The sequence below is a fragment of the Miniopterus schreibersii genome (assembly GCF_964146895.1).
Source record: "Miniopterus schreibersii genome assembly, chromosome: 2".
Taxonomy (NCBI): domain Eukaryota; kingdom Metazoa; phylum Chordata; class Mammalia; order Chiroptera; family Miniopteridae; genus Miniopterus; species Miniopterus schreibersii.
Window position 1 is genome coordinate 140,761,600 of NC_138102.1, and position 69,718 is coordinate 140,831,317.

The 69,718-nt window shown below is 48.4% G+C and overlaps 4 protein-coding genes across 4 annotated transcripts in view; all 4 read left to right on the forward strand.

Moving 5' to 3' along the window:
- Positions 1-6,105: 6,105 nt before the first annotated feature.
- LOC308551617 (keratin, type II cytoskeletal 2 oral-like) lies at positions 6,106-14,360 on the forward strand (the record flags this gene model as incomplete). Its single annotated transcript, XM_081126307.1, is given in 11 exon segments — positions 6,106-6,720; positions 7,731-7,951; positions 9,306-9,366; positions 10,047-10,142; positions 10,680-10,844; positions 10,953-11,078; positions 11,722-11,942; positions 13,360-13,394; positions 13,807-14,009; positions 14,012-14,016; positions 14,159-14,360. Coding segments are annotated over 11 exon segments (1,950 nt in total).
- Positions 14,361-29,027: 14,667 nt separating this feature from the next.
- On the forward strand, positions 29,028-42,246 carry LOC308552550 (keratin, type II cytoskeletal 3-like; the record flags this gene model as incomplete). Its single annotated transcript, XM_081127779.1, is given in 12 exon segments — positions 29,028-29,036; positions 29,650-29,826; positions 29,828-30,139; positions 30,143-30,155; positions 30,158-30,207; positions 30,601-30,841; positions 31,846-31,967; positions 32,649-32,744; positions 32,985-33,146; positions 33,502-33,627; positions 34,145-34,355; positions 42,143-42,246. Coding segments are annotated over 12 exon segments (1,623 nt in total).
- A 1,075-nt stretch (positions 42,247-43,321) lies between these two features.
- Positions 43,322-56,349, forward strand: KRT77 (keratin 77). Its single transcript, XM_081126274.1, has 9 exons — positions 43,322-44,004; positions 48,681-48,895; positions 50,011-50,071; positions 50,581-50,676; positions 51,596-51,760; positions 53,424-53,549; positions 53,669-53,889; positions 54,327-54,361; positions 54,806-56,349. Exons 1-9 carry the CDS (start codon positions 43,381-43,383, stop codon positions 55,138-55,140), a joined length of 1,878 nt encoding a protein of 625 aa, XP_080982400.1. The 5' UTR covers positions 43,322-43,380; the 3' UTR covers positions 55,141-56,349.
- A 7,960-nt stretch (positions 56,350-64,309) lies between these two features.
- KRT1 (keratin 1) overlaps positions 64,310-69,718 on the forward strand; it is a 5,485-nt gene continuing 76 nt past the window's right edge. The window contains exons 1-9 of the mRNA XM_081126246.1: positions 64,310-64,951; positions 66,033-66,247; positions 66,555-66,615; positions 67,029-67,124; positions 67,289-67,453; positions 67,588-67,713; positions 68,046-68,266; positions 68,755-68,789; positions 68,895-69,718. The exon at positions 68,895-69,718 is cut by the window's right edge and continues 76 nt beyond it. Of these exons, the coding sequence (XP_080982372.1) occupies positions 64,382-64,951; positions 66,033-66,247; positions 66,555-66,615; positions 67,029-67,124; positions 67,289-67,453; positions 67,588-67,713; positions 68,046-68,266; positions 68,755-68,789; positions 68,895-69,337 (1,932 nt within the window). The 5' untranslated portion in view covers positions 64,310-64,381 and the 3' untranslated portion in view covers positions 69,338-69,718. The remainder of the gene's footprint in view (positions 64,952-66,032; positions 66,248-66,554; positions 66,616-67,028; positions 67,125-67,288; positions 67,454-67,587; positions 67,714-68,045; positions 68,267-68,754; positions 68,790-68,894) is intronic.

The following is a 69,718-nucleotide window of genomic DNA, read 5'->3' on the forward strand; positions in this document are numbered from 1 at the left end:
TGTGTGTGTAGGGGGGACTTAAATGCAATTGCTGTCCTGACATATTTAACAACATGATTTAAACAACTAACATTTTTTTTGGTTGTGACTTGTGCAAATCATTCACTGGACATTTTGCATGTCATCTCATTTAATCCTCACAAGCACTATAGGAGACAGGTGGTAATTATCCTCATTTTCCAGATGAGGAAACTGGAGCTTGGAGGCAGGGTACCATTAACATGTCTGGCATCAGAAAGGATGTGGCAGATATGGGCCTCAGATCCAAAGCCTGCACTGTAACCTCTGTGCTATGCTGCTGAACAGGCCTGGCTTACTTCTTGGAGTCCTGGGTGCCCCCTCTTGTACCAGCCCTGGCGCATGGTGCTAACAACTCTCTGGACTCTTGAGGAGCCAGAAACCAAACCTGAAGTTCCTGTATTAGCAGGAGAGGTTTCCCCAGCTGAGGCCTTGTGAGGGCGGGTGAGCTACTGTCAACTCTGGAGAGTTCTGGTCTCCAGTGGAGAAGTCAGAAAGATTGATTGGGGCAAATACCTTGATAATGATGGGTGTTTCTCTTTGATGACAAAGAAGAATTTGTAGGTTTAAACCTATTTCATTAACACAGTTGATGCTTCAAGGCACATCTGTCAATCACAGTATGGGTGGGTTCTTTAACTGTCAAAGTGGACACTTCCCTCTGGGATGGTATACTTTGACTTGCCGAAGCCCATATAGACAAAAATGATCCATGAATTTATGACAAGCTTCGGAGCTGAATCGACTGATTAGAATCCCAGCTCAGTCAGCTCATTGATTTGGGGCAAATTAATTAACTTCATTAAGCTTATTCGTTATTTATAAAGTGGGAATAGAAATCCTAACCTGCACAGTTTTTATGACAATTAGAAATGATACTTGTAGACAGCCTAATTCAGTGCCTGGCATATGGCAGGCACACAATGGTAGCCATTTTTATAAATTTTTCACAGACAGGTGAAAGAATCAAAGATTTGAAAGAGGAAATTATTTTCACTAAATCATAGTCCCCACAATTCTGGAAAGTATGCAGTAACTCAATAAATATTTGTTGATTGATGGTTTATATTACTGATGAGCCTGGAGTGGAAAACTGGCTTGGCCAGGCAGGAGAGAATGGCTTTTATGTACCTCACAATTCAGAAGCTGTGATTCTTTGCAATTTTATGCAGAAACCAGACTTCAATGCTGCATTGACCTTAAATAGGACTGACTACCCTTTAGAACTCCTCCTTCTTCCTCAACCTCCAAACTGACAACTCCTAGAAGGGCTTCGTACATAGACATTACCATCACAAGGGCTGCTATAGGCTGAGCACCTGCCCAGTGTAGGGCCTTCTAACACTGCTTCCTGTAGTCCTCCCTGAAGCCCGATGAGGAGGCTATGCTAACCCCAACTTACAGACCAGAAAACTGAGGCCTAAGGGTAAAACAACTTCCTGGAGGCCATGTAACTGGAAAGTGGAGAGGCTGAGCTTTGAACACGGGCCTAACTCCAAGGCCTCCATGTTTTCCACTCTTCCAAGCTGCAGGGTAAGAGAGGGAGGAGGTGCTGTCACTTGCATTCCAGAAAATCCAGCATCCAATGAACAGGTATGAGGCCCCTTTCCCATGGTGCTCCCTGAAGGAAGGTCAATGGCTTTCCAAAAGATCCAGCAAGATCCATGGCTGCTGAGAAATATACATTGATAGGAGAATTGGTCCTCAGGGACCTTTTCCATTTTCCAGCATCCCAGAGTCCTTCCCCCAGCTTCTGTAACCTGCAGGTCTTAGTCTGCTCTCAGCTTCCTCTGTCTCTCTCACTTGGAGCAAGTGCTTTCTTTCCAGGGATGAGGCAAGTCTCCCTGACCTTATGCCTTAACCCCAACTGCCCTATCTGCATATTCTTTTCCATTCTGGATGCGTAGTTGGACTAGTGCTTCTCCAAGTATATTCAATTGCGTGTTAATAGGGGTCAAGATAGAAAGGTTTTGTTGTTAAGTTTGTTTGGGAAGCTTTGATTAAGTAAAAGTAAATGATTCTTTTCTACAGGACTTCTCAGGGCTTTTAATATGTGAATGAGTTTTATTAAAATCCCAAGAGAAAGCTATAGAATTTTCATTTCCCAAATTTATTTGACCACAGAACCTTTTAATCAAGGTGATCTTGGGGATAGAACTCTGCCCTAGACAAGCCCTAGGAGAGAATCTAGTACCTGACAAGGATTTAGGGGTGAGTTGAAGACTATTTTAACCAAGTCTGAAGAGAAGACCAGAATTAGAATAAATTGTGATTGCTAACAGCTAAGACTTAGTAACTGAAGGATTTAGCATACCTTTTAACAAGCTTTAGCTGTAAAGGGAGCTAGCTCTATATGGTAATATATTTTTACTGTTCATTTGTTAAATAACCTTATTTTAGTAGTGATAAGTTTTTATTTTAAGATGATAAATAAAAAGGAGAAAACAATGGTAATCTTAGTCCAAGGCAGCATATCTAGAATGATTGTTCATTTTTCATTTTTTGGAAAACAAATTAATAATGACCTAGAAAGTTGGAGCCATGAATCCACACATATAAAGGAGCGTGTAACTCTCACCCCTTCATCCTTGGCCCCAGGTGGAGAGGGATGTTGCTCCCCTTGACCTGCAGGTAATGACTACTGTCTCATGATACCTCCACCCACAATTACATTGCAGGTCACTCTAAACATTCTCACTGCAGCAAATACCAGAGAACAATTCAGTTAGGAAATAACTGCCTGGTGACAATTCCCCCTATTTTATAGATGAGGAAATAGAGACCCAGAGCTCTCCACCACTTGGCAACCTTCACACAGATGGTTCTGGCAGGCGCATGACTAGAACTCAGACTGTTGACAGCAGGCAGCCCATTTAGGCGCCACTGCTCTAAAAGATCCTGCAGTGAGTAAGAAACACGTTGCCAAGGATGCTAACTCTGGATATTTCCAGCGACTTCACTCAACTGCTGAGAAAACAACTCCAAGTGGCAAAATAAGGTGATGCTTTGGCAGGCTTGGGAGACGTGGATTAAGGGAACCCAGCCCAACCCGTGCTTTTGTGATCTGCCCATCGCCTCTCTCCAGCCCTTCTCTCCAGCCTATGCTAGGGTGGCAGAGATGAGCCATGCTCAGGAGGCTGCCACCACTGCCTCAGCCCTGGAGCCAAGGGAGGGGAAGGGCATCGGAGACACTGATGTCTTTCCTTGTTTGCTTTAGGCTCTCACCTGGGGCTTCAGGTGAGCCTGGCTCAGCCTTTTTCCCAGGGAGGGTATTTGGTCTGCTTTTAAAGGAATTTCAGCGGATACCAATAAAGACCTCAGCAAGAGAGATTGGCACTCAATTAATGGGTGGAGTAAACGTCTCAAAGAAGAACCCAACACAGAATCCTCTTCGTGATTGGATGGGTAATGTTTTTACAAAAATCCAAACATTTGTTGCTGGACACTTCTTAAATATTAAAACAGTCCTGCAAGTAAGGTGGAATTCTCATTTTACAAATAAGGAAAGAGTGGCACAAAGAAGTCAAGGCCCTTGTCCAAGTTCACCACACAGTGAGAGGTAGACAAGGGATATGAACCCAGATCTTCTGAAGTCCATGATGACAGGCTTTCTCTCAGACCACAGTTACCTTACTCTTGTGTGGCAATTTGTAATTTTCAAAGGACTTTCACTTACATTTATCCTGTGAGGCTCACCACCAACCAATGAGGTAGGAAGGGATTTGACAGATCAGAACACAGACTTATGTGTTACATCACAGCCCAAGGTCACCCAACCCAAATCCATCTGAGCAGAGGTCTTGCTCTCTACTCTTCCAGTTGATTTTCTTACTCTCCACTCACACTCAGCTTCCTTTCCCTACCATCCTTTCATGAGTTTCTCAGGGGTGCAAAGTTGTTTTGAGAATAGCTGAGGCCAGACATAAGTTATTCCCTTCCCCCATGTCTCCAAATAGAGTACTAGCAGTTCACATACTGTATGGAGCATTTTATAACTTGTTTAAAGTTCACAATAACCCCACAAAGTACCTGCTATTATCACCCTCATTTTATAGTTGAGGAAACCGAGACGCATAAAAGTTAATGACTTTTCTAAGGTCAAAGAGCTAGTGAGTGGTGGATCTGGGATTCTAACCACGCAGACTGGCTCTAGTCAGACTGCAGAGCAGAGAACTGAGAATTAGCAGCAGAGAACTCACAATTGCTCCTCTTGGGGTTCTTCAGGGTCTTTTAGGTCAGTCTTCTGCCCCAGACTGCCTTGTCTGGAAACCATCCCAAAAAGACAGAGTGCTTACTGCTGATTTGACTGGAATTCTGGAGATATAGCAACCACCTATTCCTGGGGGAGTCTAGAATCACCCCCCTCTGCTCCTGTCAAACCTTGTGTAGTCCCATATGTAGACAACAACCTGAGAATTTGCCCTTGCCATGTGTGGTATGGCTGAGTGTGGAGGTGGGTTGCGTGGGGGTAGGGGACAGTTGAGCTGTTGTAAGTTGGAGCAGTAATGTGTCAGTGTACCCACTCTGCCACCAAGGGTCTTCATTCCCCTCCCCACACTCCCCAGCTCAGATGGAACACTCATAGTCTAGACCAGGGCTTCCCCAACTTAAGAATGACAGGAGGGCCCGGCCAGGCGTGGCTCAGCGGTTGAGCGTCGACCTAGGATCCAGGCGATTGGGGTTCGATTCCCGGTCAGGGCACATGCCTGGGTTGTGGGCTTGATAAATGACTCTTTCATCATTGATGTTTCTCTCTCTCTCTCCCTCTCCTTTCCTCTCTCTGAAATCAATAAAGATATATTTTGGGGGGAAAAAAAAAAGAATGACGAGAGGGCTTGTTAAAAATACAGACATTCAAGTCCTTTCTGTGAAGATCTTCATTCCATAAGACTGGGGTGGGGCCTGGACCTAGATATTTATGTTCTTAGACACTGGCCATCAGTCAGTTAAGATGTGTTTGTGTTGCGCTTACCCTATGCAAGAAGCTGCAGATGGAGGATGAACGGGACTCGTTTCCTCCTTTCAACAAGCTCAGGCCTAGGGGGACACTGACAAATGAGCGGATAAGTACGCACTGAGTCAGGGCCACAGTGGGAAAAGTATAGGGTATGGTGGGAAAACAGGGAGGGGGATCTAACTCAGACCACGTGCTGAGGGGAGAGGGGATGCTAAGGCCACCAGATCTGACACAGCTCACACTCTCATCTCAAGACGAATGGGGTCTCTGAGCTGACTCCATCAGTCAAGTGAAGGATGCCCACATGCTCTCCTCTCTTGCTTCTGGATCCAGAAATCACCTGCTGTTGGTCTAGGATGGCGGTGGAGGGGTTTGGTCTGAGACTCCTTCCTGTCCATGTCCAAGCCTCACACTTGTTTGCTTCCATATGGCCCTCACTTTTCCCACGGGTCACACATTTTATCTCCACATTTGCTTCCCATGAGCAGCATTTCTCAGCCCAAGTGGCAGGCTGGCTTAAACGGACACCTTTGGCGGAGGTGGTGCCAGATACACCTGTGGGGTCAGTGTCCTTCTCATCCACTTCCCCTGCCCAAGCCCTCCTCTGGAGATTTCCCTGAAGTGGTGGGCACAGGTCGCAAATGACATGTCACTGGGCCATGGCACTCTGGCACTGGATGAAGGGACACAGCCCACCTGGAAGAGGCCTTATCCTCTCCCTTGTGTCATGGAGCTCAGTGGCTCTTGATTGCCTGGTGTGAAAACCCAGCTTATCCTGCTGGATCACGCTCTGTTTGAGTTCCCGGAGACCCTTGAGGAAATCACAAGAAGGGAGGGTGGAGAGCTCCAGTCTTTTGTCAACCAAGGCAAGTTTGGGTGATTAAGCTAAGAAAGCAAAGTCATTTTGGTCCAGAGGATTATTTTTGAGGTGTGTTGGGAACTTAGAAATAACTTATTGCCTAGAAGGCAAACCAAACCCAAGATGACTCTTAGCTAATTGCTGGCCTCTCCTTCTGCCAAGCCAAACTGTTTGGTATATAAAGGCCAGTCTCCTCTGTTGTGCCCATCCTCTGCCTTCATCCCTCTCAGCTCTTGCTAAGTGATTGCTAGCTCACCTTCAAGCTCTCACCATGAACAGACAAGTCTGCAAGAAATCCTTCAGTGGTGGGAGCCAGGGCTTCTCCGGCCGCTCTGCCGTGGTCTCTGGCAACAGCAGGATGAGCTGTGTCGCTCGCTCTAGGGGAGCCGGGGGAGGAGCCTGTGGGTTCCAGAGCGGGGCAGGTGGCTTTGGCAGCCGCAGCCTCTACAACCTGGGTGGCAACAAGAGCATCTCCATCAGCGTGGCTGGTGGCTCCCGGACTGGAGGCTTTGGGGGAGGCCGTAGCAGCTGTGGCAGTGGCTTTGGTGGTGGCTACGGAGGTGGTTTTGGTAGTGGAAGAGGAATGGGAGGTGGCTTTGGAGGGGCTGGTGGCTTTGGAGGGGCTGGTGGCTTTGGAGGAGCTGGTGGCTTTGGTGGGGCTGGTGGCTTTGGTGGAGCTGGTGGTTTTGGTGGGCCTGGTGGCTTTGGTGGGCCTGGTGGCTTTGGTCCTGGTGGCTTCCCTGGGGGAATCCAGGAAGTGACAGTCAACCAGAGCCTCCTGCAGCCCCTCAATGTGGAGATCGACCCTCAGATTGGGCAGGTCAAGACCCAGGAGCGGGAGCAGATCAAGACCCTCAACAACAAATTTGCCTCTTTCATTGATAAGGTGAGGGAAAAGCCCAGGGGTATTTTAGGGGGTTTGGGCCACCCATGGGGTTGATATAGAAAGATGCCAATGGGGTCTACTTGGCTTAGAGGCAGGGGTGTGGCTTCTTGTCCTGGTTCTGCCTTGGCCCTTACAAGTGAGCCTGACTCTCTTGCTCTTTGGGCCCTGTTTTCCCAACTATGAAATGGGGGAAGAATACTGGCTCCTGATTTCCTTCTAGGGATAGGACCAGGGGAAATGAGGTGAAGGTCCAAACATGCTCTTAGATCTTTTTAAGATTAGGGCATTAGCCATGACACTATAACAGCTAATTTTCAATTACTCTTGAAAAGCAATTGCTTGATAATCTAAACTAGCTGGTAATCAAGCTTGCACTCATGGAAATCTTGGGACTGCCTCTCAGTGATGAGTGTTGGCAACTGACCTGCCTTCTGAATGGTACTGTGCTTCCGCAACTATTAAACTGAGGGGTCCATGCTGGTGCAGGGGAGGGTGTGCTTGGTCTAGGGAATGAAGCTGGGGTTGGAAGTTAAACCTAGATTACCTGTAAATCTAAAGAAAATCTGAAACAACCTGAGAAAAGTGGACCTCATTGACTGTTTTCATGGCCTGCATAGAGGTGAACAAGTTTTCAATGATAAATAACTTTATTTACGCTGCCCTCTTTTAGATGTATTCTGAAGGATCCCAGTAGACAGGGCAAGTGCTTGGTTTGACTCTTAGCTTTGTCACTTGGTAGCCCCATCACTTTGGGCAACTGTAGATAAGGAAACTGAGGCTCATGGGGATAACATCTCCTTTATAGATGGTTGTGAGCATTAAATGAGACAGAATATGTGAAATAGGTTTAGAGTAAGCACTTATGTTCTAGCTCTCCCTTTTCTAAATCCTCATGCTTTTCAAATCCCAAACAACAACCCTTCCAACTAAACAAAACAACAACAAAAAACAGGCTATTGCCGTTTAAAAAACTGAGTTCATGTCCCTTATTTCTACCCTTTGGGATGCAGGTGCGGTTCCTGGAACAGCAGAACAAAGTCCTGGAAACCAAATGGAATCTGCTCCAGCAGCAGACAACGGGCTCCGGCTCGGGCCCCAACAGCCTGGAGCCTTTCTTTGAATCCTACATCAGCTTCCTCCGCAGACAGCTGGATTTGGCTCTGGGGGAGAGGGGGAACCTGGAGGGAGAGCTGAAGAACATGCAGGTCCTGGTGGAAGACTTCAAAAAGAAGTGAGGGCCCAACTGGGCAGTTTCCTCTTCTGGGGGGTCAGCAGGGAGGTGTGACCCCAATTTGGGATTTTAACTGTTCCCAACTGCACCTTCAGTCAATACTCTTGGATGGATTTATTGAGGGAAGGATGACCAAGCAGAAGGGGGTGAGAGGGTGGGTACTGAGACTTCTAGGAGGCAGATTATGACATGCTTTTTAGTCTGGGCAGGCCCCCTCCTACACCAGCCCAGATGGACAGGAGAACCTCACAGAGTTTGAAGCCCTTTAGAATGGAGAGCCCTACACACTTACTGTACATAGGAACCCCTTTGGAAATATGTAAAAAATGTACATTCCTGTACTCTAGTCCTAGACATCCGGAATCAGTGGGGGTGTGTGGGTTCCAGAAGTCTGAGTGCCCCACAGGTCCCAGGGAGTCTGGGAGACAGTCCAGGACCTGCTGTGTAAAGCACTTGCAGTGTGTCTAATCCAATCCCGTCTCTGCAGCTTCAGTCAGCCTCCTCATACAGTTTAGGGCTGTAGCTCATACCTCCTGAGGTCCATGAGAGGTAGACAGGGCCTCTCAAGGTGTGGAGGGAGCTCCAGACAGCCTCAGAGGTCAGGACCCACGGGGGTGGGCACACCTGCTCAGGGCGAGCCCCATTCCAGTTCAACTGCACAGATCTGGTGGGCGCTCATCTGTGGCAGGATCTCTGCTGGGCTCTGGGAATCCAGTGGCAACTCATATTCTCATTGCTCAGAAACCTCTTTTTTCCTGGAACCATTCCAGTCTAACCTTCATGAAATCCAAACTCTCAGTGGGAGATTTTAGTTATTAACAGGCACGAAGTCATAACTTTGATGCATTCAGAAGACACGAGTTCATTCTTATCCCAAATTCCTATAAGAAGCACCTCTGATTAATGGAAAGAGAAACAGAAACGCCCGCTCTGAGCAAATACCCCTCTGGGCCTCACATGCACGCGCTGTGCTTGGTGATGTCCGTGGGAGCTGGGGGCCGGGTTCCTTGAAGTCTCCCTCTACCCGGCCTGCCCACACCTCAGTCTGTCACTGGGACTTGGAGGAGGGCGAGGCAGTGGCCAGAGCTCTGAAAGGCCCTTCGGCAGAACTGGCTATATACATTTGGGGGTGCAGTGCAAAATGAAAATGCAGGGCCCTTGTTAAAAAAATTATTAAGAATTTCAGATGGTGCCAGCAGAGCATTAAGTCAAGTGTGAGGGCCTCCTGAGCCTCAGGCCCTGTGTGGCTGGTCCCGTCTCTGAGGGAGGAGGTTCCACATGAGTGCTTGAGATCCTTGTCTTTTTTTAAATTCTGAAATATCACTGTCCAAGCCTGTGCCTCGTTCTGTCCCAGGTATGAAGATGAGATCAACAAACGCACTGAGGCCGAGAATGAGTTTGTGGGACTCAAGAAGGTAAGTGCGCTGGGACGGGCGGGCCGAGGCTCCCTTTCTGGGCACTGCCACCATGGAGAGAGCAGGGCCAGCTGCGGGGCACAGTGACCTTAAGCCCATTTTTCCTTGCATTTGGAAATGAAGTGTTTGATGAAGGAAGCTGCTCTGAGTACATTGCTGGTGGAGAAGACAGTGTATAATATGACTGAGGAGCTGATTAGTGATGTCAACTAATAATGAACATCTTTTGTATAGCATTAATCAAGGTTTTCAGCCCTCAACTCTATTCGGATGTTGTTAACAGTAACCATCCACGAATACTTGTCACTTGTTTAAATCAGTTATCATCCAGATGAAGTGGTAGAAGAATATCTTTATTTCTATTTAGGAGGGTGGGTTTTGGGTACCATATAACCAAAGTTGCATATTGGATAAATGTGTTTTTCTACCCTTACTCCATGCCTGGCTGACATGGTTTATAGTTTGTTATAGCACTGGGGTTTTACTGGTCAAAGCAATTAAGTGGGGAAAAAACCACACCTTTTCTTCTTTTTTTTAAAAGAGGGAAGGTGAGAAGTCACAATTAGTAGGAGGGGTAGGTGAGGGACAAAGGGGAGATGAAGACTTAGGAAAGAGCTCTGGGTGGCAGAGGAGCAGAGGGTCATCTTTTGGCTTTCTGCCCCTTTCCTTCCCACCCCCAGGACGTCGACGCCGCCTACATGAACAAGGTGGAGCTGCAGGCCAAGGCCGACAGCCTGACAGATGAGCTCAACTTCCTGAGGACCCTCTATGAGATGGTGATTCCTTGGTTCGCCAAGCTGCAGAGCCTTCCTGCCTGCATCTTCCCAAACATGTTTCTCAAGTGTAACTTTAGGGGACAGTCAAGTGGCAGAACACACACAAAAGCAATGACAGGGCTCAGAGCTCAGCTCCACCCTACCCAGGCGATGCTAACTTAGCTCCCCCAGCCTGCACAGCCCAGGGTCCCTCTCTGTCTGCTTTACTTTCCCATTTTGTTCTACCCTTCCCTCTGGCTCCTATCCCAGCTAGCACCTTCAGAGTGCCCTTCCCCGTGGAAACCCACACGGTACGCTACTGGCTGACACTTTCAGACTGACACTGAATTATATTTGTATATTTCCTTTTCCTTTAGCTTTGTTATTTGACATTCTTTAGTCTGTAGCCAGGCCTGAAATGCAAGCTTATTATTCTAACTGCCCCATTCCTGGCCCCACTGAGAGATATATCTGCTGACCAAAATTCTTGAAATATTTCATTCCCAACATCCCCTGGGGCCAGGGGATAGTGAAGATGACCATCCATGTTCCCTGCAGGAGCTGTCCCAGATGCAGAGTCATGTGAGTGACACGTCTGTGGTCCTCTCCATGGACAACAACCGCTGCCTGGACCTGGACAGCATCATCGCCGAGGTCAAGGCCCAATATGAGGAGATCGCTCAGAAGAGCAAGGCTGAAGCTGAGGCCCTGTACCAGACCAAGGTGGGAGCCCTCCCCCTCTCCCCACACTCCAGTTTAGGCCCTGCTGACCCTCATCAAGAATGCTTCCACATTTTGCAAAAACATGTTGACTGGCTTCTTCTCTGTCAGCTTGGGGAGCTGCAGACCACAGCCGGCAGACACGGGGATGACGTGAAGAGCACCAAGAGTGAGATCATGGAGCTCAACAGGCTGATCCAGAGGCTGCGGGCCGAGATTGAGAACGTTAAAAAACAGGTGGGTCTGAGATCAATGGAGAGATCCTGGAAGTCTTCTGGGCCCTGGAGAGAAAGAGAAGCAACGGCTGTGCCTCTGCCACCTGCTTTCTCTGTCCTTTCATGGTGTCACATGTGGGACAGAATGGTCTCTGGGACATTCTGTTTCTCCAGATGTTCCTCCTGGAGGCTGGGCTTCTTGAAGGCTGTCTAAGGAGAGATGGTTGCCCATGCTGGTTTGCCTAGCAAATCTTGCAACTGTAGGGGTGACCTTAAACACTCAGCTCTCAGTAGGATCTGCTCCCAGTGAGCTATTTGTCACGTACTTCACATAAACTTGATGGCTAATTTATATCACTGGAATGAAATGATTAGGCAAGGGAATTTTAAAACAGTTTTACTGAAAAGAACCACTTACCAGACCACTACTACCTTTACCGGCAAATCAGTGTTCCTTTTCTTGATGAGACATGAATCAATTATAATGGGCCAGAGAAGAATGAACCACCTCAAAACTGACTTCTGTTTTCTGAGCATGCTCCACTGAATTTCTAAGGAAGGGAATGAAAGGGTGCTGGATGGGGAAGAGACCTCCTCTCAGGAAAGATCAGCTGCTTGTTTCCTGGTCACTATGCTAATTGATCTCCTACTCCCCCTTGCCTTAGCACGCCAACCTCCAGGCAGCCATTGCTGAAGCTGAGCAGCGTGGGGAGATGGCCCTCAAGGACGCTAACGCCAAGCTCCAAGAGCTGCAGGCTGCCCTACAGAAGGCCAAGGATGACATGGCCCGGCTGCTGCGCGAATACCAGGAGCTGATGAATGTCAAGCTGGCCCTGGATGTGGAGATCGCCACCTACAGAAAGCTGCTGGAGGGCGAGGAGTGCAGGTGAGGGGCAGTGGGGTCAGCATTCTGCAGATATAATTTTAGAGTGGTGTTTGATAGTGAAGAAAGAAGTCAGAATGATAAGGAGAGGACAACTCAGACAAAGGGCAAGGGACTTCCTGAATGAATGACAGCATTTAGCATTCAAGCCCCATTATTTTTTGTTAATTAATATTATCCAACTCTTCAACTTATCATGGGTGTCAATATTGTATTACATACCTTTGCTGATCTTTATTACGTGAGATGTATAAGAAAAAGTGCTTTGGGATCATAAAAAAGTTATAGTGCCGTCCACTGGAACTTTCTGAGATGACAAAATGTTCTGTATCTGTGCTGTCCAATGCAATAGACACTAGCTGTTTGAGCACTTGAAATGTGGCTGGTGCAACTGAGGAACTGAGCTTTACATCTGATTTAATTTCAATAAATTTAAATATCTTTATGTGGCTAGTGGTAACCATATGGACAGCTTAGTATAGACAGTTCTGGAATCACCCACCCATGAGCCTGAGTCCATATAAGGAGGTGGCTGATACATACTTTCTCTGGAAAATAACTCAATAGCAAGCAGCAGGTAATGGCTTAGTGAGTGGATATCAAATGCTAAAGGCGTGTCAAGAATTGAGATATCTTTCTGCTGACAAGCTGCTCCAGGCAGCCCATGTTCATAGCCTCTGTCCCTGGGCAGCTCCCAGGCTAATGGAGAAAACAAAACTCAAGTGTGAGAAGAAAACTTAAGGATGTCTTAGGAGTCTCCACGGAGAGGAGTGAGAGTGAAGGTGGTGCTCTGTGTACTGGGAGTTGTGAGATGTCGACACCAGTGGGGCCCACATGGGCGAGGTGTGCAGACCTTTCATGTCTGCTCGGATATGCGGACATGCCTGCCCCGTGAACACAATTGAGGCACAGGAAGATGGGCAGTGTGGGCAGGACATTTTCAAATTCCCCATGTGTTGAGTGTCAGCTCCTCTCACATTTTCCCCACCTTGAACAACCATCATGGTCACCACCAGCACGCCCAGGAGGGCTCACTGGGGAAGAGGAAAGTCAGAAATGAAAAGGCCAGGGCTGGGTGGAAATGGAGGGCAGGGTGGGAAGACAGTCTCAGCAGGGGAGGAGAGGTGCGAATGGGCTAATTCAGTGGGATTTGCCTGGAATATAATCTTGGGAATGAAGGGAAAGAAGATGAGAGATGGAGGGTGGCTGGTGGAGTTTCTGGACATCTCAGACCCCAGAAGCAGCCCATTTCCTGGGGAGACCTGGCCATGGAATCAGGCTTGGGATAACTTTCATTCCCCTGGGAACTTGACCTCTAGTTGGGCAAATGGGAGAATGTGACCCCCAAAGTTATGAACCCTCAGCAGTTTGGCTAATGACTCATTGTAGAAATAATTCACCTCCCCTCTTCTTTTTTTAGGATGTCTGGAGAGTGTCAGAGTGCTGTGAGCATTTGTAAGTAGCCCTTCAAAAACCTTCTCCTGGGTTATAAAAAAGAGGAATTAGAAACATCCTCCCTGACCTTCAGGCAGGAAAACCTGACCAGTGCAAGGAGAACAGGCCTCCAAATGGTACCTAGGGTCTCAGGCCAAGGCCACACACTCTGTCCCTAGTGTAAACTGGCACACCCTGTGGTCTTGGGGAGTTCCCTAGGTTGGAGAACCAGATATTCCTGTGTATACTGCTGGCTCTTGCTTTTGGAAAAGGGCACCAGAGGGTCAGGTTTACTCTTTTTTTTTTTTTTTTTTTTACCAACTGAGGCTTCAGAGAAGTTGAGTATCTTTCTCTAAGTCACACAGCCAAGTAGGGTGGAGCTGGGATACAGACCTGGGCCTTTAGCCTGAATCGAGTGGCTATTCTCCTGCAGCTGTGGTCAGCAACGTCACCAGCACAAGCAGCAGCTCTGGTGGGAGCCGTGGGGGCTTTGGAGGGGTCAGTGGCAGCAGCAGCGGTGGCTACAGAGGCGGCAGCAGCAGCGGTGGCTACAGAGGCGGCAGTGGTGGCCACAGAGGAGTAAGCGGTGGCAACGGCAGTGGTTATGGTGGCGTTAGCGGCGGCAGCACCGGAGGCTACCAGAGTGGCAGCGGCACTGGGGGCTACCAGAGTGGCAGCGGCACTGGGGGCTACCAGAGTGGCAGCGGCACTGGGGGCTACCAGAGTGGCAGCGGCACTGGGGGCTACCAGAGTGGCAGCGGCACTGGGGGCTACCAGAGTGGCAGTAGCAGTGGAGGCTACCAGAGTGGTGGCACTGGCAGCAGGCTCAGCAGTGGAGGCAGCAGCTCTGTGAGCCAGAGTGGAATTGGCTCCAGTTCTGGCGGCATCCAGTCCTCTGGAGGCAGTGGCTACAAGTCTGGCAGTGGAGGCAGCACTGGTATCCGCTTCTCTCAGACCCCCAGCTCCAGCCAGCACAGCTCCAAGTGATCCTCCAGGGCCAAGTTTCCATGCCCACCTGCTTCCCTCTCAGCCTGCAGCAGCACTTCCCGCTCTCTGCTTAGCATCAACAGGTGCAAACCCCAACCTTGCTTTTCCTCAAGTTCCCTGGAGAAGGGGCTGAACTTCTTCTTGGCTCCTCCATCCCTAAGACGTCTCCTAGGCCAGGGAGGGCCAGCTGCTAGTCTGGGATGATGATGTCTCTAGAGGTGACCTTGTGATGGCCCCTGACTTTGGACAGCAACACTTGAGCCAAAACCAGTGTGGACCTTCCCAGCCTGGCCTCGTCCCACTCTGGCCTATCTCCCTCTTTCCCTGGGGGTTGATGGATGAACCTGGCATGTTTCAGCCCCACCTGAGGAGGGCTGTGCAGTGGGGCCAGTGCTAGAGGGTGGATGGTCAAGATCTCTGGATTGTTGGTTCCCAGGGTTCCTTCCCCGCATCTGGGCATCATATCTTGACTTACTTCTATCTCCTTAATTCCCCTGGCTGTGGATCCTCTGGTGATGATTATGTCGCATTTTCTTTTCTCAATAAATTGCAGTGTATTTCACATTTTGGTGTTTGACTTTCATTCGAGGAGTCACAGAATGAACAAGAGTAGAGGGAAATTAGCTGTGGATGGTGGTCCTCTAGAAGTTCAGTAGTGGGTATAAAGGACACTGAATTGTCTTGGTTTCTCCTTTATCCACTTGGTTGGGTTTCTTGTGATAGGTTTACCCAAGAGTACTTATGTTGCTTAAGTGGGGACCCCCCCCCTCCACTCCCAAGGCCTTCTCATCCATCCTCCTGCCTCTGGGCAGGCCTCCATGATCCAGCCTTGGAAAAAGGGGGTTTTGCAGTTCATTAAGGAAATAGACTTCACCGGGACTTTGACTCCTTTGCTCCACTCCCATGCCAGCCAGACACAGTGCAAATTCTCTTTCTGCAAACACAGCTCCTGAGATCTGAAGGGATCAATATATGACACCCTCTTTTCCCTGACCAGGTCTGAGCCAATTAAAAAAGACAAAGGAATGAGTAAATGGAGAGCCAATCTGCCTTTATTATCAACACAGCAGATATTGGAGAATGTGGCTTATTCTTTGGTGAAATGTGTTTCTTCTTTCAGGACCTCAGGATTAGGCCAGATTTTGCCCTGGGCAGAGACAGCATTACGCCATTATGGTCTTCCCTACAGAGTCAGACCCCTCATGGTAGGTAGCAGAGCAGAACAAAAGCTTGCTATGGACAGCCCAATCCTAAGAGATGGAGGGGCAGAGCTATGCAAGCCTAGTTCTTCCTTCCAAACTCAATCATCAGGGAAGGAAGGGTAGGAGTGCTACTCTAGTAAAGCTCATTCTGTTAGCAGCAGAAAAATGGCACCAGGTGTTAGACCTGGGTTTAGCAGTATTGGTATTTGAGTGCTGGTTAAGAAAGAATTCAGACCCAAGACTCAAACTGTAAGGGAAAGTTTATTAGAAAGTCACAGAGGTAGAAGTGAACCATAGAAGAAATGGGGTCAGTAAGTAAGTTTCAGAGGCAAAATTGGGGCCCTTGGAGCTTAGGAGAGAGAGAGATACTTGCCTTGAGAGATGAAAGAGGGTGCCCAGCAAAATAGTTACTCCAATGAAGAAAGTATTTTTGCCTTCATAACACAGCTAAAAAGTACAACTATTTAATACTTAGATCTTAAAATGGGTAATCATAGAAATCTTAAGATTAAATCTACTAGATTAGCCTGAGTAGTCAGCTAAGAAATATATCCCCCCCCAAAAAATGATACTTTGAAAAAAGAGGCTTCTCTCAAAACAGTGGGGCTACATCAGGGCTAGAAGTCAAAGATAAAAGAATTGCAAACTCAAGACTAAGAATTGATTTTCACATGTGGCTTTTGGGTAAAGGACATCTTTTTTTAGTTTATTCCCATAGTTCTAATTTTCCTTAATGGTAAGCAGAATATAAGAGTCAGAAATCTGAAGACAGGGCAGCTGTTTAACACCTGGACAGGCACTCCCAAATAGTCAAAGACTCCACACAGGTGGGCTACTGGGTTTGAAGCACTGAAACTCTTACCCAAGAGCTGTGAGTGCACAGAAGATTCAGGTAGAGCCTGCTTGTGGTATTTGGAACAAGCAGGGCTGTGATGGCTTTATTCCACTTTGCTGACACAAGAACCTGTGTGTGTGTGTGTGTGGGGGGGGGGCGTCCAAGTGGAATGCTACACCTAGTCTTGCTCCAGGGAGGTCTGACTCTCAAAAGCACCAGAGAGAGGCGATTACTTTGGAGGAGTACCAGGGGTTACTGAATACAAGAGGTGATTCAGGAAAAGCAGAAGTCCTGGGAGGGGCAGATCGTTATCTTTGTGACCCACAGCACCTAACATTAATGAAGAGCTGCAGTCTTTCCAAGATGGATTCTCCTGTCATCCAGAGCAGGAGCCTCTCCCAGCCTATTGAGTTCATTAAGTCCAGAAGGTTCCCATAGCCTGGAGGCGGGTTGTTCATTATAGTAGAAAAAGTAGAAATAACATATGTATCAAAATGTGCTTCCTCCCTATAATAGAATGTTGTGCAGTCATCAAGAATAATGAGCTCGGCCATAGTGGCTGGAGGCAGGGCGTGGCTCCTGGAGGTCAGTAATGGAGACCAGGTGGGAGGTCCCAGGGTATGCGCAGTGGGCGGCACTCCACATATGCGAAGACTGTTAGAAAGTTCTGCAGGGATTTGGAGTGCAGTGGGCATCCCTGGCTTGGTGCTATCTGATTAGGTATAAACCTTTGCCTGGGGCATTCAGAAAAGCTGAGTTGTGGATGGGGCAGGGATTGATGTGCTAATTGAGTCAGTCTCCCCAGCTTCTCTCTTGCCTCCTCTATCCATTCTGGGGACTCTTTCTTCCACTGGCTGAGATTCTGAGGGCCCCTGCTCTGGTGTCCAAGAAGGAATGACTCTCAAGTAGCTGATCCCTGGCTAAAGACATAAACTCCTGTTTCCCTGCCTCTAGACTGCTCAGGCTGACCACCTCCAATCCACCCTTACTGACAGCTGGGGAGAGCAGTTAGCAAATGTATGCACTAGGGCACTCCTTTCTCACTCCCACCTTAAGACTAATATTGGGTTGTTTCAAGCCAGGTGGTCTGCCTTATTAAAGATGAGGTTACTCACAGTCAAGGCCAGCACAGTTCCCATTTGAATGCCCGTAAATTTATTTCATTCACTTTTTGCCCTGAGGAACTGGTAATTAAGATGCAGGGTCTTAGCTGTCCAAGAATAACACTTTGTGATGAAGTATGAAGGAAACCTAGACTTGGGGCATTTCTAAGAGGTTTTTTTTCAGCTTTGGATAATTACTGCTGTTCAGTTAGAATTAAGTACAATTTTTAATGCAGGGCTGAAGGAGTCTGCCTAGTTTCCCCATCCACACATGGCTGATGCCCTGGGTCTTCTGACCCCACACACTCAGATGCACATGTGTGCACGTGTACGTGCGCCCCCCTCCCCACTCTCACATCCACATGATTGGGAGCCTTTTTGAAAGAGAAAGGTACTAAACAGCAATGACAGTAACAACAACATCAACAACACGCACGAACTTTGGTGAATGAGGACCCTGGCGATGAGGATGTGCTGCCTGGCTGATGTGTGAGAGATGGCTTCCTGTGATTGTACATGAGGATGACACTGTTAGCTAAGAGCTGATGTGTATCGAGTGCTTGTTATGCACCAGGACCTGTTCTAAAATAATTTAACCTCCATGACAACCTTATGAAGTTGATACTATTGTTACCCTCACCTTATTGATGGAAACCGAGGCACAGTGAATTAAACAATTTACCAAAGGTCATAGAAGATGGGGAGCCATGACTTCAACTCAGGCAGTTTTACTGCATTGTGACTCCACCAACACAAAGGCCAGTGAGATACAAAAGAAGAGGAGATTTTCTAGCAGTGGTTTCTCCTCATCTTAAGACCCACAATGTCCAGCTCTGTGTGTTCTGAGGTCCCTTGGCCTCTTTGGTCTTTTTGGGAATTAAAAACAGGTGTTCACTCTGCAGACACAGCTCCACAGGCACGTGGCTTGGAAAGGACAACACTCTGTGTAAATAAAAGGTGACTGTGCTCTGGGTGGACACAGGCCACGCTACATGGCTTGGCGACCAGACTGTGGGCTGGATTTTAGCTCTCTCACACACTTGCTTGGAACTCTCGCACAGGATGCAACCTGCACAACCGTACATGGTGGCCCTGGTGGCTTTGTATCTGAGCCCTGAGATCTGGGAAGAAGGGAAACTATCCTCAATCCCTTGTTGACTCTCCTTGGCGCCCAGCCTCTGCAGCTGGCCTGCCTCTACACCTCTCCATGCAGGGTTGGCACTGCCTTTCTAGAACAAGGCAGTAGTGACGTCGCTGCCTCTCTGCAGTGGCTCAGGTTCCCACAGAATCTTATGGCTTTAGAATACACTTCATCCTGAAGGGGATGGGCGTGTGCTCTCATCAACAAGGAGTCTTTGTCTGTATTCCCAGACAAATTGGATCTATCTATGGTTTATCCACCACATCCAAAAGAAAGTTGCCAAGTTACACAAGAATGAGGATTGGGAGTCTTTATGTATCTTGTAGCCCTTTAAAGGAATGCTGGGATTAAAAAATTATGTACAAGTCAGTGATACTGAAAATAATGGTTCATACATAGTGAAAAAGCTAATACTGGGTAGATGAGAACTGAAGGGTATCTTTCGTGTTTGGCTTTCAGGAAGTCAGCAAGGAATGTACCCTCAGGGGTGTGGTGCCCGCCATGCTGGGGGTTATGTGCAGAGCAAGGTTTCATAGTTTTAGGAGTTGGTCAGTAATGGAGAAGTGGACAAGGGGAATTTTGGGTTACACTTTGAGACATTTAGTTGAGACGGGGAAGAGACAGGCAGGATAACAAGAAGATGTCATGGGGTCAAGAGAGGGACTTTAAGGATGGAAAAGACTTGAGCATAGAGGAGGCATTGAGAACATGGGAGGGAGCAGGTAACTGATGGAGTAGAGGCCTAGGGGAGATGGGTTATGAGGCTGTCTTGTAGCCTTGTACAAGAGGAAAGAAAATAAGGTCGGTTATGCAGGTAAGAGTGAAAACACAGAAGAGATGCTGAGGGGAGATCACTTGTGACAACATCAGGTTTCTCTTCAATTTCTCAAATTGTCTTCTACAGCAGTCTAGTGCCCAAAGTAACACAAAGAGGGGAGCATGAGAGAGAGGCACATAAGACATATTTGGGTAGGACTTATCTGATGTCCTGCCCCCACCCCAAGACAAATAACTTTCATAGGAGGGTGGTGTCTCCTCCTTTTGGATTTCCTCTAGCACTCATTCCTCAGACAGGAATGCATTCAATGGCATTTAGACAGGCAGGTGTGGCTGACCAGCCCGTTCTCTTTGCAGTTGTGGCCAACCACACTTCCAGCAGCAAGAACATTAGTACTGGGGGCAGCAGCAGTAGGGAAAGCTGGGCAGCAGAGGTGGTCAGGGCACCTGAGAGGACAGTCCAGGAGCACAAGCATCTCAACAGGTCATACCCGGCAGTTCACCCTCCTGCTCTTCCTCCTTGGTCGGGATAGTGCAGACCACCATCAGCAGTGACCAGCGCCCTTGTATCAAATACTGAGCCTGGGATCTGATACAAGACTGCATAAACTCCCCCTGCCACACCTCTCGGTAATAATAGCACCTCTCTCTTCAGATTTGGTTATACTCTAATCTCATCCTCTTAGAGCCAAGAAGGGGCCCAGGTAAACACTGTCAAGTTGGGAGTTTGTCCGAGTCCCCCAGCCACTCCACTATTGCCTCTTGTTCCTTGTACATAAAGGCTGCCTTGCCTGCTCTCAGCTCTGTTTCCTTTTCTTTGTTAAACTGTAATACATTACGGTGCACTTGACTTTATGAGTTTTGTAGAATAGTAAGGACCCATGGTGTTTGCTGAAACACAGGGAAACACACTGAAAATATAATCTGCAGGATGTTATGTTAGCAGAGATGTGTGGAGTGAGTGAGAGATGAGAATAGAATAGGGGTGCTGAGGAAGTCTTTGGGGTTAAGGCAATTGATTCATACTGTACAATCTGCCGAGTGCCATGATGTGCCTCACTCTTTCTGGATCCATTCCAGGGCAAGCCACACCCTGGGGCTGGCACGCTTCTCATACTTACTTCAGTGGCCCATGCCAAGAGTTTCAAATGGCTCAGGGACAATTAACTGACTAACTGCAGTGCCCTGTCACCTCTGGGGCAGCCTTTTCTTATCTCCCCCTTTGGAGTCTTTAGGCCAGGATAGTGGGAGAATGTGATCAAAAGCCATCCCTTGCCCGGCTGGTGTTGCTCAGTGGTTGAGCATCGATCTATGACCCAGGAGATCGCAGTTCAATTCCTTGTTAGGGCACAGGCCTGGGTTGCAGGCTCGCTCCCTAGTAGGGGGCGTGCAGGAGGCAGCTGATCAACGACTCTCATCATTGAAGTCTCTATCTGTCTCTCTGAAAAGCAATGGGAAAAATATCCTCAGATGGGGATAAAAAAAAAAAAGTATCCTTGGCTTTTGATGGCAGAGGCTCACTTTCTTTAGAGCCCTGCTCTGTCCTTGGTGCTGAAAGGGGGTCCAGGTGCCCGACGGAATTTTCTGTTTCAGGAGGCTGACACTCACCATCTCTCTCCAAACTTGACATCACCCAGTCCCTACTTTAGCTCTAATTACTTGCAGTTGCACACAGATTTTCTGCCTTAAGATCAAGTAAACATTTGGTCCAAAGCTCAACTTTAAAATAGGTCTAGACTTTGTTCATTTTGTTGTGTTCCCTTTAAAACCAAGATAAAAATTTTTTTCTTTTTATTTCTCTGTCAAAGTCTTATGGATAATAAAACTGAACTATATTTGTATGTTTCTCTTTTTGCCTCAGCTGCTGGAGGCAAAAAGTGGGTGATTAGAATGTGTGCTTCCACTTTTAACATGGATTATTATTATTATTTTTATTTTATTTTAAAAATTTATCTTTATTGTTGAGAGTATTACAGGTGTCCCATTTCCTGCCCCCCCCAATGGCCTCCTCCACTTCGCTCCCACCCCCTCCCCAGGCCTTCACCCCGTTATTAACTGTGTCCATGGGTTATGCATATATGCATATAGTTATATGGTTAATCTCTTCCCACCCTCCACCCCCTTTCCCTCTTTCCTCTGAAATATGATTGTCTGTTGCATGCATCAATGTCTCTGGATCTATTTAGTTCATCAGATTCTTTTGTTCATTAGCTTCTTCTTAAAGAAGACCCATCAACATTTCCTGTAGTGCTGGTCTGGTGGTGATGAACTCCTTTAGCTTTTCCTTGTCTGAGAAGCTCTTTATCTGACCTTCAATTCTAAATGATAGCTTTGCTGGGTAGAGCAATCTTGGTTGTGGTTCCATGTTTTTCATCACTTTGAATATTTCTTGCCACTCCCTTCTGGCCTGCAAGGTTTCTGTTGAGAAATCAGCTGACAGTCGTATGGGTGCTCCCTTGTAGGTAACTAACTGCTTTTCTCTTGCTGCTTTTAAGATTCTCACTTTGTCTTTAACCTTTGGCATTTTAATTATGATGTGTCTTGCTGTGGGCCTCTTTGGGTTCCTCTTGTTTGGGACCCTCTGTGCTTCCTGGACTTGTAAGTTGATTTCTTTCCCCAGGTAGGGGAAGTTTTCTGTAATTATTTTTTCAAATAAGTTTTCAATTTCTTGCTCTCTTTCCTTTCCTTCTGACACCCCAATAATACGAATGTTGGGCCTCTTGAAGTTGTCCCAGAGGCTCCTTATACTATTTTCATATTTCTGGATTCTTTTTTCTTTTTGTTCTTCTGGTTGGGTGTTTTTTGTTTCCTCATGTTCCAAATTGCTGATTTGATTCTCAGCATCCTCTACTCTACTGTCGATTCCATGTAAATTATTCTTCATTTCAGTTCCTGTAGCCTTCATTTCAAATTGGTACTTTATTATGTTATCGATTTTCTCAGTTATTTCCCTAATAGTCTGCTTAAACATCCTTATAACCAAAATTCTGAACTCTGTATCTGTTAGCTTGCTTGGATCTATTTCACTTAGTTCCTCTTCTAGAGATTTCTTCTGTTCTTTCCTTTGTGACATGTTTCTTTGCCTCCACATTTTGGCTCCTTCCAGGTGTTTGTTTCTATGTATTAGGTAGAGCTGCTATGTCTCCTGGAATTTGTAGAGTGGCTTTGTGCAGTAGGTGTCCTGTAGGGTCCAGTGGCTCAGGCTCCCCAGTCACCTGAGCTGGGCCTTCTAGGTGCTCCCCTGTGTGGGCTGTGTGCACTGTCCTGTTGTAGTTGAGCCTTGGTTGCTGTTGGTGTCCCTGGGAGGAATTAACCCCCAGGCCAGTCAGCTGTGAGGACCAGCTGCAACTACAGCCAAATTGCTGCTGTGCTGAAGACACCCCTATGGAGCAGGATTTACTTCAGTGGAGCTTTGGTGTTCCCCACTGCACCCCTTGAGTGTAACTTGTGGATGTTGTAGGGTTGTAATCCAGCGTGGTCGAGTCTGACCACCAGGTGCACTGTCTCTGGGGCCTCCGGGGAGGTGCAAAGTCAGCCTCTGCCAGTGCCTTGCCCAGGGCCACCCAGTATGAGCTACACAGCAAACCGTAGTTGGCTGCTACTTGTGCTGGGCTTGGAGGTGTCCCGGAGAGGCCAAGCTATGAGCCAATGCAGCTGCAGCTAGTGCCAGGCCTGGGGCCACTTATCAAGCTGTATGGGGCCCACTGTTGCTTGTTTGAGAGATTTTAGGAAAGTCCTAAGCATGAGGTTCAAGAGGCTACTTGCATAGAAAAGCTCCTGGAAATGGCCTGGATGAGCTGCAGGTGGGGAGGGGCGGGGCCTCCGGGAATCACGGGGCGGGGCCAAAGCTGTGTCAGGTGCTGGGGATTCAAACATGGCGCCTGCCTGCTGGCCGTGTGCGGGGAGGACTCCCCAAAGGAGCCATGGCCTCTGCCAGCCCTTCTGCCTGGGAGGAAGCTGCCTCTCCACCTCTCGCCCCGACTTCAGGCAGGTTAGTTCCTCCCCGAGTGTCCCGGGTCCTTTCAGGCTGCTGCCCGGCGCTGGGCTCAGAGGGAGCGTCCGAGTGAGTCCGTGCCGGGCCCTTTAGAGGAGCTGCTGGGGCTCCCGCAGCCTCCGTGACCCTCAGAGACAGTCCCGCTGGTTTCACAGCCCAGAGTTGTGGGGACTTCTCTTCCCGGCCTGGAGCCCTGGGCTGGGGGCCTGCTGTGGGGCTGGGACCCCTCACTCCTCCGGGAAACCCCACCGCTGAGATTCCCTCCCGGGTTTAAACCCCGGCACCGGGTGTGGGCCTGCGGCGTGTCTCCAATTCAGCCCCAACCCGCCCGCGTCTCCGCTCCTCCTGCCTGTGTCAATGCTCCTTCAGTTCCCTGGTCGTAGGGCTTCTGTGCAGCCAGATCTCAGGAGGCTCTGAGTGATGGTTGTTCTGTATTTTAGTTGTAATTTTGATGTGGTTGCTGGAGGCGGCGGGTGCAGCCGCCATCTTGTTTCTCTCTTGGATTATTATTTTTAAGTTAACTACTGTATTGGGATGAGAGGGATATAAAAATAAAGAAAATTAAAAAGCTAGTATTCTTTTGATTGAGGCTAAGTTCATGCCTGGCAGCAATGTAAACTGGGCACTCGCAAAGAAAGAGAGTAATTTAAAATATTAGCTGTTAGTATTCATTAATGTGGTAATAAAAATAATATCTGCCTCTTGAGGATGTTCCAAGGAATACATTAAAAATGTACTCTACAAAAAGCACTTTATAAAATAAAAGATATTCATGCAGGTATTATAATACATGTATGCAAATTTGATTAGCACTCAGATTTTAAATTCTTTAAAGAGAGGGACTATCACATATTATTTGTATGTTACATAATACTGGACAGGAAATGTGCACTCCATGGCACTTGTTGACTAATGAACTGATTAAATGATATAATGCATGCTAGAGCTTGGCACAGCTCCTAGAACAAGATAAGTATTCAGTACATGGGAAATATTACCATCATTATTTCTAGGGTCACCACTGTTAATTGATTTCTGAGGAATCAGACTCTCAAGGCTAGAAATGAGATCAAATATCCAATCCCAGTTCACATTTCCCATAATGTCTCATGAGTGTTTTCATTAAAATCACTCATTTGAATCAGGGCCTAAACAATATTCATGCATTACAGTTGGTTCATCCTTCTTTTTTGTTCCTTATAATTTATTTGGTGAAAAAAACCTGGTAATTTGTCTTGTAAAGTTAGTGTCTCCTCCCTCCCATGTGATATTGCTCAAAATGTCCCTCCTTTTGTTTACATTTTTTATGATTATACATTAAAAATGGACTTTTTGAGTGTACAATTTTATAAATTTTAACACAATTATACATGTATAGATTTGTGAGACCACCACCACAATCAGGGTATAGAAAAGTTAGTTCCCTCACTCCTTAAAACTCCCTGTGTTATTCTTTTATAGTCACACACTCCATCTCTAACAGCAGGCAACCACTAATCTGTTCTCTTGCACTATAGTTTTCTCTTTTTGAGAATTCCATATAAATGAATCTCACAGCAGATAACCTTTTGAGATTGACTTCTTTCACTCAGCACAATGCCTTGAGATTCATCCCAGTGGTCTGAGTGAATAGTTTGCTCCTTTTATTGCCAAGGTAGGCATCCTAGCAGTGTAGGAGAGTTCTGGTTGCTCCATGTTCTTGTCAGCACTTGGTATTTTCTTTCTTTTGCATATTAGCCTTTTTGGAGGGGGTATTATTGTATATCTTTGTGGTTTTAATTTGCATGTTCCATAGTGGCTAATGATGTTGAGCTCCTTTCATATGTTTAGTGGCCATTTTAATATCCTCTTTTGTGCCTGTCTTATGTCCATTTTTCTATTTGGTGGGTTGCCTGTCTTTTTCTTGCTAATTTATAGGTGTTTTTATGTGTTATATAGATATGAGTTCTTTGCAGGTATATGAATATTTTCTCCCACTCTGTGGGTTGCCTTTTTTCTCTTTAATGGAGCTTTTTGATAGAGTTACTTAATTTTACTTAACCAGATTAATCAGATTCTTTTTCTTTCATGTGGTGTTTTTTGTGTCCTATACTCTAAAGTTATGAAGATATTCTCTGATGTCTTTTTTATTTTTTATTTATTTTTATTTTTTATTTTTTTATTTTTTAAAAAATATATCTTTATTGATTTCAGAGAGAAGAAGGGAGAGGGAGAGAGATAGAAACATCAATGATGAGAGAGTCATTGATGGCTGCAGCCCGCAACCCGGGCATGTGCCCTGACCGGGAATCGAACCCTGATCTCCTGGATCCTAGGCAGACGCTCAACGGCTGAGCCACACCCGGCCGGGCTCTGATGTCTTTCTAAAAGGTTTACTGTTTACCTTTCACATTCAGATCTGCAGCTGACTTTTGTGTATGGTTTTTTCCCCACATGGATCTTAAATTGGGGCTTCTATAACACTATGATTATTCAAAGAGAGATGGCCAGCTGGTTGGTTAACCTTGGTGGTGAGCACATAGGTGCTTGCTATCTATATTACTTTCTGTATGCTTGATATAGTCTATAATTAAAAGTAGCATGAAAACTGTTTAGGCATTGATGTTCCCCTGAGTTCCTTCTTTGGTCTATTGTTCCTTTCATGCTACATGTTTTTCCTGGGTGAGCTTGCTTACTTCCATTCTGTTCATCCATTTACTTAAATTTTATTAGGCACCAATTCAGTCCATGTACCATTAGCTTGCTGGCTACAGAGATGAATATAACATGGCTGTCCCCATAAGGGACTTATGGTTTGGTATATATAAGGACAAATAAATACAGCTATTCCAAAGAGCAGCTCAGAGCTCTTGTTATTTTTAATGTTAATATTCTGCCTCTTCTTCCTGTCCCCTTTTTAAAATCAACTTCATTGAGGTATAATTTGCATACAAGAACAATACACTCATTTTTGGAGAATATTTCAATGAGTTCTGACAAATGTATATACCCATGTAATTAATTATAACCAATTTCAAAATATAGGATATCTTCCAAAATGCTCTCCCATGCCTCTTTGTCGTCAATCACCCACCAACCCTGAGGCCCAGGTTGGGGCTTGCTTCCTGTCACTTTCACCTCTTCTAGAATTTCATGTAAATGAAATCATGCAGAATATATTCTTTTTGTGTCCAGCTTCTTTCCCTCACAACGATGTTTCTGAGATCCACCAGACATATGCACTGCAAATATTTTGCCCCAGATGTGGTTTGCCTTTTCTTGTTCTCAGCGATGTATTTCGAAGCTCCTGGTCTCTTTAATTGCCCTGGTGGCGCTTCACAGTCAACAGCATTGGTGCCTGCATCTGGAGGCTGAGTGCTACCCAGCCTCTGGGACAAGATAAAACTCTACACCTGCTTTGAAGAAGACAGGACAGGTGACTTTCTTTTATTGTTCCCCCAACCTTTCACAAAAATGTGGAATTTTCCTCTTTTAATAAAGTTAGTTACATTATAGGAATTAGTCTTTCTGAATTAAAGCAAACTGTAGCTTTAAAAAAATAGATGCCTGGGCCACATTCCCTAAGATTCTGATTTAGGAGGTCAGGAGTGGGGCTTGAGGATATGGAATTTCCTCAAAAAATTAAAAATGGAACTGCCATTTGACCCAGTTATCCCTCTTGTGGGAACATATCCTAAGAATACTGAAACACTAATCAGAAAGAATATATGCACCCCTGTGTTCATAGCAGCGTTATTTACAACAGCCAAGACCTGGAAACAGCCCAAGTGCCCGTCAGTAGAGGAGTGGATAAAAAAGCCGTGGGACATTTACATAATGGAATGCTATGTGGCTATAAAAAAGAAGGCACTCTTACCTTTTGTGACAGCATGGAGGGACCTGGAGATTATTATGCTAAGTGGAATAAGCTGGACAGAAAGACAAATATGACCTCACTTATATGTGGAATCTAATGATAAAATCAACTGATGAACAAAGTAGATCCAGAGACATGGAAGCATGGAACAGACTGACAGAGGTCAGACGGGACGGGGATGGGGGCACTGGATGAAAGAAAGTGAAGAGATTAGCCAAGGAACACTTATGCATAGTCTGTGGACACAGATAGCAATGTGTGAAAGGCCAGAGGGAGAAGAGGTGGGGGCTGGGTGGAGGTAGGTAAAGGGGGGGAGAATAGGGGACGTCAGTAATAGTGTCAACAATAAAAAATAATACAATAATTAACAAATAATAATACAACAATGAAAAAAAAAACGCTGCCCTGTGGTCCTGATGTTCAGTCAGCATCGAGTCCCAGTCCTGCAGCGTAACACAGAGAGAACATCGTGATCAGTTTCCACCTATACCTTCAGCTCCTTTCTCATCACCTGTCCTCTTCTTCCCTGCCCCTTATTCTGCAAGCATGTGGCATCTCTCACAAACATCCCCCCTCTCCCATATTTGGAGAGTTTTCCTTTCTACCATGAGTGCCTTTCTCCACCCATTGGGCCCACTCCTATTCATCTCTCAGTACCCCACTCAAAATTATCTCCTTTATGATGCCTTCCATAGCTTTTCTTCCTCTTATGCCCATGGTTCTTTTTCAACCTGCTATCAAAACCACTCACTCGAATGTGAAGTAAGAAGTTGTTTACATGACTGACTCCTTCAAATAACTGTGAGCTTCTCTAGATCATGGACCTTGTCTCATGCATCATTGTGTTTCTTTTGGGTAGCCTGGTGCCTGACACAAGTTGGTGCCTAACAAATGATTGCTGAGAGAATGAATGGATGTTTGGAGAAATGACTAAATGGATAGTGGTCCACGTTGTAACCGTTGGAGGGAATGAAGTCTTAGGGGAAACAAGGGCTGAGCACTCCTGTCTGAGTTCTCCGAACACTCTCTAGTTTTCATGCCTCTTGGCAAAAAGCAGAGTCATTGGGTAGGTTGGGACAGCATCTACCTTCTGGCTGCATTAGTTTTTATACCCAGTTCATGCTTAATGCTTTTGTCATTTTCATTTGAGGTCATGGGTTTCGTGAAGTATTTTGTCTATGAGTCACAAGAGGGTGTGTGTCTATGTGCAGTGTGTTTGCTCATTTGTTTATTGGCGCAGAGAAATGAAAGGGTTTAAAAAAGTTGACACTCCACAAATGTCAGATATGATTAAATGTTTGCTCTTTTTATGAAGGCATTGGCTACACTTGGAACCCAAAGCACTATTTGGATTTTGGAGTCAAGATCAGCCTCACATGTCTGCAGATAGTGGCTTTATGTATTGTCAAAGCCCTCATCCCCCAACCTCAAGCCACCAGACTACCCTTGTCCACTTTCTCAGACTGGCTCTGTACTCAGCAGCATGTCAGCAGGCTGAGATGGTGGCAGCGAGACTAGGACACTGCCCACTGGTCTCCATTTTCCCACCTCCATAGCTACTCTGAACTCTGGGATTCAGTAATTTCCAATGCAACCCCCAGCTCAAGTCTGAAGCCCAGAGGAGGCTGAGCAACAAGAAGCCTCAGGGACAGGACCTGGGTCTCCTAACTCAGTGTGCGCCACTATTTGGACCAAATTGCTCTATCTTGGTTTGTCAGATTAGTGAGATGCTTTGGGCAAAAATGAGGGCCATGGGGGAATGGGGCAGGTACCCAGAAGGGCCCATTTGTGACATACAGAGCTTCATGGGGAAGAGGGCACTGTGTATTTCAGATGTGCACCTGCTCCTCCCTGGGGGCAAGGGCCCCAGAGGCAGCTGCTGCACCTTCTCTAACTTCTGCAAATCCTTCTGCTTCTCAGCTTGTCCCCTTCTTCCTTCTCCCCCAACGTCCTCACTGGGACTCCACACCCATCCCATAATCTCCCTAGGCTGGATGGGCTGGCAGAGTGGCTGTGGAGACACAGAAGAGGTAGAGAAACGCTGACCTGTCAATCTCAGGGATTAGGGGCTGTGTTCAGCCCTGCAGGCTGGCCCCTCTCTCAACTTAAGCTTATTTCAGGGGAGTAACCCTGGGAAAGCAAAGCAGTTTGGAACTTTGGGGTGATTACCAAGGTGCGTTGCGAGTTTGGTACTCAACCTCTTGCTGCGAGGCAAACCAAAGCTGATAATACCTCAATTATTTGGCTGGCACCATCAACTCCCTGTCCCAGAACCTCAGAAGTTCTCTGAGTTTCCTCCAGCCTTCTGAGTCCACCCTTCTTTTGGAATACCTTGCTGTCCACCATGAGTTGCTGGCCAGCTACAGCCAACAACCCTGCAGGTCTTCCAGCGGGGCCACCACCAGGGCTTCAGTGGCCACTCAGCCGTGGTGTTGGGCCAAAGCCGGGTCAGCTCCAGCAAGTTCTCCTCGACCTTCTGCTCAGGCTGGGGTGGCAGTGGGTCTGATGCCTGTGCCCTGATGGGAGGAGGCTTCCACAGGAGGAGTCTCTATAACCTAGGGGTGGGGGGACAAGATCTCCATTAGCATGGCTGGAGGCAGCACCTGGGCTTGCAGGTTGTGGGGTGGGGGGGCTAGTGGAGGATGTTTAGGAGGCAGTGGTTTTGGAGGTGGCAGAAGAGGCTTGGGTGAGGGCTTCAGTGGAAGAGCTGGGGCCTTCAGAGGAGCTAGGGGCTTTGGTGGAGGAGCTGGAGGCTTTGGTAACCCTGGTGCCTTTGGTGGCCCTCGTGGCTTCCCTGGGGAAATCCAGGAAGTGACTGTCAACCAGAACCTCCTAAAGCCCTTCAATGTGGAGATCGAGCCCCAGGTTGGGTAAGTCAAGGCCCAGGATGGGAGCAGATCAAAACCCTCAATAACAAGTTTTCCTCCTTCATTGACAAGGGAAGCCTGTTTTGGGATAGCTGGACGGTGAGAAAGTCTAGCCTAACTGGGTCGCTTTGCTTTTCCTCTTCTGATGGATGTTAGAATCATCTGCTATTTGTTGACTACTGAATTATTAAGGAATAAATGAATGAATGATAACAGTGGGAAGAGCATTGAGCCTAGGTATCAGGAAACCCAAGTTCTATTTCGCTACTAAGTTGTTGTGTGGCCTTGGGCATCTCTGGGCTTCAGTTTCCTTATCCATATAGTAGGGCTCTACCTCCCTGTGTTACATCAACACTGACATCCACATGGGGTTAACATGAAACTATGGCAGCATGCAAAGTGCAGGTCTGCAGGAGAGATCGGGGCTTTATATCTGGAGGTGTCATGAGCCTCCTTGGGCAGTAGGTGAGGTTTTTGGAAGAGCAGAACCAGGACCTGGTGGCTAGGTGTGGCCTCCTGCAGGAGCAGGGCTCCAGTTCTCACACCAGCAACCACAACCTGGAGCCTTTTTTTGAGAACTACATCAGCAGTCTCAAGGACTTCCTGAGTGAGCTGCACATTGAGAAGAACAAGCTACAGGAGGAGCTGAGGAGCATGGAGGAGCTGGTAGAGGACTTGAAGAAGTGCATGCCATCCAGTCCCCGGGGTGGGGCTGGGAGGGCTGGAGGGTAGGAAGAGGCAGATGACAGGAGTCCTGGGCTCCAGTTTAGCTCTGCTCCAGATGGCTGCAAACTTGTAGGAGTTTACACACCCCTATCCTCCCACCCTCATCACTTGACTTTCAATATCACAGTCTTGAATACAGTGGCTCATGGCTTGTTTAGAGCAGAAACTCTTTTGGGAATTTAATGAAAGGGTACATACATATAATTTTGGGGGACTTCCAAGACATCCTGAAACTCATTCATGAGCCTTATAGACTTGGATAAGCCTCTCTATCCTTCTTGGACTAGGTCATCTCCAAGTTCCACTCTAAATGTGAATTCTATCTCCCCTGTCGATAGGCTTCTAAACGAGAAGCAACCTGCTCCATGGTTAAGAGTACAGGCTCTGGAGTCTGAGGGCTTGTACTTTTAACCCCATTCTGTCACTTACGAGCTCTGTGATCTTGGACAAGTGCTTCGGCTTCTTTGTGCTTCAATCTCCTCATATGTAAAATGGAGGCAGTGATAGAATTTACCCTACTGGCTGTAATAAGGATTGAATAAATTAATGTAAGCAGGATCATGGAGCAAGATCTGGCACATTCTTATTGACCCATTATTGTTTTCATTAATTCAGTATCTACTGAGAGCTCACAGAGATACTGTTCTTGCTGTACACAGAGTCAGCACCAGGCACTTCTCCCCAAGAGCTCTTGGTACCTCAGCCATCTCCATTTGGTCACACAAATAGTTTATAAAAAAAATCCAAATTTCTCCAGGAAGCCTTCCAGGATTAATCAGAATAGGATCTTCTACACCAGGAAGGGTCTTCTACTCCCATTAATTATCATCACCGTTGTGTGGCACCTGGCACATAGTATGTGCTCAGTAAAGTCTGTTGAATGAACTGGGTCTCACTTGAACCCAGAAGATACATTGCAGTGATTCAGGCTTTGAGCTGACCTGGCAGGACAAGAAGCCCTGAGTCCATGTTACTTATGGGAAGTGCTCTGGGGCCATGAGGACATTTCAGAGAAGGCAGATCAGAAAGTACTCTTTTCTCACAAGTACGAAGAGAAGACCAACAAGTGCACGGCTGCAGAAAACAACTCTGTGGTCTTCAGGAAGGTGAAGGGTCCCTTCCCCCACCTCCCACCCCAAAGTCCTGCTAAACAGAGTGGTTTAAAGGCTGAGGGGAGGTGGCATTTTAGTCTTGCTAATTTGAGAGTCTTCTTTAGGCCATATGGGTGAGGACCCAGGTTGGGAGAGAACTCCCTGGGTGGGCTGGGCAGGGGCAGGACCTGGAGAATCTTTGGAGGGGGGTATAAAGGGCCCACCGGCCTTTGCCATGTTCCTTCCTCATAGGCATGTGGGGTTTGTGAATCTGATGAGGCCTTGAGTTGTGATTAGAAAGTGGACAAAGAAAAAGGATTCTTTTTTCTCAAGAGTGTGCTTCTAGGAGCTATTAAAGAAGGCCTTTGAGGGTTGCGAATTTAGATTTTCCCTCAAACCCTCCTCAAAAATTCTCCTTGCCTAGGTTCAGTGCAATGGCCCCAGCCCATGTTCTTCCTCTTGCCTTCCGAGCCTCTTTTGCTCTTCTCTGATGGGTATTCTCCCAGCCCAGCCTGCAAAATAGCCGGTGTAGTAACGTCAGGACATATATTCCTGTGTCTGGATGGGCGCCTCATTTCCCTGAGTGGGAGCTGCTGGGGTGGCCCCTGTGGCCCCTTCCTCCTGCTCCTTCCTTTAGTGCCCAGGACTGGTCTGAGCCCACAGGTAAGAAGGCTCAGCGACTGAATTCTCTCCAAGCACGGTGATGCTACCTACATGACCAAAGTGGAACTGGAGGCCAAGGTGGAGAGTGTGACAGATGAGATCAGCTTCCTGAAGGTCCTCTATGATGCCCTAGGTCTGAGCCTCATCTCCAAGCCTCATGACCACTTGCCTTCTGTCTCCCGGAGAAGAAGGCGTTCAGAGGTTTGCCAGTAGGAGTCTGAGTCATGTCTGTCCTAACAAAAGTGAAACATTCCCATTTCTCCCTCAGTCAGTATCCAGCCCTCTCTCCCAAGCTGGTGGCCCCCTGTTTTCTGAGGAGCCCCAGTGTGGGGTCTGCTCAGGAGTGGGCACGTCTGTTTGGCTCTGCAGGAACTATGCCAGATGCAGTCAGACACCAGCCACATATCCGTAATGCTGTCCATGGACAACTGCTACCTGGACCTGGACAGCATCATGGCCGAGGTCCGCGCCCAATATGAGGAAATCGCCCGGAGGAGCAAGGCTGAGGCCGAGACCCTGTACCAGAGCAAGGTGGGTGACACCATCATGCAGCGTTAGAGAAGCTTGTCGCCCCCATCAACCTACCTGGGCAGGCCATCCAGGAGGCAGGCCCTGCCTGTGAGGCACTCTCTTCATCCCTATTATGGCAGTTCCCTCGCCTTCTCACTGGTTGGGTCTTACAGACATCTCCCTTTTTAATCAGAGCTCTGACTGCTCTAACCCACTGCTTCTCATAGAAGGGGGTGGTATGACACCCCCACCCCCACCCCTCTCGAAGCCACCAGAGGTATTGGCAATGTGTGCAGACAGTTTTGGTTGACACACCTAGGGGTGGGGTGGGAGCCCCTGCTGGCTTTCTGAAAATGTGACTCTTTCCTGGACACAGTTGAGAGAGCTGCAGACCACGGCCAGCAGACACAGGGATGACCTGGAGAGCACCAAGAGTGAGATCGTGGAGCTCCCCAGAATGGTCCAGAGGCTGCGGGCCAAGACTGAGGATGCCAAGAAGCAGGTGAGAAGGAGGAGAAAGAGCACGTGGCAGCATAAACCTCGGGGCTTGGCACCTAGCACAGTGAAATCATGCCCCAGACTCATGCACGCTGACTGACTGGTGCAGTTCTGGGCTGAACAAAGTTGTCATGTGGACCCAGGTCTTGCCTGCCTCCCTGGAGACTGAAGGGTGATGGGCCAGAAATACTGAGTACAGACATGATTAGAGAGGCTGGGGGAAAGAAGCTGACTGTGTAAAGACCAAATTAGGGGAGTAGTCAAGGAGGGAGGTTTTGAGAGGAGAGAGGTATAGGAAAAGTGTGACTCTTGCTGAGCTGGGCTAGGTCCTTGAGGCCTGATGCTGCTAATCCTACTCCTTGACAAGCTAGGACCTAAGAGGAGGCCTAAGCTGGAACCTCTGTGGGCTGTAATTTCCTCATTTGCCCAAAGCGAGGTGACTCATGTGCAAGCACCAGGCACAGGGCAGGCCTTAGAGAATGCACTTGACTCTGAATTGGACTCCTGGCCCCCAAATGCAGAACGCCAACCAGCACACGGCCATTGCTGATGCAGAGCAGTGTGGGGAAGTGGCCCTCAAGGACACCAATGACAAGCTTCAGGATCTCAAGGCCGCCTTGCAGCAGGCCAAGGAGGATCTGGCCTGGTTTCTGCATGAGGTGCTGATGAACGTCAAGCTGGCCCTGGACATTGAGATTGCCACCTATCAAACTCTCCTAGAGGGCAAGGAGTGTGGGTTAGTGGGAGTCTCTCTGGTTCCCCTGCCTGAGCCTGCTGCCAGGTACTGTGTGTGTGCATGTGAGGGCTGCTGGGGGTGGTGGTAGCCCCTGGCAGGCCCAGAATCCTCCTTTCAAGGGCTTCAAGTTGTTGTTAGACATCCAGGAAAGTTGTTTTCTGTGCAATAGTGACCCCACCAGAACCTTATCTTGGATGGATTTCCCTACCCTTCATGTATCATGTTTTAGCTGTAAAACATGTCTGCAAAGAGGAGTCATAGGCATAAATATTATTTCTAGGCCACCTATCTATAATTGGCTTAATTATAGGATTCTGAAGAGTGGGTTCCTGTAGGCTGGCATTTGGATACAGGGTTCTGGCCCATGTGGGTTTAAGTACTATTTGTTGAATGAAGAGGATCTTGAAGAGTGGGGAGAGGCTGGGTTGGGTCAGGAATCCTCTGGGGGAATGTTAGGGGAAAAGGGTAATCATTTAAGTCCGACCTTACCCAATAGAAAGAGGGATGTGTGTTATGATTGTTTGAGCACCCATCCAGCGTACTTCTTTTTAAAAAATTATTATTATTATTTTGTTAATCCTCACCTGAGGATACATTTTTATTGATTTTTTTAGAGAGACAGGAAAGGGGGAGGGGAAGAAAGAAACATTTATGTGAGAGAGGAACATTGACCAGTTGCCTCCGGATGGGGTATGGAGCCCGCAATCTAGGTATGTGCCCTGACCAGGAATGGAACCTGCAACCTTTTGCTGTAGGACCACACTCCAACCAACTGAGCCACCTGACCAGGGTCCAGGTGTTTCTTATTGTCAAGGTGGATTAGGAAAGGGTTGGGGGACCAAGGCTTTCACTGCTGTTGACCTAATCAAGGTGCTTTAGGGAAAGGGAGGATCTGGTGCAGATGGCTAACACTGAGGTCTGGTTTTCAGCCAGGATGTCTGAGGAGTGCGAGTTCTGGCAGCATCTGCGAGTCCTGGGATCTTTATCTGGGGAGGGGTCGCAGGTCTTGGGATAATGTGGGCCGGTGCTGGTGTTAAATCATTCTATCTACAAGCTGGGAGGAGTTGTTGAGTAGCGTCCACAGTAACCCAGTGGCTCTGGGTCCCAGAGGGGCGAACCTCCTTCCCCCACTTGAGGCCTAAACTACCCGTCCTCTGCGGAATCTCAGTGGGCAGTAAGGGGGTGACAGAGAGGGGCGGCTCCCAGGAGTTGGGCTGGGGATTGGGACGTGCTGGGCAGACCTCCCACAGGTTCCCTGACCTCAAATACTCTTTGCAGAGGTGGTGCATAACAGCAGCGGCTGGAGGAGGAGCTGGAGGCCGTGGAGGCTTGGGAAGCTGAGGCCCCTGTCGTGGGGTCAGCCGTGGGGGCCTGGGCTCTGGGGGAGACAGGAGCTCCGCAGGGCGCGGGGGCTTCTCCAACTCCTGGGGGCTTGTGTGCTGTCAGCTGGGGGTGTCGGCAGCAGCAGCAAGTCAGTCTGGGTCTCACAAAGCTCTTCCCAGAGCCAGTGATCCCACCACAAATTCTGAATCCTGCATCTACAGTGCTCCTAGGCCTCCAGCCCCCCTCACCACCCTCACACCCCAGCTCTGTGTGCTATTCCACAAACCCATGGGACCCTTTCCCAACTCTTCTGACCTGGGTCCATACCTTCACAGAAGGCTCCTCACAACCCAGAGGCTGAAAAACCACCTACCCCCACAAGGTCAAAAGCTTGGCCCTGTCACCATCCCTGCTCCGTAGGTGTCACCAGCCCAACCACATGCCCTACTGCCTTATGGGAAAGCCTCAGATGACCCACTGGCACCCTTATAGACAGGAGCCCCCCTGACCCCCCTGGACCCCACCTTCCCCTGGGGCTTTGATTTACCATTAGTGCTACTTGCCCCTTCTTGGCTCCAAGAAAAGAATTCTCTGTTCTGTATCTTCAATAAATGGCATTGTGTTTCCGACATAGTGGCAGAATTTTTATTCTGGATCCCAGGGTCATTGGGCCTGATCTCCACAGCCAGTGGGTCCCTGCAGCCCCTTTTACACACAGAGCTCTGGCCTGAGCCTGAGTGACACCCTGGGGAGGAAGTTCTGAGAGTTCCCAGTGGGGAGGGGCAGGGCCTTTTTATCCACTGGACACCATGGATGACATCGTCCAACTTCCTTAATAGGTGAGATTTCCAATTCATAAAAATTTCATTGTAGTTGAAAAAAGTTGTAGGTTAGATTTTTTTGCTTTTTAGTAATTCTAAATATGTCTGAAATTGCCCATTAATTGCAGTTAATCATAATCAAATGAGTTGCTGATAGACAAATATTTTCAGAAGTAATTATTCAAATTCAAATGTTTTATAGTAAAAATGATACATTCCAAGGGTATATTTGAACATGTCTGATGTGGGATGGTGCCTTCAAATATGAAGAGTTATGAGAGCTGACAAAGAACTTAGGATGGCCCATGACAGGTCACCCTCACCCATACCCCAGACACAGCAGAGTCAGGGCAGAGCCAGGGAGGCCCCTCTCAAACAAGGGATACCCAGGTTGGGGAAGCAAAGTCAAAGGTAGACAAACATATGAGTACGTGCATGAGCACCTTCTTTATGCAGCATGGCCCTCATTAGCATAAAAGGGTGACAAAGGATGTGAGATAAACAGAGGGACACACCTGGTGATCACAGACACTCTTAGCTATGTAAACACATAACTGCGAGACAGCCAAATGCTCACCTCCTAGAACAGCACAACATACAACTGCGACTTTGACAGAGAATGTTCTAGCTCTAGAGCAGGAATGGGGAACGTCTGGCCTGCGGGCCCTATGTGGCTCTCGAAATCATTTGGTCTGGCCCTGCCAAAGTTTACCTGGAATAGTCCGATTCAGAGAGAGGGGAGCCTGGGGCTGTCCGCTGCAGCTGCACTATGACGGGCTACAGCCCGCCTCTGAAAAGCAAGCCCGCTGTTGTCCACACATCGTCCCTGGGCAGGGAATGCGGCGTGGAGGGGGTGCCTTTAGCCTAGTGAGGTGCCTTTGATTTGTTTCAAACTCATCTGGACATTGCTGTGTTCCTTTAAGTAAATGATTATAGAAAAGCTTTTCTGCATCTTTTGTATGATTTATAGTGTATCACGGGGCCATGTTTTTCAACTCACCACAACTCTCTGATTTGTTGAGGGAAGCTGGGGGGAAAACACAGTTTGGTTTACAGAGACTGGCAGATATTGTGCAGCAATACAATAATTGCTAAAACTGATGCTATCTTGTGATTTTCCTGGCACTCTGCCAGCAGCTTTTTATGCATAAGCTCTTTTACTCTTAACATAGGTAGGCAGTGTTGTTACCTCCACTTTACAAATGAGGCACAGAGATCCATGAATTTTAGGGTCATACGACTGATAAGTGGTGGAGTCAGGATCTAAACTCCAGCAGCCTAACTCCAAAGCCCCCCTAAACTGCCTCAGAAAGCAGAATAACACAGTGCAGTGGGAGGGTCTCAGGTTTTGGAGCCAGGCTGCCTCTTACAAGCTGTGTAACTGTCAGGGAACTGCTCGACCTCCCCCCCCCCCCCCCCCCGAATCTCATCAGTAAAATGAGGGTATGTGAATTGAATGTCTTCTGTTTAACTTCTGGCATATTGTAAGAGATTAATAAAGGGTCATTACTATTTATGGCCAACATTTCAGGAACCCACCTATTCTTTAAATGAGGGCATAAAAATCAATTGTTAATGCCTTATGTTTGTCTAGCATTTGAATCTCTCCCACCATGGGCAAGGTGAGACCTGATCTGAAAATTTCCCACAGGTCTCATCTCCCCCCACCCCTGAATTTGGGATTCTGCCCCCCTCCCCACATATAGCTTTGTAACCTTGAGTCTGTCCCATCTCTCTTTTTGATCCAACATAGAGAAGAAGCAGCCTCCACCCAGATGACCCCAGTCCCCTGCTGGGGCTTTATAGTTTCTCTTGGAATTCAACCAAAATCTCACCTGCAGCCTTATTTTACTTTGGGCTCCCACCTATGGAGCTGTTCCCCTTGACTCAGAGACAATAGTGAGTTGCCAGCTCTGTAAATGGTTGTACAAATAGTTGTGACTTCCAGCATGTTGGATGGAAGAGCTTCATGTGCCCAGAACGATATCATCCCTTGGCCATGAGACCATGGCCATGAGAATGTGCAGGGCTGCTCTCACACCTTGGGAGGCCTTCTGGTCCAGGAGCATCTATTAGGTTTAATGAGAAAGACACTGTCTGATCCTTAGTTTCCAGGTGGGCCCTAGGATTCTAGTCAAAAGGATATCCAAGGTGGGAGTCTGGCTGGTCTGAGGAGCTTAAAGGTGTAGTTGTTACCTCAAAAACACACCCTACTCCAGAAATGAGAAGGATTTCCGCAGGGGTGTTCCTGTGTGCCCAGCACCGCCTCCCCACGCTGCAGGCAGGGCCTGTTAGCAGCTGGAGGGGGTGCTCCCCATATACCATCCCTCCCAGGCTGCAGCAGCACAGAGGCTGCTGGGAATTCCTTAGAGGCCCCCACTCTTTTATGGATGGGGAGGGAGGATGCCTGACTAGCTGCACCACCAAGTTTTTCTATAACCTTGACCAAGTCCTTTCGTCTCTTTGTATTTATTTCCTTTTCATAAAATGAAGGTGCCAGGTGGATGGTCTCTGTCACCTGTCCAGGCCTGACACTCTTCTGGAGGGACAATAGTGGTCTGAAGGTGTAGGAAGCCAGGGCTAAGAACGTTGGTCCAGTGCCAGGCTGCTCTCCTTGATCCCTGTCACATTATTGCCTTCCCCTGATGCCCTGGGCTCCACAAGCTCCCATTTCAAAGAGATTAAAGGCCCCGCACCTACACCAGGGTTGTGGCTCTCCCCTCCTTTCCGGGCAGGGGCTGGTGAATGAAATTCTCCCTCCCTCTCTTTCTCTGCTCAAGGGGCCCTGCCTCAGTCCCACACCCCTGCCGCACTTCTGTGCTCCCACTCAGATCCACCTCCAGACCTGGTGATGCAGGGTAAGATGGGGAGCAGATCTGCAGGGCTGACCCTGCCAGTCACACCAGCAGCTCCTCTCCAATCTTACCTCCCACCACTGCCGGAGACTGTGATCTGGTGGCTGATAACTGCCCTGGGCCTCACCCTCTTGGCAGCTCTGGTTTCAGTACCTGGGAGACAAGCCTGGCGAGCTGGAGCCCTCAACTGACTTCCCCCTTTCCTTTTAAGGAGACTAAGTGGGGAGAGATGTGGAGAGGAGAAAAGGAGCACCTCTCTCTCCAAAGACTCCCCACCTCTTCTGCGATACATGTGGGTTCTGGAGTAGGGGTATCTGGGTTCAAATCTCCATTCCCCCACTTTCATCTGTGTGTTCTTGAACAAGTTACTTTATTTTTCCAAGCCTCTTTGCTGCCCTCTGTAAGATGAGGGTAATAATAAGAATACCCTCCTAATCATGCTGGGTTTTCAATTTAATGAGCCTGGCCACGTGGGCCTAGCACAGTGCCTGGCCCACGGAGAGCACTTGAGGAGGGGTTAGTATTATGATGATCATTATTAGTCTTTTGCCCTCAGGCTGAATGGAATCTCAAGAGGCCATTTCATTCATCCTTCTGTTTCGTCCAGGCCAGTGGTGTCCAAATTTGTCTGCCCATTAAAACCACCTGGGACCTTTCAAAAATCCCGAAGCTCAGACTACACCCCAGACCAGTGAAACCCGGTCTCTGGGGGGTGGGCCGCGCACCCCTGGTTTTGAAGCTTTCCAGGTGATTCCAACGTGTGGCAAGTCTAGAAACTACTGCTCTAAGCTGCCCAGCCAGTTGAAGGGTTTCCTTTAGGATCAATTTGTCCTAGAAACTTCATCCACCATCTAATATTGACCTGGGGTTAAGTATCTTTTTTGGGGAAAAATAAAATCTCTTATGCTTCACTTTAAGCCAATTCCTCTTGTTATAAGGGAATAGAGAATAGTTATCACCCTACACCAAAGACTCAGTTAGTAGTATTTGCTAGGCACCCCCCAGCCCTTAAGGGAGTGACAACAGCCCCCTAGGGGCCACCCAGATGACAGGAGACAGACTGAGTGTTGGCAATGGATGGTGGCAGCTGATCACAGCCAGAGACCAAAGAATTTTCTAAATTCAGCTGCCTGGGGCTTCCTCTTTTATTTGATCACAATTGAATAATTCCCCTCATTTAGCATGAGGGTAAATATAAGCTGGGCGAGCTGCCTGTTTATTTAGTTGGCCGTGGAGATAAGTGTAGGGGTTGATGATCTGAATTCTGCCTGACGGGTTGAAAGTGAGTGATGCGAAAAAGTGTCGCAGTAGCTGGGAGGGAGGTGGGCTCACATGGTAGTCTTCAGTGGGGGCTGCCGGCGGCGGAGGGGAAGGGGCCTCACTTGTCTGACTTTGGAGTTTCCAACACTCTCATCCCTATTTGATCTCAGCTGTTCATTATAGTCACCATGTGAAGCTGGTATTATTGTCCTTATTTTACAGGCCAGGAAACTGAGGCTCAAGGAATCGAGCATCTGTCTAAGCCAATGGGTCGGGAAGAGGCAGAGCCAGGATTCAAGGCAGGTTTTTAAAGCTTTACCCAAGGATCTTTCACCACCCTCCGTTTTCTCTCTGTCTCTTCCCTGACTCTGCCTGACTCGGAATCCTTGGCTTCAGGCAACTCTTTCACATGGACCCATCCCAATTCCCAGCTCCACTTCCCTTTCCTTCCTCTCACTCTACAGGTTTTCTCCTTAGTGACTCCTGTACATGGGAGCTTCCCTCTCCTCCTAGAAGCTCCCTGCGGGGTTAGGGTTAAGACTAGGGCTACGTAGACCTGAGGTGCCAGGACTGGGGTAGCAACAGTTTTAACTTGCCTGGACTGTCCTGGTCTAAGCACCGAAAGTTCAGGCAAAGTGGGGCAGTGGATCATCCTACCAGGATCTGAACTAGCTGTATCTATGCTTGGCTAGTGTATTACAGTGTTCTGTGCTTTTCATATGCTTTAAAGCATTGGTGCCTTGAGAAATACTCTGATTCCTTTAACTCTCTGAGGCTCTAGAGTAGGCGACCTGTCTGAGATCACAGGTGGGTAGAAGCAGGGTTGGGAGCTGAAACCAGCTCTTGTGACAGTAAATTTCAGGCTCATTCTTCTGGAGACGGTCCACTAAGTTACTAAGCAGATATGAAGGCGTGGAGGTTTGAGGTTGCCCACAGAGCCCCTCCCAGCCCTAGGATGCCTTCTCCTCTCTGCTGTTCCCCAACACCTCTCTTGTTTTCTCGCCACCCACCTTTCCCCACCTCTATAGCTGTTGGCAGCTGTGATTTCAGCCCCAATGTTTACAAAAATATTTACTTATTACTCAAATATGAAGGCAAAGGACATTTAAAATATTAGGAACCCCCCCCCTATAATCTTGAATAAATTAATTCATGTTCTATGTTACTTTTTAAGCCTGGCTTCTCTGCATTCTTAGTTTTGATGAGTTACTTGTATATTGGCTTTATTTAACATTGTATCACACACATTTCCAATGCTGCTACATGGTTTCCATGATGATAATTTTATTTTATTTATGTATTTATTTTTCAATATACTTTTTCTTTTTTATTGAATTTATTGGGGTGACATTGATTAATAAAATTATATAAGTTTCAGGTGTACATTTTATAATACATCATCTATATATCATTTTATATGTTCACCCCAAGTTCCATGATGATAATTTAAAATAATTGTATCCAAGTGAGCAAGCCATCATTTTTCTGAGTGTGGACAGATAACTTAGGGTTTCCCCCCCTAAGTTATCATCATCATCATCATCATCAAGCTTCGGATGATAGCTACCATCTATTTGAGCCTGAAGGGCAAGCACACATTTTTGTTGGCTGACACTGATGCTGCTTGAACGAACTTCACCTCTGCTTGCTGTCTGGGTCAGTACTTCCCAAAATGTGGGCCCTCACACCAGCGCTGGTCCAGGGAACTTTGCTACTGGCTTGGGAGGGATAAATACAGAATTTGAGAATAAGTATTTAGGAACTTAATGAATATTTTTGCCTTTTCGCAATAGAATAACTTTATGTCTGTTGAAGCTAAAATAAAAAATTGGGCCTTGTATTTTGTATACCTTGAAAAAAAAATCTCCTTTTAAAGATAATTTATTTTTATTCTGTTTTATAAAAGCATTGGTTTATAATAGATTGGGAATGTAAAGAAAAATAGAGGGATTTTGGGATGGTTTGTCTTTTGGTTTAGAAGACAATATTAGGTCCTGGTAGATGCTCAATGAATATACAATCACAGACCCTTGGTGCTACCGGACCTCATCTGTTTGTATTTGAGGAGCCTGAGGTGTGGAGAGAAGCACCAATGCATCCAGCAAAAGGTGGGCAGTCTTGGACAGGCTCCCCTGGCTTTCGCTTACACTCAGTGACCACAATACCATGTTCTCATGTGATTAAAATTTGGGGTGTACATGGTGATAACAACAACGGGGGAGCAGAAGCAAGGGGTGGGGACAAAATTTTTGTCCCATCATAACTCTGCCCTTGTTCCAGCTGTGGTCCCTAGGCAGCTAGACAACCCCCAGCTTTGCCCCGGATCTCCAGGGCACCGCCCCCTCCCCCCCCCAAACAAACAACTTAGTGGTGGAGCTTCTTAGGAAGATATCAACCAATAATTTGGGGGAAACTTGTAGAGGAGTTTCCAGCGACTTGATCTGAGAGATTACAGCACTCTGATCTCTAAATGGCAAGAGATGAATGATAAATGATCAAGTTGGGGAAGTTTGCCTACAGTGCAATTTCTGCAACTCATAGGTATGAGGTTTGAGACAGATGGTGCTGGCAGGCAAACTAAACACAAATACTCTCCTCCCAGGATTCGGGAAATGCCCCGCCCAGGCCATGCCTGTGTGTGTATATATAGAGCCGGAGCCAGGGCTCTTGCAAGGGAGTCACACGCTCCTTCCCGCCCTGGTCTCTGCCTCCTTCCAGCTGGGCCCTTGCTCTTGTCTGCTTGCCTGTATGCTCCAGCAACCATGAGCCGCCAGTTTAGCTCTCAGTCGGCGTTCAGCTCAAGGAGCAAGAGGGTTTACAGCCTGGGCTCTCCTGCAGGCTCTGGTGGTGGCAGGGGGGCTGTGAGCTCTGTGTGTCAGGTCCGAGGGAGATGCGGTGGTGGTTATGGGAGCCATGCGAGGGGGTTTGGCTCCCGGAGCCTCTACAATCTGGGTGGCAGCAAAAGCATCTCGGTTAACCTAGTGGAGAGAAGCGCCAGTGGTTTCCGCCAGGGTGGGGGCGTGGGAGGGGGATTTGGAGGGGCCAGGAACTTGGGGGGCGGTGGCTGTGGAGGTGGTGGTTTTGGAAGTGGCGCTTTTGGTGGTTTTGGGGGTGGTGGTTCTGGAGGTGGTGGCTTCGGAGGTGGTGCCATTGGGGGCGGTGGCTTTGGAGGTGGTGGCTATGGAGGAGGTGGTTTTGGGGGTAGCAATTTTGGGCTTGGGGGCTTTGGTTCTTGTCCCCTGGGGGGCATCCAACGGGTGAGCATTAACCAGAGCCTCCTACAGCCACTTGACCTAGAGGTGGACCCTGAAATTCAGAGGATCAAGACCCAGGAGCGGGAGCAGATCATGGTTCTCAACAACAAGTTTGCCTCCTTCATTGACAAGGTGAGTGCCTCAGGGGCAGGCAGTGCCTCTGGGCCCCAACCAGTGACTGAGAGGGCCTCGTGCCCTGCTCGCTCTCATCACATTGTGCTGCCTCGGTTTGGTGATGACAGTTGCTTCCAGATGTGTATGTCCTGGGACCTTAAGAAAGCATTTACCTCATTTAGGCCTCAATTTGACTTAATGAGGGAACTTGTCTCTATGTTTCCTTTTGGCAGAAAAGCACACAAGAGGTGTGAAAATTCCCAATAGACAAAATACATGGTATAGTAATTGCATTCTCATTCACGATTATTCACTTTCCATCCATCCATCCATCCATCCATCCATCCATCCATCCATCCATCCATCCATCGGTCCATCCATCCCACAAACATTTACTAAACATCTGTTATATCCCAGACAGTGTGCCACAGGGCGACTCCTTGTTCTCAAGGTGTCATGGCAGAGACTAGGTGAATGCCCTGGTGGGTATCTCTGGGGGGGAAAGTCAACAGCATACTAAGTAGAATTCTGTCTAAATTCCTCATTTTAGCTCATCAAGGGCCAAGAATGTGCCAGATGAACCTCCCCCTAGTTCTCTGATTAGACCTTAGATTAGGCCTGGTCCAGGACCAAATCACCAGGCAGAGGCTGGTGGAAGACCTATGGGGAACACCTTGCTCCAGCATTTCCTTTTGTGTAAAAGGGGAGGCACAGTGGCTACTGTAGGGTCTCCAGAAGGTTTTTTTGCCCCAGGGGATATCTTGGGAAGCACCCTGGGGTAAAAAGTTCCCTGGATTCTCAGTGACTTTCCCTCAGTCCCCACAGGAGTTCAGTGTTGAGGCCAGAGCTTGACCTGTGGTTTGACAGCAGAGTAGCCATGGCCAAGGTCCAGCTTTGGGTTGTATACCCAGCCTCTGATATTTGGATAAATGCTGGGGGTGGGACAGAGTGTGTGAGCTGGGGGAGGAGGGGTAAGAGTGTTGAGGCCCAGAGATCACCTCAACAGAGCACTATCAAAGTGTTCTTGGCTACATCTGATCACCCTGGATGGGAAATCTGGTTGAATATTATCACACCTCAGGCATAGGCAGGGACTGGGAGGGCTTGACTGGAGCAAGGAGGTGACAGGTGAAGGGAGACACCACTGGGAGGTCAAAGCTAGACCAAGGGAGGAGCGGGAACAAAAGCAGGTTGGGGAAGGGGGTCAGTGAAATGACCATGGGCTGCTGGCTGACCTCCTGAGACTCTCACTTGATTGTGGTTCCTGCCATTAATAGGATACTTGTTCAGTTTTGTGGCATGGAACTGTGCACAGAGACCAAGATGCAAGACACTGTGGTTTCTTGTCCTTCCCCAAGGGCATGGCCTGTGCTGACCATGAGGACAGAGTTCTTACCCAGGAAGGCTCTGACCTGGCAGGAAGGGAGAAGGCTTCTACTGCAGTGACTTTGACACTAGTTTCTGATCTGGTCCCCCTGCTTTCACATTTAACCTTATTCAGCCTACTCTTAGTACCACATGAGAGCTATTCTTTAAAAAGCCCAGCCAGTGTGGCGCAGGGGTTGAGAGTATACCCATGAACCAGGATGTCATCAGTTCAGTTCATGGTCGGGGCACATGCCTGGGTTGCGGGCTTGATCCTTGGTAAGGGGCATGCAGGAGGCAGCCAAGTGATGTTTCTTTCTCATCAATGTTTCTCTCTTTCTCTCTCCCTTCTTCTCTCTAAAATCAATAAAAATATGAAAAAAAAATCACATCACTCGTTTATTTAAATACTTCATTGGCTTCTTGTCTTATTTAGAATAAAAGCCAAGGCCCTATAAGGTCCTATATAATCTGGCCCTCCAACCCACAGCTGCTGCTAACCCCTGGCTTGCATTTGTGAGAATTAGGCAACGTTGCCACCACCGGATGGAACAGTTCTTGAGCTGCAAGCCTTAATAACAGAGTGATGGCTGGAATTTAACTCCCCTGGGTACAAACTCACTGTCTGCAGTGCCCCTGAACTCCCTCTCTGTCTCCACTCCTGCTTTCCTTTTGCTTACCAGCACACTATTGCATTTTTGCATCCTCCAGCTCCCCAAGCATGGTCTTACCTCAGGGCCTTTGCACTTGCTATTTCCTCTGCTTGGAACTTCTCCCTCCAAAGAGTAAGCTGGCTTGCCCCCTCACCTCCTCCAGGTTTTAGCTCAGATGCCACTGTCTCAGTGAGGTCTTCCCTGATCTTCCTATTTAGAGTAGCACCCTCATCTTAGCATCCCTCGCCACCATCCCTGTGTTACTTTTCTCCATAGCCCCTACAGTCATTTGACACACTGTATATCTCACATTTCTTTACAGTTGTCTCTCTGAATAGCATGTAAACTCCTGGAAAGCAGGGATTTTGTCTGTTTTGTTTATTGAATCTCCAGCATACAGAATAGTGCCTGGTACATGATAACTACTCAATAAATTTGTGTTGAATGAAAAATTGAGCCAGCCCTTCATGTGTCAGGCTTGACTCTCAGAGAGTAGGAATGGAGACATGGGCTTTTTCCAAACCAATGACAAAGGAAAAGAACCTCAGGAAGAAAAGGGGGGTCCAGTTCTTCCCATGGGGACACTGGCCTGACCTTGTTCAGCTGACCTTGAATCCTCTATGCCAGGCAGTTCCAAAGCCCTTAGCATTTCATTAGCTTTTGATACTTATAAACTGACTTCTCTGTGTTGGGCACTGTGTGTCCATGGTTCTCACCACCTGTGCCCACTGGACAACAAAGCAAACATGGGTCTGCCTTCCTGGGGCTCACACCTGGCAGAGAGGGGACATGCTAAGACACCACCAAAAGGCTACAAATCATGACAGATGTCATGGGGGACAAATAGAGGCTGATGAAGGAAGATACCAGGGAGAGGCCACTTTAGCTGAGAACTGAAGGGTGGAAAGGAGTTAGCCAGGCAGAGTTGGGGAGATCTGGGCTGCTGGAGGCATGAGGGGGCCTCTGTAGCTGGAGTGCCATGAAGGGGAGGGAGAGGGGCATGAGAGGTCGAGTGGGGTGTGCTTTTTCCAGTTAGAAGCTTAGCTCAGTATGGCGCTAAATTTTATCTGTGTTAGCTGAGCTTTCCCTTGGTATTGCTGATGGGGTCACAGTCCAGGAGTGTTTTGGGGAGCCTGGGGAAAATTCACAATGGCTTCAGGGATGTTTCTACTTAAATCCCATTAAAATTGCCTGGCACTCCCTGAAGCCAGACTCTGCCTTTGCAGTTTGCTTGGCCTGACGTGAACCACGGTTTCTCTGACTCGGGTACTCAGGCTAAGCCCAAAGCACTCAGATTTGTTTGACTGCACCCTCACTGTTTGACGTGGGGTTTCCCTGTGGGACCATACGACTCTTTCTTTTTGTCCCCACAACGTAACACAGGGCTATGAACAAGTGTTCAGTAGCTTCCTCCACTCCCTGGGAGTGCCGCCTGAGTGAAAACAGGCCAGGTGGCAGAAGTTTCTCACATGTTTCGAGCCGTGCTGACAAACCTGTGAGAGCTGGTTTGCCTTATCTCTTGCCTTCACAAGTTAAGCGTCAGTGAGCCACGAGAAACTGTTCTTTGTGCACATTTTCCAGCCAAAAGTCAGGACCCAAAAGGAGTTAACAAGGGCTAGACCCTCTGATGGGCAGTCTCAGGGCGGGGGTGCTGGGCACCCTCCTTAGTGCTGCGTTGTAGGTGGGTCTTCAGGGTTCTGTTCTGACGGCACAAGCAATGGGTCTGCCCCCATACCCAGCTCCCAGGCAGACCCTGGCGAGTGTGCGCTCACCTGAGCAACGCAGAGCGGCGCCCGGGGTCTTCACCGAACACACGGCCTGGAGGCTCCACCTGTGGGTGAGGGGTGATTATCACCATGCAAAGCACAGCCCCTGCACTCGGTCTGTAGAGCCAGCCAGCTCTCTGGGCCCTGTACCTGACCTCTGTGTCCTCAATTTTGGGGAATAGATGCTAAGAATATAGGATGATGCCCACTTTTGATTCTCTGTGTGAATGAAGGAAATAGCAATCTGGGTGGTTCCTGGGCGCTAGACAACCCCGAGGTCCTCACTTTGGATGCTGGAATGTATTACAAAAAATGAGGACATTTACTTTTAAAATTCTGTTTGAGTTATAAAAGCATTTAAATGCGGTGACCTTCCTGGAAAACATACTGGCAGACAGCGAAGGTGGTGGGGACACCTAGGCAGGTCGGCTCAGGAATCAGTTAATATTCTAAGCCAAATTCTTCCTTCCCTCCTCTTGTTTTCCTTTCTCCTCAGGCACATAAAGCATTTCAGCCACAAAGAGAAATGCGCCTGGGATGTGTCTGGGTTTCTGAAGCCTGTCGCCATTTCCTAATGTTGGCACAGATAAGCCGAGTGGGACAGTGATAGCGCTGGGCTGTAAATGGGGATAGCTAAAGCAAACAAGGGGCTCAGCTGGAGGGATTTACCTTCAATACAATGTTAGCTGAGTGGTAATTTTAGGCTAGTTGACTTTACAGCCATGGATCAACCGTCAGCAACCACAGTGTCATGTGTCCTGGTCCCAAAGAAAGGGATGCTCTCAGATCCCTGGAGGGGTCGCCCTGATTCTCTGAGTTCTGGACATACTCTGGGGCTGCCCATCCCCTCCCAATGGGGAGTTTCTCAGACCCATGACCTGGGGTGAACTTGGAGGTCTCTTGCTTTTAGGTGCGATTCCTGGAGCAGCAGAATCAGGTGCTACAAACGAAATGGGAGCTGCTGCAGCAGATAAACACGTCGACTAGGACCTTCAACCTGGAGCCTGCCTTGGAGAACTACATCGGTGAGCTGCGGCGGCAGGTGGACTTCCTCAACGCAGAGCAGATGCGCCAGAGCTCGGAGGTCATGAGCATGCAGGACTTGGTGGAGGACTACAAGAACAAGTGAGGGGCCGGGCGAAGCACCCCGGGAAAGCGGGCGGGGAGCTGATGCGCAGCCGAGGCATCCTGCTTCGGTGTCACTGTGTAAGGGGGGGAGCAGGGCCACGGCACGGCCATGCAGGCTCTGCAGCACACAGCTGCAGGGTACCGTTTGCATATGGTGGCCTTGGTGTTGCCCCTCAGCCCCTGATTGTATTGCATGGGGTCGGGGCAGACAAGCTCCTCGGATGCTGGGGCCAGATAAGCCTCAGTTCCAGTGTGGGCTTTGCCACTTTCTGGCTGCCTGCAAGTTCATCCATCTAAGGCTTTAGTTTTCACATTAGTCGAGTGGGGCTAGTAAGTGCCCTCCCTGTTGGATTGTTGTGAGGGGTAGATTGAGGCTCTCAAACTTGAGTGTGCATCAGCTTGTTAAAATGAGATCGGTCAGGTAGGGCTGGGATGGGGCTGGAGTGTTTGTATTTCTAATATTTCCGAGGGATGGTGATGCTGGGAGACTGGGGACCACACTTTGAGATCCACTGATTTAGATGAAGTTATAAGTTCTTAGGCTGTGTCTGTGCATACTAAGCCTGCAGTAAGCACTAGTTATTATTTATAATAATAGTAGGGGTGACAGGACTTGTCTAATTCTGTATCAGCTGCTCCTGCACCGAGTCACCTTACCATTCCATGCTGCAGGTGCAGGGTGCTGCTTGTAGCATCCCCTTGACATGCTTACTGCACGAGACCAGTAGAGTTGAGTGTGTGTGAATCGAAAAGGAAGAAATGAAATTCGCACTGAAGGTGTTGGGGGTAGGGGCAGAATCATAGGTGAAATTTTTTTCTCTTTGAAAAAATTTAGTAAAGATGGTTACTTTAAGTTCTCAATTAAAAAAACAATTGAACTTGACAAATTTACAAATAAAAAAATGGACACTTTGGAAGTGTTCTTTGTGGCTCTGGATTTTCCACCTTGGGTTATTGTCCCCATGTTGAACTGGAGAACCAAGAGCTGGCTCCAGCTGCTTGCCAATGAGAGTGGCAGGCCTTGGTAAGGGACAGTCAGAGTCCAGGAGAATCCTCAAGGAGCCAAGGTCAGCTCCTGCAGCCTGCCTCTCTTTCTTACCTTCCCCCTACAGATATGAGGAAGAAATCAACCGGAGAACCAACAATGAGAATGACTTTGTCATCCTGAAGAAGGTGACTGATAGGGTTGTCCTGAGGGGGACTGTGGGCCCAGGCAGCTGAGCAGAGAGAAGAATTCGTATGGGAGGCTGTGTGATGGAGGGATGGACAGGGTGACCCTGGGGGCCAACTTGTTGAGCATGTTGCCCAAATGCTGGGGCCCTTACACTGAATGGCCAAGTCTGAAAGTGATGCTAATATGGATCTTTAGGAATTCTTGAGCTTTTAATCTCTCTAATGCCCTGAAAGTGAAATTAAATTAATTGATAGCTTTTGAGTGTCATTTATGTATGGCCCTGGGGCCTGGGGTGCTGTGTGTGACTAACCAAGATGAAGAGCTTGGTGTCACATTTCCTTATGGCCAGGAAAGCCAGAATTTGCAGATCCCTTATTTGAGTGAGGTGAAGAATTTTCTGACAAGGAGGTAAACCCAGAGAAGCTTTGTTACTTGCCCAGGCCACCCAACTAGCTGGTGGCAGGCAATACCTGGGCAAAAAGTCAGACTGTCTTTGCTTGCTGTTCAGGATGTGGATGCTGCTTATATAAACAAAGTGGACCTGCAGTCCAAGGTGGACCTTCTGCTTGGGGAGGTCAATTTCCTGAAATATTTCTTTGAGCTGGTGAGTTCATAAGAAATTCTTGTCTTTTCTCACATCTTAGAAGGCTTATGGGCTGTAAGAGGGGAAGGCCTGAAATGAAACATTGTCCACTAGGGAATCCTCTCCCCAGTTACCTCAACCATCCTCTTCACCCCTAGTGCTCGGGATTCCTGGGTGGGTGTGCTGGAGCTAGGAGGCCAGGAGAGTCCTGAGACAGGACAAGGTGAAGCTGGCCCCAGGACATTCAGGGGCAAAACCAACCAGAAATCTTCATCAGTGCTGGGAAATCAATGGGGGCTGTTAGGAAACTCCATAGGAGAGGACACTGTAGGTCTCAAAGCGAACGAAGATGAAGAGAGCAGTGGTGGTGGATAATATGCTCTCCTCACCCTTGGTCTAACTCAGGGCCACTGCCCTGGGCCAGATGCTGTGCTAGGATATTTATGATGTCCTGGGTATTTCCGTTATACAGATGAGACAACCGAGGCACTGAGAAAGTAAATCTCTTGCTCAGTTACGCAACTAGTCAAGGTAGAGTCCAGACTCAAAAGTTAGTGGGAATGGCTGCACAAGTGGACTTCTTTCTATTGCCTCTGAGAATCCCTGTGCTTTCAAGGAGCAAGTCTGCCTGTCAGAAGGCCCAGATCAAGGTGGTGGCCAGGCCAGAGTGAGGCAGAGATACAGGGCACAGGAGTGGCTTGATGGACAGGGGGCGTCTGCAAGGGCTCTGATTTCAGGCTCTTTCTTCTTCTGGGTCTGGGTGCCTTTACCTTTAGTTAAGGCATCTCTCAGTGCGCAACAACAATTGAAAGAACTTTCCCCGAGAGTCCCATCTGGCCCAGGCTTCTGGCTTTCCCAGAGAGCCTTGAGGGGGCAGAAAAGGGAAATTGAGGCCCCAGGTGGACAGTAGAAGGAGTCAGCCTGTGGTTCACGCCTTCAGGAGCTGTCCCAGATGCAGACTTACATCAGTGACACCAATGTCATCGTGTCCATGGACAACAACCGCTCCCTGGATCTGGACAGCATCATCGCAGCCGTGCAGACCCAGTACGAGATGATCGCACAGAAGAGCAAGGAGGAGGCTGAAGCACTGTACCAGACCAAGGTAAGCCCTGCTGCCCCACCGCCCGGACTCGGGACTCAAAACTAAACATACCTCCCCCCGGGCTGGGCGTGGCTCAACGGTTGAGCAGTGACCTGCGATCCAGGAGGTTGAGGTTTGATTCCCAGTCAGGGCACGTGCCCGGGTTGCAGGCTCAATTCCCAAGGGGGGGCATGCGGGAGGCAGCCGATCAATGACTCTCATCATTGATGTTTCCATCTCTCTCCCTTCCCTTTCTCTCTCTGAAATCAATAAAAAAAAATTAAAACAAATAAACAAAATATACCTCCTGGAACTTGTATCATCTTTCTCTTATTTCTAAAGCCAAACAAATTTGTTATAGAAAAGTTAGAAATTACAGATAAAGATTACTCATCTCCCTCTCCCACTATTAATATGTTCACATATTTCCTACCAGTTCTCTGTAGCTGATATTTATGGAAAACTCGTATGTGCCCAACACTGCACTAAGTACTTTATATATGTTATTTCATTTACTCCTTCCAACAGCTGCAGGAGGTAAGGTTTTTATTACTCCTATTTTACATATAATAGAGTAGGAGATGACCTAATTTCTCTAAGGCCTTGTGGCTGGTCAGTGGCAGAGGCAGGGCTTAATTAAACTCAGGTGTGCAATGTAGCAACTGATGCTCTCAACCATTATAATGTTTTATTCTTATTTTTTCATAATGAGATCTTTTGAAATGTAGCTTTGTGCTATTCTCTTTTACTTATCACTTTGAATGCCCTTCTGTGATATTACATATTCTCCATCACCTTTAATGGCAGTGCGGTGTCCATGTTCATTATAGACCCTTGTTTTCAGATAAACATCTTTGTAGTAAGTCTTTGGGCACATCTTTGGTTACTTCTTTAACATAAATGGACCTGGACCTTTTCGAGGGTGAAGACTCTGTAGGTAAAGGTCAAAGTCCAGTTACTAAATTCTAGACACTTGGCACTTGAGATCTGCTTTGTGGTTATCTGCGGCCAACTCCAAGCTCGCTGGCCTCTGTCCCACTGTCCTGCAGGCAGATTTTCTGACTGACTTGGATTTCAGCATCAGACTGGGGAGGTAGATGGCCAACAGTGAAAACATTGGAATACAGAGATGCCTTTGAGCCAGCCCTCCCCACTGCTTCCTTCAGAGTCATGGCCTATGGGTGGAGCTCCTCTTGCTGGGACCATGTAGACATGGGAAAGGAGATAGGGAGGAAAATGCAAATAAATGTGGAGCATGCTGAGGGCCCTGAGGAAATGAGGGCCTCGCTGCTAGTGAAATCATCCTGGAAAAGGGTAGGAAGAAATATGGCAGGGTAGAAAAAATGAGGGGGGGTCCCAGTGTGGGTAAGGACCAGTGTGAAGGCTTAGATGTGGGGAAAAGGGCCTCAGGAAGCAGCTTTGTCAGTCTGGGATGTAGGGCTGACCCAGACACGGTGGGAATGAGGGCTGTTGGTGTGTGTGTGTGGTCACAGCTCAGATGAGGGAGGTTTGGCACAGGTGTGAGTGTGTGTGTGTGTGTGTGTGTGTGTGTGTGTAGGTAGGACCTGGGAACTTTTTCAGGGGAGAGGATTCTTGGGTAGGGTCTGGGAAGGCAGATCCATTCTCTCCCGGAGGGGCTCATGGTAAGCAGCAGGCTGACCGTGATGCCGCCTTTAACCCTCAGTACCAGGAGCTCCAGATGACAGCAGGAAGACATGGAGACGATCTGAAGAACAGCAGGATGGAGATTGCAGACCTCACCCGCACCATCCAGAGGCTGCAAGCTGAGATTGGCAGTGTCAAGAAGCAGGTGAGATGGGTGTTCAGGGTGGGCTGACCAGACATGCCGCCTCCCACAATGCCCTCCGGGATGGGGCTCCTGAAACTCAACCCTTGCACGCTTCTTCTCTGTGACCATCTCCCGAGCAGATTGACCAGATGCGCGGGGTCATTTCGGATGCAGAGGAGAAAGGAAATCAGGCCCTCCAGGATGCCGGGCAGAAGCTGCAGGGCATGGAGGAGGCCCTGCAGCAGTCCAAGGAGCGCATGGCCCGTCTGCTGCGGGACTACCAGGCACTGCTGGGAGCCAAGCTGTCCCTGGATGTGGAGATTGCCACCTACCGCAGGCTGCTGGAGGGCGAGGAGAGCAGGTGGGCCATGCTTTGGGGCCAAAGCGCAGGTTGCACTGCTAGAGTAGGGGGACGAACTATTCGGAGAGAAGATCATCCCAGCTTTTTGGGAAGACTGGTAGCCCAGGGTGAGCAGAAGCATTCAAGTCAGAAGCAGAGGATGTGTGATTTGGCAGGGACATTATCATCATTCTCCTGCCCCTAAGCAGAATGTACCTGAACACTGACCCAAGCCATTGCAGCCAGGTGGTGACATCCAGTGTTAAAAGGCTTTAAGAAAATATTTAAAATCCCTTCTGGCCCCACTGGCCCCTGGCCTCTCTGCCTATGCACACATCTTTCCCATGCACAAGGGTTAGGGATGCTCTCTCTTCCCATGGGACATCTCTGCTCCTGATGTCTCCAGGCTGCTACATGCCTTCCTTTGGGTCTGGCTAATGTGTGCTTTGGTTTTACAGGATGTCAGGAGAGCTGCAGAACCGTGTGAGCATCTGTAAGTAACAGAGTCCTGGAGCTGGGCTGATTGGTGCTAAGCAGAGGAGGGCTCAGCAGGGTTGCCCAGCAGGGAACTGGCAATGGGCATTTTAATTTCCAGTCCCACGCAATGAAAACAAAAGAGCAAACACAACTGCAAAGCCAGAAGAAATTCATTGAAATAAATTAGGATTTTAGTTCTTGCTTATCTTAATTTTTATGATTCCTAATAATCAGCATGGCTTAGAACTCCTTAGGGTATATTCATAATGAGAATGTGCCTCCGCATCCCTTGTAGCATGAAGAATACTTTGGAAATGGGAATGCTTTCATCCAATGTGTCTTTCTGCAAGTCAGATGCTGCCAGTGAGGGAGGCTGTGGGCGGCCTCCTGGGGGTGGTTGCGGGGAGGCGGGGCGGCTGCCCAGGCCTCTGACCCGAGTCTGGGTGTCCTTTCCCCACAGCTGTGCAGAGCAGCCAGGTGACTCTCGGCGCAGGAAGCGGTGGTCGAGGCTCCGGAGGTTACGGCGGCGGCGGCAGCAGCTGGGGCTACAGCGGAGGAGGCGGCAGCTCCCGGGGTGGCGGGGGCTACGGAGGGGGCTACGGAGGGGCTTCCGGAGGGGGCTACGGAGGGAGCTCCGGAGGGGGCAGTGGAGGTGGTTATGGGAGTGGCGGTGGCGGCAGCTACGGAGGGAGCAGCAAAGGCAGCAGCAAGTCCGGGGGCCAAAGCGGTGGCTCCTCCAAACTGCAGATCATCCAAACTTCTACCAACACCTCCCACAAGCACATTGTGGAGTAGAGGCGAAGTTTTCTGTGACCCCTCGCTCCCGTCCCCTCCCTCACGCCCTCCTGATCCCCTCGCGCTTACCTTTTCCTGATGGGTCTCAGCAGTTTTGCCAATAAAGTCCTCTGGATGGGAAGCCCCAGACAGCAGATCTATCTGTGGAGGGCACTGGCTGGCAGTCAGAACACAGCCAGTCACAGTCTCAACTCAGACTCCCCCTAGAGGGCCTACTCCTGTCCCACCCAAGGCCCAGGTGGAGTAAAGAGCATCCACAAGACAGATAATGGAAAGTTCACGGCAAGCACACCAGGTTTCTCAGTCCCAGGCTGCCTTTCCTGCACCTGGGCTGCCTTGGGAACAAGAATCCATCCCTCAGGGACCCACAAAATGAGTGGGTGAAGGGAGGCTGATGGCAAGACAAGCTAGCTCGTAAGGGGCTCCTCTGTGCAGGGACCACTTTCTCCTCTTGGTCTGTAGCCTCACACTACCATGTTGATGGAGAGTGTGGATTGCCTGCCCACATCAATCACCCATGTCATATCTGGACCTGGTTCTGAATCTCTGTCTCAAGAAGCGGTACCCCCTGAATGAACAGTCCCCATGGGAACATTTCAGAGGGCCTGAGTTTTTGTCCACAGGTAGGACTGTAGTTAGCAGCGAACGGAGGAGTTGATGGACAAACAACCAAGTTCTGTTCTGTCCTGCCCCTCCTGGCAGCTCCATTCTTTGGAAGCCTGGTCCTTTCTGAAATTTCCTTAACAGCCCTCCTGAGAATTGTCCAATAGATCGGGGCACATGCAGCCCAGCTCTGCTCCATCCAGGTGCTCAGGCCCTGAGCAATTTGAGGATAAGACTTGGGTCTTGGGGAGTTCAGTCCAAACCAGGCTACGAGCTGCCTTTTATTTGCAAGGTAACTTAACTCTCTTTCCTAGACCACAAGATACCTTTGTCTCCTCTCCTCTGTGGCTGAGCAGTGAGAGAACTGGACTCTTCATTTTGGGCCTTAACATAAGATGCTTGAGATGTGCTACAGGGACAAGAAAGGGGAAGTATTGGCCAACTAATGGGCCTTGAGAGAAAGAAGGTAGCTTTGCTTCTCAGATCTGGTCATTTTTACTGGCTTGCTCACTGAAGTCCTGACGTGAGGTCCAAGCTCATGATTCTCTTGGATGTGTTCAGTGTGGGTCCCTTGGGCAGTGCTGTGACATCATCATTTCCTGGTTGAAGGTTGTACCTTGAAGGATTTGACATTTCTGGTGTTTCTACAATAAACTTCTCTGTGATTCCAAACCACTCTTTGGTCAGGAGATGAGTTATTCTTTAATTTCTGCAAGCCCAAATTCATATTTGGGAAGTGAAGTTTATTATTTTTACTATTTTTTATTGCAAGAGTAATACATGATCTTGAAAAACCTTGTGGACATAATCTTATTAATCCTTAAAGTGATCATTGTTACACATTTGTTCAAAAGGCATTTATTTAGCTCTCACTGTGTGGCAGGCAGTGGCCTAGGCACGGAGAATGCAATGCTGAATGAACACATTTCTGAATCTGAAGGATGCTTACAACCAAAATGATATGGGGGAGGGAAGGTTAGAGGGAGGAGAAATCAGAGCATGTGTCCAGCACAACAGAAGCAATGGGACCTGCAGCAGGTGTCAATGCTGGGAAAGGGAAGTCCCAACAGGTTCCTGGAGGGCTGGAAAGTGGAACAGAGCTGAGGAACAGGGCAGGTGTGGGCTGGAGGTCAGGAAAGGGCCCTCCAGAGTCTGCTCAGACTCAAAGATAAGAAACGCTGAATGTGTGTGAGTCAGAGGGGGCAGCCTCACAGGAGAAACTGAGCTAGGGAGACAAGAGGCTGAGCCCAGTGGGGGCCATGGGCATGGGTGTCTTTCATTGATGCCTCTGAGGGAAGTGTAGATGCAGAAATTCAAGAATGGAACAAGTTAAGCTATTGCCTTATCCTACATGGTATTTCTGAGTCTGTGTAAAGAAGTCACGTAAAAGGTGTGACCTACTCTCATTCCCAGAAGGAATACAGATGGAACTTGGATATGAGATTCCCTGAAATATTACGGCAACTCATATTATAAGACACTGTGTTCTCAGGAACACCCCTGCATTCTCCCTGAAAAGTTTCTCCACATCTCACCTGTCTTGGTGGCAGGCCTTCCGGGGGAGGGGCTGGGAAAGGGAAAGGTGGGCAGGCAGCTGCCTGGAAGGAAGGCGAGGGAGCAGACCGATGCAGTTCTTACACTTGAAGTCAAAGACAAAGGGCACAAGGACAAGAAAAGGAAGACGGGTGTAAACATGGTTTAGAGTGGTTAGTTGTGGCAACACATGAGCCAATAGGTATGGTGGCTGCTGGAGACAGGCAGGGGGACCAAGAAAAGAGTATTGTGCAGAGCCTGCTTTGTCTCTTCTGTAGTCAGACCACTCTGAGAACATTGCTAAATAGGAGCCCATTCAGAGGACAGTGGCCAAGACAGTGGTGATGGGGAGTCAGAAACCTGACCACATGAGGACGATGGAGGGTCCTGGAGAACAGAAGTCTTTGTGGGGGGGAGATGTGGTGGCTAACTGCAAAGATTTGAAGAGCTTCCCTAGCAAAGAGGGGTTGGCCCCAGCTGATGACCCAGGTGGACAGGTGGGGACTGCAGCAGATTTGGCTCAATATAAGAAGCACCATTGCATTGATCCTGAGACGGGAGAGGGAGAGGCCACATGGGAAATTAGCACATTTCAAGCAGAGGTTGGTTAACCACTTGGCAGGAGGTTGAGGGAGGAGTGAAGGATGGGTGGGGATATGTGTATGGCAGCATTTCATATCTTTGCTGCCCTAAGTATTCATGTGATGAAGCCTGAGAAAAGAGGAAAAATGGAATTCTACTTTCTAGTTTATATTTGGGAAAATGAAGATCAGATACCAGGGGCGGATCAAGTCATGGAGAGGCCAAGAGCTCTAGCCAGGATTTTAAAATGAACCCAAGTTTTCTGGCACCATCAGAATTATAGCAGGGCATGGACTTGATTGTCCCTGGATCATACGTGTGTGTGTGATATTATTAGGGAATTCACATTGGTTCTGGGGAAAAACACATGGGCAAGGCCAACCCGAGGTCATCTTTCCCATCCTTCTCATGTGCAGAAACTGGGGTTGTTCCAGAAAACATGGACCTGTCTTTTCTCTTCAGAAGCCTTGACCACCTCAGTCGTGGTCAAGGAGGGAAACATGTGGCTGAATTCTAGGAATGTTGGAACGGAGATTCCTCAGAGCAGGGGTGTGAGAATGAAGGCCCAAGAAAGAACATTTCATTGAAGAGGATCTCGGAGTCTAAATGAGAAGCCTTGATGTGATATTCTGGGCCTGAGCAAAGGGGGCTAGCACTAAAAGACACAAGGAGAGGTTTCCTGGGATCAACATTATTCCTGTTACAGACAAGGAACAATCCCATCAGGGGCAACGAGCAATTCCCTACCTCTTTACCATATACAAAATGCTCCCGCATGCATGATCTCCTCTGATTCTCCTGGTCCTGGGAAAGGGCTGGGAGACCACATGCGGGGCTTCTGTGGTCCTTCTGGAAACCATGGAGCACTCCATCCCTGTTTCTGGTCAATGCTATTCCCACAAGGCAGATACTCAGAGGGAGAAGCAAGCAGGTCCATTCATTTATCAACAGAGGGGCAGCAGTGAGCACTGCACTCAGAGCAGCAAGACGCCCAGGGAAAGCTTGCCAGCTGCTCCTCCCTCTGAGAGGCCATGGCAGGGCGGGGCGCTCTGGAAATCTAAATTTAATTCCACCAGCTTCTCATCTACATAGATTTCAATCTGGGACATGGTGAACAGGAGGAGCAACCATTGGCCTAATACAATTCCAACTCTGTCTGACCTAGGACAAGGTGTGCATTTCTGGGCTGGGAAAGTCCTTGGTTTAAGGAAGTCTGTCAAGAACGTCGCCTCACCCTCAATTACCGGCCGGTTGGCCCAGGATGTGTCTTCAAATTATAAACCGTGTGCTTCGACAGTCCTCTTTCAAGCACAGTGTAACCCCCTGATTTTGATGGACCTGCTGCTCTGGTTCTGTCAGCTTTCTGATTAGTACAGGAAATTGTATGTCTTTCGGTTGATCAACACTCTGTTACGAGGCTGAGCTGGGAAATTGGGATGTTGAAGATTCTTGAGTGTGGAAGGCTGGTTCTGACTGTCTCAATGCCAGGCCCAAAGGGCTTGGGGGAGGGTGCTCTGAGTGTGTGGCCCGGCTTCCACATGTGTCCCATAGCGCTTAGCCCCGGGGATCATCCTCACACAGAGCAGGTATTCCACAGTGGGAGTAATTCCCAGCCCAGCCTCATTTCTTTCCCCTCAGGTGTGCTCAGCAGTCCTTCCTGTATGCGATGGGCCCCTAGTTTCCCTGGTACAGATTTATGAACCCCTTCAGGATTTCTCCCATAAGACAGCTTCCCTTCAAGAACTTAAAACTTCCTTTCTGAGTCTTTGCACCGTTTGCAGTGAAACAGGGGCTTGTTCTAAAGCTTTTCCTGATTGTTATGTAATCTTCTGGGCCCTTTCAAATGTAAGGGTGCGAGAGAATCTCTTCTCCTCTCTCTGTCTATCATCTACCACACTTTAGTTTCCCTGAAAAGTAGTTACAGTCCTTATTTTACAGACAAAGAAGCTTAGGAGGCCCAGAGAGGGTAAATGATCTACCTAGGGTTGCACAGCTACAGATTTGCAGTCCGGAGTGGTGCCCCGTCTGGTTGAGTCCATGTCTCAAAGCTACACAACCTGCACCTTTCTCTCCTACATGCTCACCTGTGGCTTCCTCCTTTCGGGCTCCTACGCTGCTCTGGCACTGCTAGTGGGTCACTCCTGGGGGCCTCCTTCTTTGCTGTCTGTCCTGAACAGGCTGCCCCTGGTTCTGCACTTCTCCTTGCTGTATAAGAAGCCTCAGCTCCTCCTCTGCTGGCTGCCAGCTTTCAACATCTCACCCCGCCTCTCCATTGTTTGTGATTTTTCTTTATGCTTCCCAGGCTTCGGCTTTCCCCACTCCCCTGAAATTTCTTTCTCCCACGTTCCTGGTGGAGTCCCGCAGGGCTGGGTGGCTTGTCATTGCATGTTTCTCGTCAACTTTTTTTTCAGTCCCATCCCTCAAAAATTTCTCAAAACATCACCACACCTGCCCCTGCCCCTGCCAATAGCCTGCCTGTGGCAGCTTCATCTCCGTGATCAGTTCTGGGGTGTGTGCGTGGGTCCTTGGGGTTGGAGGTGCTCTGTTATCCAGCACTGATGGTGGTACCCCTCAGGTGCAGGGGACCATGTAGGAGGCTGGGGGAAGAGGGGGGTTGGGATTGCACCCAAAGACATGGAGGGTTTAGTCTTGCTTTTTATAAGCAAGGAATCAGCAAACATACACATATACACACACGCACACACACGTGAAAATGAGCCAATCTATATATCAATATGCACCTGAATCTGGCAGCAATTGAGCTTAGAAAAAGAAACCAATGGAGCAGTTGAGTGGTTTTATCAAGGAAAACTCCCTGGAGGAGCCAACCTATCCACTGCTTGGTATTGCGTAGGAGATGTAGGCATTTGCCCTCGAAGCCTGATGGACCAAACACAGATTCAGGCCCAGAGGCTCATGAATGGAAACCTTAGGTGCTCCAGAGCTAGGTTATGGATAGGAGTATGAAGAGAATTGCCAAGGCAGCTGGAAGGCCTTTCAGAGAAGAGCTGAGTAGAAGTGGGCTTGGGAGATGGAGAGGACTAGGCCCAAAGGGAAGAAGGGGACTGAGCAATCCGAGCAGAGCACGGGAGTGGGAAGCTCAAGGTGAGGGTGGTCAGGAAGTCGAGGTGATGCCGGCGGTGAAGCAGGCCAGTGACAGCAGGAGCCCGTGGGCTGAAGGCAGGAGCCCGTGGGTCTGACGAGCTTGGCTTCTGGGTTACCACCTGGGGGAAGTCGGGAACATATTTAAGAACCTAAGTTGCCTTTTCTTTAACATGGGCTAATGACTACCACCTCGCGGGCTTTGTGTGATGTTTAAATGAGACGTAGCTCCTTGCACAGAGTTAGTGCCTGTGGATATTAGTGCCTTTTTCTCTCTTTCATTTTGTCTTTATTTTATAAAGCTGGGATTCACAAATAAGCCAGGAATGAGAGTGTGTGGTTAGCTTTAATATCCCACTTTAATAACATCGCTTACCCTCCACGGTCCTGGGGACATCACAGGAAATGATGAAGTTGGTTAGCAAGCAACAGGGCAGTTTCCAGCCTTCTTGGGTTGCCTCAAAAGTAAGCAGTGGAAAGAGAGTAGGAGTTCAATGCAGAAACTGGAAGATTCCCAGGCAGTGATTGTATGACTTGGAGACATTTCTGATTTCTTTGGGTCTGCCTTCTCACGTCTTTCATAGGCAGGTTAGATGGTGGGGGTATTTGAGTTCCGGCAGATGGGAATATTCTCTGTGCACTCATTCATGGGGACCAGTTCCACTTGCCTGTCCCCAAGCCTCTTCTCCAGTTTAGCAGGAGGAACACTTGAATTGAAACCAGAAAACCCAAGTGCTAGTCCCGGATGTGTCTTTTCCTAGCTGGAGCATCTAAGCAAGTCATTTAATCTCTCTGATCCTCAGTTTTCTGTTTTGTAAAAACAACTAGACCGCCTAGTTTTCAGGACTTTTGTCAGGATAGTGTTCGTGTATGTTTTTGTTGAGGTGAACTCTGCAAATGTAAGCCGATGGTGGTCTTTATGCCTTCTTGTTCCTTCTAGTCCCTGTGTCTCTCCCTCCTCATGGTGGCAGCTAGAGTAAGTTTTTCAGCTCTGTAAGTTGTCTATTGATTACCTGACCACCCACTCCTTTGATTTTTCTCTACGTTAGTTTCTCAGTTTGAGGATGGAAGCACGAATCACTGCAAAGATCTGCTGTTGGCCGGCAGACGTGAGAGAATGATACACACATGCACATATGCATGCATGCAAACACGTATGCACGCCCCTCCAAGTGCTAGGAGGAATGGGTTGTGCAGAGTGATACGGCTCTTGAGAGAGTAGGCTGAACTAAAAGGATTCTGATTGCCTGTCAGATTAGGCAACAGTCATTACCACACCTGACCATCCCAGGTCCCATTGTCCCTAGTCAGAAACAAGATCTGTATTACTCATCCTCTATCGAGATGGCTGGTTTAGCAGCCTAAGGATGCTAATGTCAACACAGTTTCAGACAACAGTGCCATGGAGATGGTGGGGAAGGAGGAGGCGCAGCGGAGAGGTGAGGGGCACTTTCTGGAGAAAGGTATAGGACAAAAACTGTGGGAGAAGAGAAGGGACAAAGCTCAGTGGCTGGAGAGGGCTGACACTCGGCTGTCCTGGTTCAGAACCACAGAGCGACAGGTCCAGATGGTTTTCACAGACCCCTCTTCTCCTGCATATCTTGTACTACACAGTGGAGCCCGCCATACAGGTCTACAATTTACCACTTAGAGTTGCTTAGGTCCAGCTGAAGTTAGCAGCGGCTTCTCCTCGCTGAGTCTCCAATTCTGTGTTTACATGCAAGAGTGCGGAGCACACCAGGCTTCTAAGAAGTCTCAAGATGAAAGTCTGTGCAGGGTTTGGGTCTTTCCAGATCTCAATGCCACTACTACCCGTTAAGAATGATCAGTGCTGCTCTCCAGGAAGGACCCCGGGATTTCCTGGCCCATTGTAGTGCATGCTGGGCACCTTTGCACCTGGACAGGAGCAAAATCTACCCATAAACTCTATGCCTACAATCTCCTCTTCTCAGCGTGAACTGAAGAACATTTTCCAAGCACGTGCATGTGTCTGGAGTCAAGGATTCAAAAGGATATAAAATGGGCCTCCTGCCACTGGAGCTCTCTGCAGCGAGACAGCCTCCAAGCTGCCTGTCTTTACATAAAGTGAGGAGCACAACCCCAATTCAGTTGCTGTGCAGTCATACAACATGCTGGTTAGGATCTTGCACGCTGTAGCTCAGCATCCTAGGTTCAAATCCCAGCCCTGCCACTTACCATCTAGGTAAACTTGGGCAAGCTATTCAACCTCTGTGCCTCGGTCTCCTCATTTTAAAAATGGGTAGCATAACAGCAGCTATCTCAAAGTTGTGAAAATTAAGTAAGTTAATACATATAACATGTATTGAACAGTGCCTGGTGCTTGGTCAGTTTTCTATACATGTTAACTATTATTATTGTTACTATCGCAGTTACTATTGTCCAGAAATAAGTATAGCTTCTCAGATCAAGCTTTCCAGACTCCCTTTCAAATCTTACATTCATCTCTCCCTATAGTCTAGTGTGAGGCTTGAACCACCTGTCAAGTCCTACCTCCGCCCCTTTGCTTTACAAAATGTATGAAATAGCTTCTATCTGCTCACCTCACTGCTTCATATGCTTTTCAACGGGCATGTGGATGGCATCTGTTTTCTGTTGCTGGCATCTCTGTCTTTTGCCCTGGTCTATCTTTGAGGAAAAGGAACAACTGGAAAATTTAGAAAGAACATGTCTTTTCCTTCTGGTCCTTCCAGATCAGCTACCCTCATCTTGTTTGATGACAGCTTCTTTTCCTCTAATATTAGTACAGTGCATGTATAAAGCTTTTCCTCTAATATTAGTACAGTGCATGTATAAAGCTAACATTGAATAAAAATAGCTTCTTTTACTTGCTCACTTATTAAAGTTCTGAGCTCTGACTTTGTGTCAGAAGATAAAACTTGGTGAGATCTGGGGTCTGGAGGGCAGATCTCAGAAATGGGCCGAGAGCTCCTTCTGAGATGAAGTGTGGGGAACTGTACCTGCCACGCCTGGGGAGAGAGTATCTTAGTAGCTTACAAGGGCAAAACAAGAATGGGAACTTGCATATTTTTGTGGCAGGAGGTTATGAAATCTTATCAAGCAGCACCAGGTGGCAGATGTAGGGTCCCTTTTTCCTAAAGTCGCAAGCACTTGTAGAGAGATTTTGTCCGATAAAATGATTACCACATGAGCAATCTTGCATGCACAGCAACTTTGAGAACCGTCCTGGGAGTGAGCGGTGTAGTGTTCATTGTATTGTTGAGGCTCGTAAAAATCTTGTATGGCTGCAGGCAAGCCAAACCCTTGAGTAGCACTGCGTCCCGCTGACTCGAGGACCAAGCCCAATCACTCCCTGTATATAAGGCGAGGTTTCTGTGCTTGGGGTAGAGGAGTGATAGCTCCTTCCCTTTCTCCACTTTGCTTCTACTCTCTCTAAGTCAACATGAGTCGGCACTTTAGTTCCAGGTCTGGGTACCGGAGCGGAGGAGGCTTCAGCTCCGGCTCTGCCGGGGTGGTCAGCTCACAACGCAGGGCCACTAGCTGCTCTGTGCGCCGAAGCGGAGGTGGTGGCGGGAGATTTTCAGGTGGAGGATGTGGTGGAGGAGGTGCCGGTGGTGGCTTTGGAAGTCGAAGTCTTGTAAGCCTTGGTGGCAGTAAAAGTATCTCCATGAGTGTGGCTAGAGGGGGTGGACGTAGTGGTTTTGGTGGTGGTTATGGCTTTGGGGGTGGTGGATTTGGTGGAGGTGGATTTGGTGGTGGTTTTGGCAGCAGTGGTTTTGGTGGTGGCTTTGGCAGTGGAGGTGGTTTTGGTGGAGGTGGTTTTGGTGGAGGTGGTTTTGGTGGTGGCTTTGGGCCTGCCTGCCCCCCTGGTGGCATACAGGAAGTCACCATCAACCAGAGCCTTCTGCAGCCCCTCAATGTGGAGATTGACCCTGAGATCCAGAAAGTAAAGTCTCAAGAAAGAGAGCAAATCAAGACCCTCAACAACCAATTTGCCTCCTTCATTGACAAGGTGAGTTCACCTGCTCAGTGCGCCAGGAGACTGCTCCTGGTCCATTTGAGAGTGGCGCAGCCAAGGCATGCTTGGGTTTGAGCCTCAACTTTCTGTGTTTAGATGACTAAAAGGGTATTCTGTAGAATTGTCTTCTAGGAGATATATTAGAAGTATGCTTGTGAATGATGCTAATGACTAAACTCTCTCTTGGACAAAGGGGTCTAAGGTTCACATAAATGTAGGTCAATCTGACATCACTTGAAGCATTTTTTAATTCAGATCTTGGGCTAAATTGGAACTTACATATGTTGAATGAGGATAATGGAAATGGGCTAACTCAGTCTTCTAGGGTGCAAATGAGAACGCTGAAAAAAATCTTCCAAAGCATAAAAAAGAAGTTGAGTGTAAACAGAGTGCATTGGATATTGTAGCAGAAAGTATATAGTTGGTGCCAAACATCTGCTGTCAAAAGGGGAGGTCTGTCCTCTGAGAATTTTACATTGGTACCATATCAGAGTGGAGATTTTTGAAGCATCTGCTCTGAAAAAACATGTAAACCATTTTTTTTTTTTTTTTTTTTTTTTACTTTTTGCTTAATCATCAATAATAATGTCAAAGCAAGTTATCCACAATAGATTTGGAATTCAATTTTGGATTTTCCAAATACACCTTTCAACTATGTGTGTGTTCAGGAAATGCAAACCAATTTTTATGGTAACTGACCTAAAAAAATTGGAAGGCAAATCTCTTAAGTGTCATGTATCTATTTCAAAGTGCGGTTGCAGTCATTTCATATGTGCTTTGCTATTTGGTTTTTGTGTAGCTACTCTCTTCTAAAGTTTCAACTGAAATAGTACTATAATTGCCACTCTCCGGGAAATTAAAGCTTCACTGAATTAACAGTGAGTTGGGTTTTGTTTTGAAGATGATGCTGACTTGATCACCCTCTTTCTATTTTCTGTTTATCATGGTCAGGGAGATGGGAACCAAAGTTCTTTGCTGAGTGAGATACAGGCCTCACTATGTGGCAGCCCTTGGTGCCCAGTGGCCATAGGGCTCCACTTCTGTATCAGTGGGTAATGAGGTTTTGTGTTTTTAGGTGCGGTTCCTGGAGCAGCAGAACCAGGTGCTGCAAACAAAATGGGAGCTGCTGCAGCAGGTGAATACCTCCACTAGGACCTACGACTTGGCCCCTTACTTTGAGTCGTACATCAACAGTCTTAGAAACAGAGTGGACCAGCTGAAGGGCGATCAGTCTCGAATGGATTCGGAGTTGAAGAACATGCAAGACCTGGTGGAAGATTACCGGAACAAGTAAGGGCGCCTGGCCGGGCAATTCCTGACTTCTGTTCTAAAACATCTCCAGAAAGTGGCAAGCTGAGACTATGAACAGAATGTAACAATGTCTTTTCTTAGGTTAGAGGCAAATCAATCTGGCATTTTCAGAAATCTTCATCTTCTTAGAATCTGGAAATTGTTTAGTGGCTTTATTGCTCAGAAGAAAGGGGTGGCCCAAATGTCCTTGGCCAGGAATAGGAAAGTGATGAGAAGCGGTACCAGTTTTAGTCTAGAAAGTGAAACTTCACTCCTCGCCTTCTCTGAATCTCCCACTCACTTGCAGGTATGAGGAAGAGATCAACAAACGGACAAACGCAGAGAATGAATTCGTGACTGTCAAGAAGGTGAGCAAATTCTGTAGGACGGACCTCACATCTAAAATCAACAATAGAACAGGGTCTTCAATGATGAAGCAGAAAGAAGTCATGATGTGGACACGCAGGCAGTGGGCCAGATAAATATCTAAAGTAGAGTTTCCCTTCCACATTACCATGGACCTGGACTTATCCAGGCTCTGCTTGTCCAAGGCCCGCAGCACTTCATGTAGTAAGTGGGGAGGCGAGTTCTCAGCAAATCAGGCAAGCTCCTTCGTGTGTGACCCCAGGGGTGGGGCGGTTTAGGGATTCTGACCCACCTGTGATATAAAGGTGTGGAATAGACCCCAAACACCTTTTCTACTTGGAACATCCCTTCACAGCTAGTGAGAGGGATTTGCCCTGGGAAGACTCTGACTTCATGCTGTCTATTGTTCCCCTAGGATGTGGATACTGCTTACATGGCCAAGGTGGACCTTCAGGCCAAAGTTGACAATTTGCGTCAGGAAATTGATTTCTTCACAACACTCTACCAAGTGGTAAGCCCTCTAATTTCGACCACGTTTACCAAGTAGAGAACTTTTACACCAGAACCCACCACTGTCCAGAAGAATAGAGATATATCTTCCATCTCCTGATCCCTCCCTCTAAGTTGTTTTCTGTTTTAACACTATAAGAGTCACTGAACTATTATGTCTTGCAGGAGCTGTCTCAGATGCAGACTCATATCAGCGACACCAATGTCGTCCTCTCCATGGACAATAACCGCAAACTGGACCTGGACAGCATCATCGCTGAGGTCAAGAACCAGTACGAGGAGATCGCCCAGAGGAGCAAGACTGAGGCTGAAGCCCTGTACCAGACCAAGGTGAATGGGTTGAATGTCTGGTCAGTTTTCCCAAAACGTCTTGTTTTACTACCCTATGTTTTCCCTTATATTTGAGTGTGTGAACCAGGGTATATACTCTGTCACATCTAATTGACCTGATCCATCATCTTTAGTATGAAGAGCTCCAGATCACTGCTGGCAAACATGGGGACAACGTGCAGAGTTCAAAGATGGAGATTTCTGAGCTGAATCGGATGATCCAGAGACTTAGGGCTGAAATCAACAGTGTAAAGAAGCAGGTACTTGCGTCTTCCTACTTAGGAGGTGGCGAGTGAGAGCAAAGGCAGCGAAGAGGATTCAGGGTAGGCATTTAGAAGAATGCCAAGGGGTAGAGAGGCCTTGACTCAAGCCAAGAGAGGTTGCTGCATCACCATTAAGGGCTTTTAAGGTAAGCAACATGGTGATGTGCTATCCAGAGGCAGGTGAATGCATGAAGTGACTTAAGTTCTTGTGGTTCTGTTGGACCCAGAGTACTGGCCTCACTGGGGTGGAGAGATCCATTTGAGATAAGAAGGCCAAGGTGGGATTAGGTATTGAGAGAGTGTGTAACGTGCTGATTCTCCTCGCTCAGATCTCTGGGCTGCAGCAGTCCATCAGCGATGCCGAGCAGCGTGGTGAGAATGCCCTCAAAGACGCCCAGGGCAAGCTGAATGAGCTGGAGGACGCCCTGCACCAGGCCAAGGAGGACATGGCCCGCCTGCTGCGTGACTACCAGGAGCTGATGAACACCAAGCTGGCTCTGGATGTGGAGATTGCCACTTACAGGGCCCTCTTGGAAGGAGAGGAAATCAGGTGAGAAGGGCCCTGGGCAGTTTGGCTCTTTATGGGCTTCCTCCCTTGCAAGCTGACTGCTGTTGAAAGATGCAGCTGTGTGACCGCAGCTTGTCCTGGGCTCGGGGAGAGGAAAGGTACACGTGCAGGAGGAAAGGCTTGCTTTCACTTTGGGAGCCAGAGTCCACACTTTTCTTTTTTTGAGGGCTACAGCTTCTCAAGAAGTGCTCTGAGATGGAGCAATTTATTCTTCATCTGGGCTGGCTCAGATGCCACCTGGCCAAAGTCAGAGGTAACCTGCATTAGCTGCAAGACTCTTGACTAATTTAGACTGAGATTTCTTTCTGTCTGTGAGAAAAATGACAGAGTTCTGGGAGGCTAGAGGGGACCGGATTGGTTTTAGGTCAAAGAGGAGCTCCAGGTGGGAGCTTTGGGACAGCTGAGAGGGCCTGGGGAGGCGCTTGTGAAGTTGGAGGGTGACCAGAGCTTCACTTTTCTCTCTCCTGCAGGATGTCTGGAGAGTGCACCCCGAACGTGAGCGTGTGTAAGTACAACTCAGGGGCCTGTGCAGGCTTCTCAGGGGTTTGTGCAGGTTTGGCTGGGTTGGAAAGGGAGCTGGGATGGAAGGTAACTGAGTGTCCCCTTGCAGCTGTGAGCACCAGCCACACCAGCATCAGCGGAGGTGGTGGCCGAGGAGGCGGCGGCAGTTACGGCGGCGGCAGCCACGGCGGCGGCAGTTACGGAGGCGGCAGCCACGGCGGCGGCAGTTACGGCGGCGGCAGCCACGGCGGCGGCAGTTACGGAGGCGGCAGCCACGGCGGCGGCAGCTACGGCGGCGGCAGCCACGGCGGCGGCAGCTACGGCGGCGGCAGCTACGGCGGCGGCAGCTACGGCGGCAGCGGCGGCCACAAAGGCGGCTCTGGCGGCGGCGGCAGCTCCGGCGGCCGCGGTTCCGGCGGCGGGGGGAGCTCCGGAGGCAGCTTCGGCGGGTCCGCTGGAGGCCGGGGATCCAGCTCTGGGGCCACGAAGACCTCCGGTGGCAGTTCCAGCGTGAAGTTTACTTCTAGCAGCTATTCCCGAGGGACCAGATAAAGCGGCGTTAGCGCTCCCTCTCCATCACTACCAAACATGCTGGTTGAGATTAAGGCCAGTTGCCCCAGCCTTACTGAAGAAATAAGCTACTTGTTACCTTGGCTCCCCAGCTCTTTCCTTTCTGCTCTGCTTCCCAAAGAAGTTTTAAGTCTGCGGCAAGCTCAGCCCCTGGCTCCGACCCTGCTCTGTGCTTTGTCTCAGAAACAGCTGAGCAGCCCCCCTGAGGCACATTACACTTCAAAGCGCCTCCCAAGGCAGCCGGAGGCGGAGGGCGGCTGAGACCCAAGGCTTCTTTGTCTTGCAATGAACACGCCAGCTTATCACTATCCTATCTCTTGCAGCAAGCTCTGTGCTGCTTTGGTTTTGAATGTGTGGTGTAAG

Bases quoted from the DNA above. Each gene is read 5' to 3' on its own strand.
- KRT77 (XM_081126274.1), top strand. From the start codon at position 43,381: ATGAGCCGCCAGTTTAGCTCTCAGTCGGCGTTCAGCTCAAGGAGCAAG. The intron at 48,896-50,010 runs GTGAGGGGCCGG...TTCCCCCTACAG, and splicing joins GTGGAGGACTACAAGAACAA to ATATGAGGAAGAAATCAACC. The intron at 50,072-50,580 runs GTGACTGATAGG...CTTGCTGTTCAG, and splicing joins ACTTTGTCATCCTGAAGAAG to GATGTGGATGCTGCTTATAT.